The sequence below is a fragment of the Elaeis guineensis genome, chromosome 9 (assembly GCF_000442705.2).
Source record: "Elaeis guineensis isolate ETL-2024a chromosome 9, EG11, whole genome shotgun sequence".
Classification (NCBI taxonomy): Eukaryota; Viridiplantae; Streptophyta; class Magnoliopsida; order Arecales; family Arecaceae; genus Elaeis; species Elaeis guineensis.
Genome location: NC_026001.2, coordinates 26,684,644 through 26,756,732, shown reverse-complemented (window position 1 = coordinate 26,756,732; position 72,089 = coordinate 26,684,644). Strand labels below are relative to the sequence as shown.

At 36.3% G+C, this 72,089-nt stretch overlaps 2 protein-coding genes across 4 annotated transcripts in view; both read left to right on the top strand.

Annotated features, from left to right (window-relative positions):
- The window catches only part of LOC105033741 (isocitrate dehydrogenase [NAD] regulatory subunit 1, mitochondrial), a 9,557-nt gene extending 5,243 nt beyond the window's left edge, over positions 1 to 4,314 (top strand). For both annotated transcript variants that reach the window (XM_019846762.3, XM_019846761.3), the window contains exons 3-4: positions 3,175 to 3,253; positions 3,827 to 4,314. In XM_019846762.3, the coding sequence (XP_019702321.2) occupies positions 3,175 to 3,253; positions 3,827 to 4,101 (354 nt within the window). In that variant the 3' untranslated portion in view covers positions 4,102 to 4,314. The remainder of the gene's footprint in view (positions 1 to 3,174; positions 3,254 to 3,826) is intronic.
- An 11,470-nt stretch (positions 4,315 to 15,784) lies between these two features.
- On the top strand, positions 15,785 to 40,929 carry LOC105033740 (probable serine/threonine-protein kinase WNK3). Of its 2 annotated transcripts, XM_010908644.4 has the most exons (8): positions 15,785 to 16,152; positions 16,456 to 16,493; positions 16,616 to 16,843; positions 16,953 to 17,176; positions 17,260 to 17,417; positions 38,756 to 38,939; positions 39,065 to 39,187; positions 39,283 to 40,929. In XM_010908644.4, exons 1-8 carry the CDS (start codon positions 16,063 to 16,065, stop codon positions 40,182 to 40,184), a joined length of 1,947 nt encoding a protein of 648 aa, XP_010906946.1. In that variant the 5' UTR covers positions 15,785 to 16,062; the 3' UTR covers positions 40,185 to 40,929. The 2 variants fall into 2 exon arrangements, with proteins under 2 accessions (XP_010906946.1, XP_010906947.1); XM_010908645.4 differs by lacking the exon at positions 16,456 to 16,493 and having other exon boundaries at positions 15,786 to 16,152.
- The last annotated feature ends 31,160 nt before the right edge of the window (positions 40,930 to 72,089 follow it).

Here is a 72,089-nt window from a genome sequence, read left to right as displayed (position 1 = left end):
AGACTGCGTCAACATTGGATTTGACTAGCTATGCTTGTCATGCCCATATTGGCTTGTAATTCTATAGTATTAAAAAAGAAATTGCCTGCATAGACTTGTCAAAATTGAATTGATGCTTATATTACTCATATTTGGTGTGTGTTTCTTGTTTGTTCTGTACATGATTCATTTGTAATTTTGTATTAACAACTTATGCATTGCATCCATCATTCATGGATCATTAATCCATTGACAAAGAGTTGTTAGACATTTTAGATGCTCATTGATTGATTTTATCATATGTTTCATGAATAATGAAGTAGAAGTTGAGAGAACTTTAAAACCATGATATTCCGTATTGGTTCGAACCAGCCGGTACATACCGTATCGTACCATACCGATGGGGAATCGATCCTGTTCAGGTCGGATTTTTTGGAAAATGGCATGAACCGGTATGGTTCGGGGTCCGGTTTGGTCCGGTTTTCTCCTTTTTTTTTTTTTTTTTTTGTGCTGTTGGGTGGGATTTTTTTTATTTTTTTTTATGTCCGGTATGGTCCGATATGTTATGGTACGGTACTATACCGTACTAGTCGACAACCGACATGGGTTTCGGTACTAAGTCCGCGAACCTTGTTTAAAACAATTAACTCCTATGTGTAGTGTACATGCTCATGTCTATAAAAATGTGTCTGTATGCTTGCTTGTTTGTTTATGCTGTGCATGAGTGTGCTGACAACTTTTGGCATTCAGAGGGGCAGAGGGATGGGGAAGGGGAGGAAGAGAAGTTAATATTTGAGGGTAATATTAGTTATTATATCACATAAATTTTCTAATATTTTACTATTTTTTGCTCTAAAAAGGAACCTGTCATCAAGATATGGTAAAGATAAATATATGAAACTGGTAGCCTTATTGGTGAAATGAAACAAGTGAATTTATTTACTTTAGGATTCATGAGCAAATTGAAGGTGGATGTGCAGTGATGTTATTGGGTTTATGATAGTTTAAGTGAGACAGTCTGGGTGGAATTGTTTGACCAGTAGAGAGTTTCTTTATATTTTCTCTTTTAAGCCATGAAGTGCTGGCATGAGTGGGTCCATTTGTGCCCTTGATCATTTACCAGAGGAAGTTAATAGTGTTGTTATGGCATGTTGCCTGACCGACCACTTGGAATGGACGTTAGCATACCTCGTCAACCATGGTATAGACCACCATGATGTGGTAGTTGTTATGAGCACTCTTCTTTATAGGTTAGGGCAAGGCTTGTTGTATCGGTGCATACCGCCCTGCAGTAGGCATATCGCATTGTACCAGTACAGAACTGATATTCGGTATGGGGGGCATATTGAGTATGGGTATGCTGAACCGACCTGGTAGCAGGTGGACCAATGCTATACAACCACTATGATACCAGTACGGGATCCAATACTGAGATTGTGAACCTTGTGTTGAGGATTCCCATTGAATATTTCGTTAATTGTTGTATAGATAAATTTGTAAAGTTTTAATTATCTTTAAAGAACCCCATATCGCTTTCCATTGGAATGGTATGGTATTGGTATAGTATCAGCGTCGACAGTACATATCAAAGTTGACAATACTAAAAGAATAAAAAACCATTAGTATCAATCAGTATAGCTGGTATCTTAGCATCTGGTATGGTCAGGTGTGGTATTGTCGGTATGCATACCAGCATTGCCGGTGTGTATTGATGCAAATCGTGCTAAGCTTTGAGACAATTAAGACAATTACAAGTTTTGAGGGAATCAAAAAGCAAAATTGAATTGGATTTATTTGGAATATGTGACTTAAGTGTGTAATTCAGTAATCTATGATTAAAATATGTTTTGAGAAGATCTAATTAAGGAAAGACCAAGTCATCCTAAAATTTGAAAGGAGAATATCAATATCATATTAGAGACAAAGATGGAAGGAATTATCACCATTCAAGAAGAGCCTAAGAGAGTCCTTCTTAGGTTTATGACTTGAACCATCATCATGAGAAGTAAGTCACACATTATTTATAATAGATCTTAACCTAATACAAGATCAAGACTCCTGGATTATTGAGAAGTAGAAGACAACTTGGAAACTAACATGACAATTTAAATAAACATATGTATTTTTTACTTACAAAAATAGACTCATCTTCATCGTTGGGGGTGTTTACCTTCAAAACATGAGGACATCTTCTTGAGAATTTGAGGGAGTTAGCATTAAACAAAATTCAAACTTCTGGTTACATGCATATTAGAAGACCTTAAACCCCAAACTTTTATGTATAATATTTTCCCAAATATCACATATTATCAAAATAGCACCTCTAAAAATAAACTATGTATCTCTGGATAACCTCACCAGACTCCTAGGTTTTTAAGCTTGTGATATGAAAACTTTGAAATGACATGGTAGATTAATATAATCATGTGTGCTCACATATGAAATTGAAAGTACATCAAAAATTGCGCAAAATTTAAAAAAAAATAAAGATTTCTTATGGCTTAAATGATGAACAGTGGAACTCACTTTACCAGATTGTGAATCATCTTATTATCAATCTTTTAAATTGTATTTTCAGATATCACCATTTATGATCTTCCATGTGCTGTTGCTCCATCAAGGAGATGTAGCATTCAGCTGCATGGCATCTTAATTATCCTCGTGTTGCCTGATGTTGGGCTGCATCACTTAGTTTGTTGTTAAATAGTCTTTTGAAGGCATAAAGTTGTAAATCAAAATCCTCAGCTGTTGTTCTCTGTGTGACAACTTCAGAAGAAAGTATTACTTGCTCCACTCAAGCTGTAGGAGTACACAGCAAACAAAATTATGGTTACTTGCAGAGCTTCCATACTTTGAGCATGGGGCACGACAGCTTAAGCTAACTCAACTAATGATATATAAAACTGTTTCAAGCATAGGGATGTATTAGATGTTGCAACATTTACAACATATTTCTGATTTTTTCATCATTTATGCAAATTGAGACCATTTTCTTTCATTTTCTATATCTATAATGCCTGTGAATCTACATTACACCACACAGAACACATGCTACACAATATTTTTGATAAATTTTTAAGAATTCAAAATTTGTGGCAAAAGGTCAATTATGTTGATCCATGATATTGATACATAATTATCTTTCAAACTGGTTTCCCATTGCTAGGATTTATGCAGACCCATGTCCCCTTGCAGGTCACTCCAAATCTTTATGGCAATTTGGTGGCGAATACAGCTGCAGGAATTGCTGGAGGCACTGGTGTCATGCCAGGAGGTACATTTTAGAAACTGCTACATGTAGTTTTAGCTATGTGCTTTCTTGCATGTAGTGTACATTATTCGGTAAAATGTTTTATGCTTTCCTTTTACGTGGCCTTTACTCCAAGCTGTGTAAGTGTGGATTCTGTTTCCTCGAGAATGACAAATACCACAAATACAACTAGCATGCTGATATAGCCACTCCCTCACCATGAAGTGACTCAGCATGCAGTGAATGATGTTCTTGTTGCGATGATTCAGAATATTGTGAGGCATCTTGAGGTTCTATTTCTGTTGCAGGTCCTTCGCTAGACCAAATTCCTGTAGGCTATTATTGGTATTATTGGTGGGTTGCAACTCCTGTTTGTTACTCGTAGATGCAGCTCTCTTGGCTTAGTTATTAATAAATAACTAATCCATTTGATAGCCTGAAATTTATTGTGACACCGTTGGATTGTTGCACAGGATAGCAGTGAACTTCTGTTATTGTGAACTTAAAGCAAAAGTGTATGGTTAACCTTGCTAAGAACTTTCTGAGAGTTATAAATTCTTTTTCAGAGCTCGCCTAAATCATTTGATTGGGTTTCAGGTAATGTTGGTCAGGATCATGCAATTTTTGAGCAGGGTGCTTCTGCAGGCAATGTGGGTAATGAGAAGCTAGTGGAGCAGAAGAAAGCAAATCCAGTGGCCCTGCTTCTATCATCTGCCATGATGCTGAGACATCTTCAGTTCCCATCATTCGCTGATCGACTAGAAACTGCTGTCAAGCGTGTGATTGCAGAAGGCCGATACAGGACGAAAGATTTAGGTGGCAATGGTACCACCCAAGAAGTAGTTGATGCAGTCATTGCAAATTTGGACTAACTGCACCGTGGCCGACACCCCATAGGTTTTGGAGCAACAGGCTTATACTTGCCTTGGAGTATTAATTTGTATTCCTTTTATTATTTTAATATGGCATCGTTAAAGATTCCTTCATGGAATCTGAATAGCATGAGTTTTTATTTTCCTTTTTCAATAATTGAACTGAAGAATTGGCCAATCAAGAGTAACCTGACGGATAACATTTTCAGTTAAGGTGATGTCACTTGCAAGCTATGGTGTACAAGCCAACCTGCAAAGAAACAGTCGGCGCACAATTTACCGATCGTACAAGTGGCTCTCGCCCCTCTAATTCTCCAAATTCTCCTTTACCAAATCAAAGAACTCTCTCATGCTCCATCCTAAGAAAGAGGGTGTAACTGGGTGAGACCGCAACATTGATTGGAATCGCTGGTTTTGGTTCAGTTTAGATCAGATTTTTCAGGTACGGTTTAGTTTTGATTTAAAAATTTTAGAATATGAAAAAGCAGATATGGTTACGGTTTAAATTTTATAGAAATCAATTTAAACTGAACCAATTCATGTACATACACCAACATAGAGATAAATAATAAATCGACTCACTGATGAGTACCCAGAGATTTACTTCACTTTTGCCCATATTATGCCCTAGCTGCCCCAAGGCTTCTGTATCCCCAAATTCTCCGTTGTGTTTGTATCTCTGCTCTTCTCCTCCTCTCCTCTCCCACGCTGACTTCGCCTTGTGCCTCCTCTTGGATCATTTTCCTCCCACTTTCCTCTACTTCTTCCTAGTTCCATCCGTCCAGCACAAGAGATTTCCATTTACATCCCTAATAAGCTATCCATTTAGCTTATTTAGCCCATTTAATCTATCTCATGGATTATCCATTCAAGCTATGGATAACAGCTCAAATAGTCCATTCCATAAGCCGTCCATTTAGTATACTGACTATGGATAACTGTAGCCCATTCCATAAGCTGTCTATTTAATAGAAGCTTGATAGTTCACAATTTGATAAACAGAATCAAACGGAACTGATTTTTTTGGGATCAATTTGAATTGGTTTTTCCACATGATCGGTTCAATTTCAGTTTAAATTTTAAAAAATTGGTTCAAGCCAGTTCAATTTGAAGGTTGATCTCAAATCAATCTGAACTGCTTCCTGCATGCCCGTAATCCTAACCACAATTGATGGCCAATCATGACCCCATATAGTGTTTATTTTTTTTTAGCTTTTCATAGCCGTATGCAATTCTTTTAGGTTGGCTTCCCCACTGTTTTGCTCGGTCGCTATCAACATCTCCAACGTTGTGTAGTCTCTCTCTCGGCGTTGACCAAGCAAGGCGATACCTTAGATGTAGATTGTTGCTCGAGGAAGCGAGAGGGACGTGCTTCTGCTGATCTCATTGAGAGATGTTGCGGCATTGGATTTGAAGACTCAAGGATCCAGCATGCTGTGATGGTCTTGGACCTTTCTTAATGTTGCCCAATTCTAACATGCCAATCATGAGATGACATGTGGGACTAAGCCAACAAGTATTTCTGGACTGAACCTGATCACTATGAGATTAATTTATATCTTATTTAGTACTCAGGAGCACAATATTGATGGGACAAGGACTCTGTTTATAAAATTTTATTCTTTTGTTGACTTAAGCATCAAAAAGCCCTCTATCTGATGTTATGTCGGTGACATCTACTTCTTTTGCATGTGCAGATTCATGCTCTTCAGATCGATTTTGTTAGCAACACTTCCTATTCATCCAATGGAGGTGCTCACGGTTGGTCTGTAAGAGAGTTGCTATTTTGGGTGTTCTCCGGCAATGCTATTAGCCAAGCGCAATCAGAGAAGCTTTGGTATGGGTGCTATGCTTGCCATCAGCTGCATTGACCTTGGCTTTTCCTCCATATCAACCCAAACTGCCTTCTTCCTTTCCCTCCAAGAACGAAGCGATAGATGATGCCCATAGGATCCCACCACTACCTCTCCTCTCTCACACCAACTAAGAGCTTCCACCTCTATCTCATCCAAACCCGTAGGTGTCTAGCAAGATTAACTTATTTATTAAACAGGTCAAAAATCCATATGTAAACCTCCCCATTTTATTAAATAAGTAATCTAGCCTGACCTCCAATGAATTGAATCAAACTAAATAGGTTAAGTATTGCCACCATTCTTCAAATCCCCAAATATGCTTTCCTTCCTCTTTTGTTCTTTGTTGTCTCTTAACTTGATGTGGGATGAGAGCCATACATTTAGTTCATTTGTGTTTCCTTTCCTTTCTTTTTTGTTCTCCGTTGCTCAGTTCTCTTGGAGCTTCCATAGAGATTCCGTTCAAGTTACTAGATTTGATATCCTAGAGGGGCAATTGATTTAGGATAGGTCTGAAGTATATGCCGCGAATTTCTTATCTTGTTTAGTGCCATGTAAAGGGGTTGTTCTTGGAGGGCCCAGCTGCTTATTGGCTCAGATCCATCCTTGAATTGCCAAATCTAATTATTCGTTGGAGATCAGGAGGTGGTATCTTCCTACAGTCAGGTGCTACCCTTGTGGTATTCTCTTGCAAGCAAGCATCTTGTGAACATTTCTTCCTAATTTGGGTATCTTCAAATTAGTTGGCAACTGCTACTGCCAAATTTTTCTTGTTTAGCATTATTCAGCTTTTCTACCGTTATCTGGGTTTTTCTGAGCTTAGATCTTGTTTTCTTAGTAAAGTGGCATCATCTTCATCAATTGATTCCTCCTATTTGTGCGAAACTAGATCGCAAAAATTATGGGCTGTGGGCATTTCATTTCCTAAATGAAGAAGATTATGTGGAATAATTGATTTTTTTGATATTAAGAGGGGACTCAATAGAGCCATCCAAATTTGTTAAAAGTGTTCAGTGAAGGTGTGAAACAAGAGTTGCAAGAGAAGGATTATAACTTCTGAGCAGGAAAAGAACCAAACAAGAGATACAAAGAGAAGCGGTGGGCAACAATCTATAAACCAAACAGGACAACATCAAGTTGATGTTGAAGAGTAAGAAGTGCCTGGATTTTGTGATAGTAAAGAAGGTTGTTAAAGAGGTTTGTCATTGATTGATGTTAGCAAGAGAGCCTTTGATCTTTGCTCCAGCCAAACTCGACTAGTTCTATCTAATTACAAAGCAAAGACCAGTCATAAAAGATTGAATTGATTCAACAGCTATTGAAAAAAATGATTTGCATTTGTTGAGAACAATCTGGCATTTCTTTTCTTCCAACAGCACCAAGCGGTGCTCACCAGCAACATCAGAATAATGTGACTTGCCTTCTTGGATGATGGATCCATTAGTGCAAAGATGATCAAAGGAAGAAAGAGGATGAAAAATATTGAGCCTCGAACAAAAGCATTTCCAAATTGATTAGAAAAGATCACAAAAGGAGAAGGGATAAGCAACTGTTTCTGATGCTTCTCCACAAAATTCATAAGGTCCAAGATATAAACCAAGCTTTTGGCCCTAAATCGCTATAGTGTTGAGTTTTTTCCTCCATGCTAGCTAAAAAAAACACTTGAATTTGTGGGGTACGCTTAGGCTTTAGATTGTCGGTGCAAAGCTGCAAGCTACTTCTTTGAAGTTTAAGAATAGATAGAGAGTTGAAGTAGAAAGGCCAACAGTTCTTAAAGAAGCTGAAGAATAGATGATTAACAATTGCAAAATTATCACATGGATGTCGGACTCCATCAATGTAACTATAGCAACTGATCACACCTAGAATGCTATCGCAAGGAAATGTGGGACTTTCTCAAAAGGAATATATCAATAAAACAACAATGTTTGCCTTTATCAGTTGGAATAGCTACTATGTGAAATGAGTTAAGGAGTGTAGCGCGTTCATGAATTCTATGCTAACATATGATCTATATTTAGTGTCATGGCAATGATGGAACCAAACCATCCTGTCGATCCAATCTTTGCAGTTAATGAAAATTAGAACTAGTTTCAGTTGATACAATTTCTAATGAAGTTACAACTTGAATTCGAGCACATAGCTTGTTTACTGCACAGAGAACCTTCCCTCAAAAATATTATTAGAAATAGATGAAAAGGAAAAGACAACTCACCAATAAACATGAAGTTGATGTAAAATGCTTGATCTTTTGTTAGTTTGTTTGCTAAGAGAAGACAATCATATTGATGTATGTTAAAGATATATAGAACTATGGAAAAAGGAAATATTATCTCAAAGATCAATTTTTGGAAAAGAAACCTACTCTAATTAGTAAGAAAATAATATAGGAAAAAGGGAAAATAAATAGACTTTCTTTAAGCTCATGATCTGTAGAAAATTGAAGAATCCAAATTGCATACTGAAAAACATAAATTATAAATGAACCGATATAGATACCAGCTACTGAAATATGAAATTTGGCCCTCCAAGATTTGCCAAATTCTCGATCTCCTATAAATGATTAACAACAATATGTTGACAAAATCCCTTGAGCCACTTTACTGAACTTATTAAAAAACCTTAGGTTGCAAGTATGGAAAATTGAAGAGACATGAAGAAGGGTTGCTACCAAATAAATTCCAGCATGATAACTCTAATCTTTATGGATTGCCCACGTTCACATCTAGTGAATGATGTTGGCATGCACATTTTGGTAACCAATGATATTCTAAAGAATGACGTCCTGAGTTTCTCTATACTCGATATGTCATGTCTCTGATTTGACGTCGCGAGTCAGGAGTCATAGCAACCACCACATACTGATAAAAAATTCTCTCCACAAGCATGCAAAATATCTGTTCATAATATCATAAAGCAACAGTAGAATAAATAATCTATAAAATAACTAAAATCTAAACTTTAGTGTCTTACAAAATCTAATGATATTCAAGGGATCCTACATCAAATTTCATTAAAATTTTCGATCTAAAATAAAGATGTTGAAGTTGCGCTTCTAATCACTCTTCACATAATGAATCCCTAAGTCAAACTAGTTCTTTGGATCTATAAAAATAGTAAAAATATAAAGTATTAAACTAGACAGTCTAGTAAATAATGAATATTTTAACTAAATAAATTTAATAATAATAATATATCAAAAATAAGTATGTAAGATAATCAATTTAAAATTCAATTCATCTCGATAGCCATGAACTTAATCAAGGTGCCATTACATAACCCCTAATGATAGGATATTGAAATACTAGTGTTTACCACCTCACTGACCAGGTATCGAAGTAGTATTTATTATTTCATTGGTAGGATGTCAAAGTACTAGCATTTAACTCTCATTGGTCGAGTTTCAATATATAGTCAAACTATGAGTTAAAATCTGTCTCAAATAAAAATTCTTTTCTTAAAGATATATTTTATATTTTAAATTAAATAATTCATAAAACCACGTGATATCGAAATCATTTAGTATAATCTATATCAAATTCAATACATCTAATTATAAATCACATAATATTTCAAAAAAAGGCATATTCAGTAATTCAAAATATAATGTATTATATTTGTAAATCATAAATAATTTAATATAAAAAATATTTTATAAGTTATTAATAAATCTAGAAAAGATGAAGTATTACTTACCTCATATTTACTCCAACAAATCCAAATAATTTTAATTTTTTTTTTAAATCTTCAAGTAATATATCATATTGTAATATCCTACTGTTGAACATCTTCTTGTCGAGATGATTATAATCCTATAGAATTGAGTCTAACAATTAAAAAAGGTATGGATAATCAAGAAAGATAGGATTAATAGATAGTCTGGGTTGATCTGATAATCATAACTTCATTCAATTGAAATCAGATTAGGGTACATTATATCCAAAATGATCGAAGGTGACCGAATCTAGTGATATCCAATAAGGGCCAAAGTGGAGATCAGTATATCATCCAACAATCTGGGATCAATCTAATCAAGTAATTTCACTTAATCAGGATCATTTAAGATATGAAGACTTGATAAAGATTAATAAAGACTAGATCATACGATGCCTAATAAAGGCAGAGATGGTGTGGACACATATCGTCTGACCAGCAAGATAATTCAAATTCAATGGGGGCCTAGTGGAGTAGAGCAATAGGAATTGGAGGAAAAAGACTGTCATTTATGCTTTTAATACACTTAAGAGATGATTTAATTTGGAAGTTAAAGATATGAATTATGATGATAAAGAATATTATAATTATGCATATTAAAGAGTGGAGGCAAGATATGAGGATTTATGACTAGAACACTAGTAGTTGAGATGAGAGTATGACTTATTAAGGAATAGACAAAAAAAAAAAAGCAAATGAATGAGGGTATTGAGCTGTGCCAAGTGGCAGGGAGATATGGATAAGACGCTTACTAAATCTTTAATTGGAGAGAATTTTATATATAAAAAAAGAGAGAAATGATGCCAAGAAAAGGATTATTTATTTATTTTTATATGAAGTAAGTATGTGTCCTATCCAATATCTTAATTGCTAGTTTTGATTTGCAATGAAACTTATATGCTGGATGACTTAATAATTGATAAACTTTGAATTGTATTGTTGAAAACTTTATGGTTAAAATTTTATTTATGTTTGAAAGAAAAGTTATAATGATGATTTAAAAGTTTGATACATGAATAGATATCTTTAATGGACATTGCGTAGGATAACATATTTAAGGTAATTTTGAGTTAATGCTTTACAGCATAATCTAGAGCAACTTAAAATTTTGTTTGGGAAGATAATAAGAAAAGAAAGTGGTTGGCAGTTGCAATTATACATTAATAGTAGAATGAATCTGATAAATGTAATTTTCATGCTGTGATCGTTCTTAGAAGTTGCAAGATAAAGGAGATACAGAATTTTCTAATTTTTTTTGAACCATAGAATATAAATTTTAAGGATGAAATTTAACTAGAGGAGAGGATGTGAGACCCTGGCTCAAGCCCAGTCGGCCCACCTAGCCAAGCCCACCTGTCAAGATGGTGGTTGTATCAAATAAGGACCGAAATAGGAGAAATAAATCTTCTGTTTCATGCAACAGAAATTCTCCAACCTACATCATTCTTTCTTCCTCTCCTCCCATTGCTCTCTCTCCTCCCATTGTTCTCTCTCCCACACACATGTGCTCTTTCTCTGTTCCCTATGCTGTCTCTCTTACACCAAATTTTCTTTCTTTCTTTTTTTTTTCTTCTTCCCTTTCTTCTTCTTTTCTTCTTGTTTTTCATCTTCTTTCTCTCTCTTTCCATGTGTGTTATCACCATCTCTTCTTCACCCTTCACTCAAGTACAACTTAAATCTAACTTCTTGTTTTCTTCCTTTTGCTGTTAATTTTCGTTTTAAAGATGGATGAAACCCCTACTCACAATTTATAGCCAAATATAGATGATGGCATGGCCATCCTTTCCTTCGTCAAGAGAGGAATAGCTCTCTTTTCTTTTCTCTTTGGGCAGTATGTCTAGCTATCTATTTATTTTTTTTCTCTTCTTCTCAAAGATAGACCAAGCCCTCTACTGTCTTCCTTTTACTCTCTACATCTTTGTGTCTTTCTTTAAATCTATCCATCTTTTGGGTTGAGCCAAACTCATCTTATGCTGACAATTAATAAGAGAAATCAATCCATCTATTGGGTTGAGCCAAATCCATCTTATACTCATAATTAATATGAATCAAAGATTAATCTTTAATTTATTTACTTTCCTAATTTTTTAATTTGGGATTGATTTAATTTAGATGGATAATAACTCGAGTTTGGAGAGGACCAACGTTGGGGTCTCTCCCCTGACGTACTAATTGAGATAAAATTTAGTCTATTTATTTTTTAAGTTAGTTATTGACTATTATAAGAGGGATAGATTTGATAAGTTGGATTTTTAAAATTTAAAAAATTAGGTTATAATTAATTAAACTAAGAAAGATGATGATTTCTGGATTTTATAGTACCAAATATTGATTTGGAGTTTACCAAATGTGCTAGGAATATGGCGAGTCAAGTTGGCACATTGGATGGATTTTGCTACTGTTAGAGATAAAGATTTCTAACTACAACCATCTATCTGATCATGAATATTTTGTGTCATATGTTGGGAATTATGGATATTTCATCTTTATATATAACTTTTGATTACATATAAAGTTTGATTCTTTAAGATGTTGAGTTATGCTTATTTATAGTAAATATATCACAAATATTTAATTTATATGATAATAATGATAATAAAAAATAAGAAAGCGAAAATAATTGAAAGATTTAAAGTCGGAGCATTTGGACCAATCATGATATTAGTATGGCTTCGTCACAGATAGAAATAAGGTATGCTTATCAGTATGGTCTCGTTACAGGTAGGAATATGGTATATTTATTAGTATGACCTTATTATAAATAGAATTATGGTACACTTTGAGTATGGCCTATCACAAGTAGAAGTGTGACGGTGAACAATCCAAATATCAAAAAGTTGGATCCGATCCATATTAAGCATATTATGATCAAATGATAATGATAATGGTCAGAATAATAATGAATGATAATAATAGCTTAATAATGATGTTAAAAACAATAATAGTAGTTAAAATGAAATTCTGATTGAATGGAATGGTCAAGTTGGTTATAAATACCGAGTACATCAGAGCTACTGTCTAATGCAATATTGTATACTTTTGAATTGTTATATTTTGAAATCTGATGAACATATTGGCATCATTACTGAGATAGGTATATGAATACTTGATGGTTGATTGTTGAGATATAAATCATTACTATTCTCAATAGATACTTATTAAATAATTGATATCATTATTTTCATGATTGTGTATGTGCTTAGAAAATCTTTACAGAGCTATTAGATCATAATATTATTTCTATGTTTTTTCAGAACTACTGAACATCTAGCTAAATCGGGTGGATTTGAAACTTTTTGGTGAGAAGTAGTAATAGCTAAGCTTTTATATCTGATATCAGATGAATTTGAACCATGTATTTTGGATAACTTTAATTTCTATTAAAGAATATAGTGTATTGTTTGTCTTATTTATTTATCTCTCATTGTTAAGTATTTTGGTACTGATTATTAGGCTTGCATATATTCTAGAATTATATTTTAGGAAATTTATGGCCATGCCATGTGGTTGATGCACATGTGAGGTTTGGGGCATGACACCCACGTTGATATCAAGTCCGATTTGGTGAGGAGATTATATTTTTCAATCTAAAAAGAAATTTTATCCTCGAAATTTTTTCAAAAATTTTAGATTACTTCTTTCTCAAATCATCCTCTAATTATAAGATCGAGTCTGCTATCATGATACCTTTCAAATAAGATTATTGTTCTAATCAGCTTATAAATAATTTAAATCACTATATTTATGCTACTTTGATTTAAATCTATTAACACTTGATTTAAATTTAGGATTTTAAGTTATATCATAATCAACATAAATTAATGTCCCCATATTCCTCGTGTCTACCCAACTCTATATGTATTAATCATTTATTTCGCTGCTTGTTTATGATATTGTGAGGAGATATTTTGCATACTTATAGGAAGTGTTCTCTATGAGTATGTGGTGGCTGCTGCAACTTTGACTTATAATCTCAGGTTGGGGGTGTGACACAATATGATACAGAAAAATTTTAACAATAATGATCAATACATGCAACTATTTTCTCATAGGCTAGCTTTTTAAGAAAATGATAAATTTTGGGAACCTCATGCTTTTATCATTAGAGGGTGGGTTTTGGTATAATGGGAACTTGCTCCATCATGAGGTGGATGTCATGCGTTTGGATCATGGAAATTGATACACGCTAAGTAGGCTATTCATTATGGCGCTAGCGACCCAATAGTAGCCCGACACTTGCCTTCGATAGAAGGTGACAAGACAACTAAATATCTGCCACACAGATTTTTATGACAGTGCCAGAAAAGTTTCAAAGTTTTTTATCTGCTAGACGACAGACAACAGACCATCTCACAGCTCTACTTTCTCTTTCATTTGGCAGGATTCATAATTTCAACAAACTCCAGAACGTGCAAAGTTGTTATTTCTTCATAGCCAGAGCACATCCCCATGACCTCTACTCCTTGGTAAATGGGGCGTATTCTCAAAAATGATAGGTATTGACTTTCGTCTACAAAACTACAATCCTCAGGACCCTCTAAGAAAGAGAAAAAGTAGATGAGCACTTACTCCACCGGCCTTCTCTCCGAGATAGATTCTATACGAACTGGAATCTATCTCTTCTATAAAGCTCTGAATAATTCTGACTCTATCTCTAAACTTTGCCTTCTACACGACATCAGCTAAGTTACCACTCTCCACTCTCTCACGGCAATCTATTCCACTTCATACTTAACCTCACTACTAAATATTCTCTCAAAGCTCAGACTCTTCTATTTGTTTTGCGGGAGATTGACTTGGATATCGGAGGGTCCACTGTCGAGGATCCCCTGAGTGCGAGAACTTTTCTATTTTGGAGGGTATTGCAAAATTCAGTCCAGGAGATTGATCGTGGATCTGGAGTCAGCATCCGACCTTTGGTCTCAACCACCGTCTTGCGACCATTTCTCTCGCGACTTCAGCTCATTGATCCGAGACAGATCGATTCTCCAACAGCAACAAAAATAATATATCTGCATGCAGGCCAAGTGTATATTTAATCTTTTTCAGACCTTGCACTGACGAAAGCCCGATACACTTGGAAAGCTATTTTAACTGTTTGTCTCATCTCCAATAGACTAGTTCTATATAAAGCAATATCATCTCTGCATATATGCTAGCTAACACCGTGCATATCTAATCCATTCTGGGCCTTACAACGGTGGGAGCCTCATACAATGGAAAGCTAATTTTACTGCTCGTCTCATCTCCAACCGACTACGTTGTATGTAAAACAATCTGCCGATTATTGCTTCAAAATCTCGGGTATTTACCTTGCACTACTTGGCTGCACGTATCATTTTATACGACCAAGTGATCCAACTCCTAACGTTCAAATAACAATAAAAATTCCAAGCAGCAAGTCGTATAATAATCATTTATTGGGAAGTACTTTATCCACCTCCCTGTCAAAACTTTCCGACGCTTTTGAACACGCGACAGCGACGGCACCAAGCAACAGCCGTTGCACGTGAAGAGTTTCCATCAACTGACCAAAAGAATAAAACAGAGTTTCGATTCGATCTCACCACTAATCGAATCACTTTGCTTTTCTTATCATTTCATCCTCTCGTGAAGGCTAGCAGTAGTCAGACGTCCACCTCAAGCCCAATCCAACTTCGAACTTCCTGATCCCCCACCAAAGAGCCCCTTCCTGATCCAGCAGTACACATTTCCGTATCCTGTATCATCACTCTCAATTACTCCTTTTTTTTTTTTTTTAGTAGTCTTTTATATCTCAGAAGGAAAGAACAAGAAATATTCATGGATCCTCGATAGCTTATATGTTAACCCCGGAACACCAGCAGAGAATCCCGAGCTTGTAACGTTCGTTTAAAGTCGTGACACCGGACAAGAGACGTTTGCTTTCTTTTGCCACTAATTATCCCCCAAACGCAGCACGTGATATCCGAGTCGCAAAGGGCTCGTAAACAAGGTGGAATTACCATTTTACGCTTGCGAAGCCGGTTTAGATGTCTCAGGGGAAACTTCGGGGGTATGTTCTTTTATGGTGGATAAACTTAAAACACGGACGATGGGAAGCACTGTAGCATTACCTAAAAGCAAAACTAACCCATCACAGTATACGGTCAGTGCGGGCAGCTCGGTCAGTTCTCCCTCAATCTCTCGTTTTATCTCTTCTTTTCGGACTCTTGGCTCGTTATAGAAACACCTCTTCTGGAAATCTCTTGCACTCCTTTTATCTCCTCATCGTGATCAAATTTCTAATCCCGGATCTCGTTGGGCTTTGTGACGCTATACGTATCCAAGGTTTTGGTGATAATTTCGAAGAAATTGGGAGAATTTGGTCGGGCCTCGGGAAGAATTGAGGTCGGAGTTGGCGAATTCCGAAGGAATGGCAGCAGATTCGTGCTCGTCCGAGCAGGAGCAGGACGAGCCAGACGCCGGGTTCGTGGAGGTCGATCCCACCGGTCGCTATGGCCGCGTAAGTTTAATTTTAATCCTAGGCTCATCCAATCCTTCAATCTACAAATTTATTCTTTTCTTTTTTTCAATTTTCAGAATATGGCATCAGTTTCGGTCGTATGAATTTTTAGACCATGTCCTGTTCGACTTTGACGCCAATTTGATTCATTGTTTTATGCATTTGTTTGTCAATTCATGTAACCTGTGCTTATGCTTACGACATTGTGGTCTAAACCGATTCTTTGGATGATTTTGCTGGAAAAGTTTTGATCTTTGAACAAATTATGTTAGTCTAATTGTAGTTGTTTTGGTCATCTTGCAGTATCGTGAAATATTAGGAAAGGGTGCTTTCAAGACCGTGTATCCTATTAACGCTATACCTTGTTCAAGATAGTGTTTATTTATTATTACTCTATGGATTTGGTTCTTGTAACGAATTTTTCGACTAGTTGGGATCCTTAATTTGGAGGGTGATCTGTCAGCTATAAAGCATTTGACGAGTTGGAAGGCATGGAAGTTGCTTGGAATCAGGTGAAGGTGGCTGACGTGCTGCGGAACTCGGATGACCTGGAGCGCCTCTATTCTGAAGTCCACTTGCTTAAGACTCTGAAGCACAAGAATATAATCAAGTTTTACAACTCGTGGGTTGACACCAAGCATGATAATATCAACTTCATCACTGAGGTCTTCACATCAGGGACATTACGCCAGTCAGTATTTTCGCACCTCCAATCATTTTCTTCTGCTGAAGATAATTCATTCGTCATGAGGATTTCATTTGATCATGATTTCTTGATGATCTGTTTATTCGTTTAATAGGTATCGCAAGAAACACAAGCATGTAGATGTAAGAGCATTGAAGAATTGGTCTAGACAAATATTGAGCGGCCTCCTCTACCTCCACAGTCATGACCCTCCAGTTATTCACAGAGACTTGAAATGTGACAATATATTTGTGAATGGAAACCATGGTGAGGTGAAGATTGGCGACCTCGGATTGGCAGCCATTCTTCGACATGCTCATTCAGCTCACAGTGTTATTGGTGACCACTGCTTTGTGTAGTCTTGTTGGTACATGATCCTGGAGGCTTTGATGGATTTCTTATCTTTTTTATTTTGATGGTAGGTACGCCGGAGTTCATGGCTCCAGAGCTGTATGAGGAAGAGTATAATGAGTTGGTTGACATTTATGCATTTGGCATGTGCTTACTGGAGCTGGTGACGTTTGAGTACCCATATTCGGAATGTACCAATGCAGCACAAATATACAAGAAAGTGACATCGGTGAGATTTCTAAATCTAACACATCTATACAGAATTGTGGCTTTACTTATTTATTAGGTCGAGAACTTGCCTAATTTTGTACCATAACGTTTGTCATCTTTTATTATTCTTTTGGATCGATATGTTGGAAAACTAACTACTTCAAGGCCTTGTCTCGCGCTCATGAACAAAACTATCATTTATGGTTGTCCATCTTTGTGATGATTATCATTTATACTGATTATCAAGACTCTAAGATATCTTTTTGAGGTTTATTTTTTTTTTCCTTGTCAAAATTGTAGACTTACATTGCGATAAGTTAGTTTTTAATTTGAGCTATTTATTTATTTATTTATTTTAAAATGGTAAGAGAGCCATAAATTTTTCTCAAACATTATTCTTGATGGATTACACATTGAACCATAAGCTGGCCCCATGCTAGTTGTGACATAAGTCAGGGAAATCACATCTCTCATCATCTAGGTCAAAGTATTTATCCCTGAACTTGCTGACTACATTGTAGGCTGCTCATGGAAGATGGGCTTTGTTGGAAGTTTTTGCATTCTCGGAGTATGATATTGGTGGATATATGCGTGTTTTACTGAATGAGAAATGATGAATCATTTCCTCCTTTAATCCTCATACTCTATCAATTTGGGAAGCTATGTTATTAAGGGGCTGTTTAGTTGTATTTGAGGTTTATAAGGCAATCATAAAACCTGATTTTCTATGACATGTTTACAAGAAACTGGGGGACGCTTGTTTTTCAGGAAGCTAGTTTTTCAGATTTTATGACATGCTAGTTTCTACCAAGAGATCTTATGAAAAGCAGCCAAGCATGTGATTTTGTAAAAATCATCAATTGCAGGTTTTTTATGAATCTATTTTAGTCAGAACAACCCTTAAAATATCAAATGTGTAATTCTCAGGGATCAATTCTGAGGAGAGCTTGAGTTAGTTGCATGCCTTATTTAGAAAAGGCGACTTGGCAAGTGGTTAACTTTGTAGTCTGGTCTTGGTGTGCGTGTATTCAAGGAGAAGAAAAGCCAGAGGGTGCCCATATGGGTAGATAAATATTAAAATGGCTTTGCTTACCTGGTGCACTAATCACTTCTTTACTTTCTTTTTATTTTTATTGCTTGGTGCACTAATTACTTTCTTTTCGTGACAATAGAACTTTTGTCGAATCATTGTATAATTTTATGTCCTCAACAAGTTAAATAAGTTAAAGGAGATTTAGTTGATAAATTAAGAGTTTTTTGGGCTGAAATTTCTCTATTAAATGATTTATCTTATTTAGTACCTTCACTTAACTAGAATCTCTCTCTCTCTCCCCCCCCTCTCTCTCTATATATCACTTTATGCCCTCAACAAGTTCTCTAATGCCTGTCCTTTCACTTCATTGTCTTCTATCTCTTTCCTTGCTTTCCCTCTTATAGTTATTTCTTCCAATGTCTGAAAAACTAGACCTGATTAGTCAACTAAACAGTTGGACTATCAACAGGCCAGGTCTGTGGTTTGGATATGCTAACAAACCCGTTTTATGTGAAAACCAGCAAGAATTGCTTAAACCATTGGTTCAACTAGGAGCCAATTGAAACAATCCTACTCTTTCATGAACCAGTCAGAATTTCCTTTGTCTCTTAAGAGGGGTTGGCTTTCACAGTAGGCCAGCAAAAGGGGTTAAAGCTTTCTTTTCTTCATGCGAGAGTGTGCAAAGTGACCATGTTTCCTTCCCTCCCTTGCCAGCTCACCCAAGACCGTGAGTCCTTTGCTTCCCCAAAACCATCTCCCTCCTCTCAATGTTCATATACTCCATAATTGTCCTAAGGCAATGGATGAGAGGTGGAAATGAGAATTTGTAGGGCTTGCAGTCTGTGGTGTTGACCATGGGTGGAAGAGATGGCACTAGGTTTTCTAGATGGGGCAAAGTAGTGGTTCAAGGAACAGGAGAGGGAAACAAATGGAATATCACCAAGGAATTTTTTTGATTATTTTCATATGTTTATTTTGTCATTTCTACTATATTATTTAGGAATTGATGGAGAAATTGTGGGTTCACTACACTTCTAAACGATGATTCATCTTCCCCTTATTCTTGTTCTCGAGGGTTGATGATAGGAGAAATTTTTGAGATTTTTCTCACTGCCATTTGTCTTTAGGGTCCTTGTGCTATAAAAATTTGATATCTTCTCATATATTCTTTTTCTTACAATTAATTGTTAATTAGGATTTGGATGTAAAGTTGGAGGTGATCATACCTCATTATTACCTCTAGAGTAGAAGTTTTATAGGTATTGTTATTTATCTTTTAATTCTTTATTTATAGTTAATCAGTGATTAATATATTTTATCTCACAGTAATTCCACAATTCATTTTTCGGTTGACCCGATGATTGAACTGGTGACTCTGTAACTTTTTTGTGGCCAAAGATCCATGCTTTTAAATATTGGTTTGCTCTCTTTGTTTTTTCATATTATGTATTATAGTTTTGAATTTCTGTGTCAAGGGTATCGCCCTGAATCTGTCTTGTACATGAAGACTTTGCTTTTTAATACCATGGATTAAGTGGTTCTCCATATTGATATGTCTCTTATGATTAATACAGTGCCAATAGGTAATGTGCATGCTATAGAGTACCTATTTTCATATACTGTGCATCACTATCTTCTTGTTTTAATTTCACATTGCAAATAGTATAGTTTGATGTTAGCAGGACTGGCCTATATAAGAGCCTTTCCATTTCAAACTGGACCTAAATGTTCTGAAAAAGCTCGTTACTATTTGAATCAATTTGCTGTTCTTCTTGATAGACATTTGTTTTTGAGTATTCTTTTCGAAAATCATCCAAAGGCCTGATTTTATGGGTGGACAAGCTAAGGACACAAGATGGTTTATACCACTTCAAATCAAAGGCTGAATATCAAGGCAACCCATATTTTCTTCGTTTCAAGGTTTACCTTAAAAGTAATCATATTTCTTGCTTTATATTTGAACTGAGACATGCAAAGCTAAGAACCTATTTCTTTCATGCACAGAGGAATTGTAAGTTTCATATTACTTATTGTATTTTTATTTTTCTTGCAGCTGTGTCCATGATAGTACTCATCATGAATCTTAAGCTTTCTAACCTGTCTATGGCTCGATAAATTCTTCATCATGTGCACATTTACAAGCTAAATTTTTACTCAAAGCAATTGATTTACATGCATACTTGTAACCTTTATTTTTTTTACTCTTCTTATTTGACTTTCTGTGCAAATCTCAACTGCTTCTTATAGTATTCCATTTATGGTCCTTGTGGCACATGAGCACTCTTAATTGGTTGTCATTTACTTCCATTTCTGGACATAAATCTTTCTGTAGAGTCAATAATCAAGGATGTGCACTGCATTTGGAAGAAAAAGCATGTTGCTTGTACATTACAAGTTCTTGATATTGGTTATTTTTGAAGTATTTTTGGTCAAAAATGGTGTTCCATAATAAAATATTTTATTTTATGATTGTTTTTTGGCACATATACTCTATAACATGACTGAAGCATCCTTCTTTTGCATGGGACTCTTTCTATTGAATTTCTTCTAGAAAGAAGATTATATGACTATTGTCACTCAACTAAACCTTTTTGATGTTTAATTATCCTCCTTTTCTCATTTTTCTTCTAGTTTATCGTATTCCTTCAAACATATGAATGTAAGAGTATATGAGGATAAGTACCTAGTAACTCATCACTTGCAACCATTTAAAGCCAAAATAGCCAAGTGGACCATAATGGCGATAATACTAAATCAAACTACAAAACTATTTCACCCATCTTTCTGGCTGCTTGAAGCATATTTAACTTGTGCTTCCCATGGGTCAGCCATATTTTGGATATAAACCAATAGGATATGGACTGTTAGGCTTTGTTTGCTGTAACTTGTTCGCATGGGCTACATGCTTCTGAAAAGTCATGATAGTTGGGGGCCAACATGGTTCATTTCACATGTTTCTGTGATTCCAAAGGTTCAAAAATTTGGTTTTGGTTTCGGACAGCTCCATGGAGTTTAAGTTCACATTATTTTAACTATGGTATTTCATACTGATCCGAACTGGCCGGTACACCCTGTACCATACAGTATGGTGGAGAACTAATTCGGTTCAGGCCGATTTTTCAAAAAATGGTCTGAACCGGATCGAACCGGTCGGTTCAATACGGTATCAGCCCGTATCGGACGGTACGATATGGTATAGTATCAGTTTGGTCTGGTTTGGTTTAGTTTTCTTTTTTTCTTTTTTTAACTGTTAGGTAGGATTTTTTTTGAATTTTTTATTATCAGTAAGATTCGATACGGTACGATACCATACTATACCGATCAGAAACTGGTATGGGCCTCAGTACCAGTTCCTGAAACTTTGGTTTCAACAATGCTAAAAGTTTAGCATCAATTTTTAGAGTTTCAGTCCAAAAATCAAGAAAAATTTCCAAAAAAAAGGAAAAAAGACAAAGGAATCAACAGAAGTTGTCAATTTATTGTATAAGGTTCTCTACTTGTCTAATTTGACAATTTTGACTTGAAAGCAATATCTCATAGAGGTGAAAATCAAGATATTGGTATTTTACATTATGAACATTTTTGTTCATCTTTTAGTAGAACTCACAAACAAATTGAATTTGGGCATTTCTCTCTCATATTTTAAGATTAATGAGGATATTTATTTTATATAAAAAGATCTTATGCCTATAAAATCTCTTGTAGTTGTTCAAGTTCATCTTTATACAATATTGTAATAAGAGCCATTTAGGAGTTTTGGCCAATCAAGCATCATGTTTATTATCTATTTCCCACTTTAGTTTAAGAGAAAAAATGGCCCCATAAGACAATAAATACTAAAATAAAATAGACAAGGCATTTATCATTAGTTTTATTAAGTTGGCCAAAGTGGCAAACCACCAAAATCGGTTAACATTAGCTAAAATTGACTGGAATCTTGGAGTAACTGCCAGTTTTGGTTTGATCTCAATCAAAAATTAATCCTTGCACTATATCAAGGCCCAAGAAAACGGTTAGTTTGGTTTATAACTCAGTATATTGTGTATTGGGGTTCTTAGGTAGGGCTGGGAGTAGGCCTAGGTTGGGCCAATTTTGTGTTGGCCTTGGGCAAGGCCCAAGATTGTTTGGATCAGGTTTGGTCCCAAACGTATGGCTTAGGAAAAATTATGTGCCAAGCTTGAGCCTAGCTTGAAGCTTGAGCCCAACTTCTAGCCTGAAGCCCAAGACTAGAACTTGGCGCAATCTTGGCCTGAATTCATTACTAAGGTTTAATGTCAGAGTCTTTCGGATTGCATAGAGCATTATGGGCCAATTGGACTAAGCATCGTATTAGTCTGGCCAATCGAAGTTGAGCCCAGCCTTTCAGCCCAAACAAGTTTATTTGGGTTGAGCCCAAGTTGGACTTGGCCCAGGTTTTGGAAAAAATATTTCAGGCCTAAGCCTTTCTTGAAGTTTGAAAAAATTTCGTAGTCAGGCTTGAGTAGGTGTGGCCTAGTTTGCCCGGCATTTTTCTAGCCCTAGTCTCAAGTTGGGTTAATACCACAAAATCTTTTGAATTGACATCAAATCAAATAGTTTGGTATAAATCAAGGTTGGGTTCAGCCCGTGCAAAGGCCAAACCAATGGCCAGACTATGTATTGCTTGTGAGTCTTTTGTAGTGTGGAAAAAAACCTTGCTTTTCAGTACTTGGTTGAAACATGCAAGGGAGATCCTAGGAGCATCCCATGCCAACCTTGGATTTTTGAGTTTTAAGGCTAGAGCAACCATGATATTGTTTGAACTCTGGTCCAATGGGCATAAAGAAATTGTTCAAGTTGTTAAGCATATAAACTTGAGGAATTTAATTAAGAATTAGTAGAAATTAGCCTCTTGTCATGTGTCTTAGTCAATACAAAATAGAATTGCATGCTACTTTAAGGATTCCCACTGATTATTTTAGATGAACAAGAGGATAAAATTGAAAGATTTACTATATTTCTATGTAATTCTTTTTCTATGAAGTGGCTTTTTGAAAAACCTTGATGCTATTCCTAATCGCTTAGTATTTTTATAAAAATGATGTTTTATAATTTAATTTTGATTCAAAGTTATATGGTTTTAAGTAGATTTGCTGTTCGGCCAGTACTGGTGCATAGCGACCATACCACACCACTAGTACCGAATTGATATGCGGTATGGTGGGTGTGCCGATACTTGGTACGTGAATTGGGCCCTATACCATGCATACCAATACTACAATAGGATGGTACCTATATGGGGTCCAATATTAAGACAGTGAATGTTGATTGTATGTGACGAATATGTTTTCGTTGATTCTACATCAGAGAACACAATTTTGATGATGCTTATGTCAATATTCCTACCATATTTTTTGCAAAATTGTACCACTAAGGCAAGAAAGCATGATATAAAGGCTACAAGCAGATTCATGAACCAAAAAATTAATTCTATACCCATGGTACAAGGGTTCTAGGTTGTATCTATATAAACTCATCAATATCCTTTGTTAGCATGATCTTCGATATGGCATGTGCTATATCCATACTTGGTTGATATGAGTTTCATTCTTGATATCTTAAATAATTGGAATCTAACTTGTTGAAGTATTAAAATTTATATCATGACCTTTTTGGAGCCTAACATATTTCCTATGAATCTAATGCATCAAATTGTTCAAAAGATATTCTTCATCTTCCTTCTGAGATTTTGGTACCATTAGTGAATCCTATGAGTCCAAAAGTTGCTTCAATGTATTAAAAAGCTGGTAGCAGGCATGTAGCATCCAGAGGTTTCATAATAGATAGTGGATGGTAGATGCTATAGCACATGCTATGTATCCAAAACAGGGTGCAAAAGTGCATTAGTATTTTTTCTTGCTAGATATCAAATATCACATCTGTTGCTTCAAGGCTTCAGATAGAAATGGACAAGATCGATACTAGACTGAATTGGAGTGCTATTGAAAATCAAACTGATGTGGACCACGAGTGGATCTGCAAAAGAAGTCCTAGGACCGGTGGGGTATCCTCCGATTTAGGATCCTTCGATGATTAAGTCCATCGGAGCTTTGAGAATAGATAGTAGAAATAGAAAAACTGAAAGGCTAGAAGAGAGATTTTGAATGAGCAGAGTGGGGACTCTTTTCTCTTCAATGAGGGAGCTGAAATTGATTCAACAGAGTCTTAGCTCTATGAGTTATGACTTACCTCCCGAGAGTATTTTGCTCTTTTTTATATAGAGGGGGTTTTGCTTAGGCCGTTAGGCCGTTAGAAGAGTTTGTTAGGTCGTTAATTATAACAGAATGGTCAGCTGTATGGAGATCGTGGGTTGTTTATCCATATGGCGATTAGCTGTAGCGTGGTTGGAAGACAGTTGCCATTGAGTTGGATAACAGCTGTAAGGTAACCGTTTGTATTTTAGGATTACGTCGGTTGTGGTCTGATGTCCCTTATGGTGAAATCGGCAAATAATCAACTAAATATCATGTTTTATTAGAAACTAATTCTGATCAATTCAGATTGGTACAGAGTTGAGCTAAAGGTTGAGGCAAATCGATACTTAGCCGACTTAATTTGGAAGTATACTTATAATTCAGATAACTCCATGTTGCCATGTGGCTTGATGATGAGGTCGGTTTGTATGTACCAACACATGCTCCCCACTTTCTAGACCCGAAGCCAAAATTTTTACGTCAGGTGTGGGTCGATCTTATCTGACTTCTACTGTCAACATAAATGTGTCGGACAATGAAAAATTAAGAGTATTATTTTTTTAATCATTCGAAGCGACATGCCGCTTTTCGAAAATAATTTGTCGGATTCAGTAATTATGAGTGCTTAGAGAATAGGAGCTCCTTATTATCTGGATGGTTATGCCTAGACGTGCCTCATCATCGTTGCACTGCCATTGGTACCTTAGTTGCCACACTGGTCAGACCTGTGTGGCTTAATCAGGAAGAGGTGCATCGAACTAATTTTCTCAGAATCATTGGATCATTGACAAGTGGCATTGATCTAATAGTATAGCTGATTAATTTGAACTGTTGGTAAGTTCTATAAATAGGCCTGTACTCCGTTTAAAAGCTATATTGTTTGCACTCTGCTGAGATTCTCCCGGAGCTTTCTAACACCATTGGAGCTGGAAAGGGACTTTTTTCGATGTCATCGGAGTCGGGGAAGAGATTGTCGGAGTTAGGAAAGAGTTCTTCAAAAGCTTCCTCAGAGCCTTTTTTTTGTCTATTAGGTAGATTTCTTTGTTCTTAACTTTTTTCCGTGCAACTCAGGGTTTTAGATCTCTTTAATCCCTATTTTTCTCTCTTGGATAGCTCTTTCCTTTCCTTTTCCTTTGCATCTGCTTTCCTCTTTTCATTTGCTTCTTTTTCTCTTTTCTTTCAAAAAATATCCTTTGATAATAGCGAGATGAGTCGGGATGATCGTATACCTCGATCGATCCAACTGCTGCTCGAATTCGAAGTGGAAACTCCACCTCGGGCAACGATCGAGATCAATACTTTAGGTTGGAGGATCCGGAGTCTCCATAAGGGGATTCTTGGATTGTTTTGGTCCTAGTACTGAGCAATCTATCTGACTGATCTCGATCTTCAGAACTTAGGAAAAAATACTCAATTTCTAAAGAATTTCAGCTCATAGTTTCAGATCAGGATGATCGGGTTACTAAACCTTTAGAAGGTTATGTCGCATTTTATGATGAGACACTTCAGTCTGGACTTCGATTTTCCTTACATAATTTTTTAGTAATGTCTTAGACTTCTATAGGCTTCATCCAACCCAAGTCACTCCTAATGTCATTAGGATGATCATTGTCTTTATCATTTGTTGTCAATTATCCATCATAGAGCTTAGGATCTCTCTCTTTAGGACGTTGTTCATCCTAAAGAAGCACCATTATGAAAAAGGCTGGTGGTATTTCTCACCTTGGCCTAAGTATAAATTTGTCCTGTTCTTCTTTTTCTATTCATAATTGGAAAAACTTTTCTTCTTTATTTCTTCAAATGTTTTATGGGATTTCAGCTGCAACTGGCGTAAACTTGAGACCAGATGGAACTTTAATAATGAGGTACTATCTGAGAATGAGAAAGCTTTTGTAGAACTACTGGGTATGAAGGTTCTCAAGCGAGCCTACTGGTGTTTGATCAATCTTTATTTGATGTCAGCATCAGTCAAATCCCTTTTCAGAGTAAGTCTGATGTCAATTTTATTATTCATCATATTTACTTCATTATCATTTTTTTTAACAATCATTCTTCTTTTGTTACAACAATAATGAGGTTTGATCCAAAGAGGTTGGTTGACATAAAGAAGAGGAAGTAAGATCCTGCAGACCAGCTGCCCCTAAGGGGAGCAAGGAGGTTGCTGCTTCTTCAAGGTCGCTGCCCCGCGATCTTCACTTGGGGCCATAACGATAGAGGTAGATGTTGGCCTGATTTCTATCGTATTGTCGATGGCCAAAAATCAACATCGGCAATCTACTGAGGTGGCTCGTCCACCTCCAAAGGAGGCATCTGTGCATCCAAGGCAAGCTTCTTCTCCAGCACCTCCTTCGACATCCCAGTCGATCGACGAGCAGCGACCGAGGTCTTAAACCCTCAATGTTAGTCCACTGTCTACCTATCGGAGAGGATTGACCTCTCCAAGGCATCACTTCTGAAGACATCAAGGCTCGACAGGGATTTGCTATGTACTATGATGCCCCAGAAGGATTGAACGCTTGAAGGAGGGATCTCTTCATCGAGCAAATAATAAACTACGATTCAACAACATTTTAGACGTAAGTTTTATCCTTTTTTAACCCTTTTCTTTTCTCTTTTCTTCTCCTCTTTTTTTTTTTTACATCGGCTTTTATCGATCTAACTATGTTCATATCTTTCTTCCACAGTCGGCCATGTTCTTTAGGTTGCTTAATAAGCACCTGACATGGTTCTTCGAAAATAAAAAAATCTCTGGAAGAGGTTGGGTAAGCATTCACAATAGATGATCATCTGACTTCGGTCAAGTAATTATAGGTAAGCATAATTTGTCCTCGGTTGGGTAAATAATCAAGGTATTAATAAATATTGATCTGATCTCAGTCAAATTAATAATAAAGCCGATGTGGCTAAAGTTAACATGTAAACTTGTTGTCAATTTTAACTATATCAAATCAATTAACTTGAAATGAATCGATCTTTTATAATTCATCGTAAAGGTTTCAAAAATATCTTTTATTAAGTTTGGAGATGTAGGTTGGGTCCTTTTATGTATGGAACTTAACCCTTGAGGCTTTTTTATGCCCTCGGTCATTAATTGCTTTGAATCGATGTCGCGAAGTTCAGTCTGTGGATCTGGATACTTTTCATCGGATTCTTTTGAGTCTATCTTGAAAATCAAATATTTCAATAAATATTTATGAGGTTCAATACGAAGATTAGGTATCCCACATCTTTTATCTGTGAGGTCCAATCTGGAGATCGGATGCCTACATCTTTTATCTGTGAGCTCCAGATCGGAGATCGGATGTCTCATATCTTTTATATGCGAAGTCCAATCCGAAGATCGAATGTTTCACATGAAGTTGTCTTGATTTGATTGGGATTGTTGTAACCTTAACTTGGCTTTTTTTGATCTCGTTTGGATACTTGTATTTTTCTTGACCTTGTTTGGTCAGACTTAATGACCTCGTTTGGATGAGATTCTTTATACTATCTTTGTTTGGCTGGATATCGCAGCCTCTTTTGAATAGATTTATTTCTTTCGCTCGATTTGATACCGATCTAGTTTAGATATGATCTCCATCTATCATCATCCTCGTTTGATCGGTGGTTTGATCAGTTTTCACCGATCTAATTTGGATGAAAAGGAATTTTTTGACAGAAATTATTTATATTGAGACGATTAGAAATTTGTCTTCATTAGGACAAAAGTTGAAGACTTTATTGAAAGACTTCGTTAATAGTATATTTTGAGATTCTTAGCATTTCATGTTCGCAGAATAATTGTGCCATCTAAACTCTCAATTCGATATGCTTTTGGACAAATCACCTTTATAATCTGATAGGGTCCTCAATTTGGAGCAAGTTTTTCTTGTTCTGCAGATTTTGAGACTTCAGCTCGACGAAGAACTAGATCTCCTTTATGAAAAATTTAGACTTTATTCGAACGTTATAATATCTGGCTACTTTTTATTTATAAGTTACCATGCGAATTTGGACTGTTTCTCTGATTTCATCAAGTAGATCTAGGTCGATCTTTAGTCGATTTGAATTGTTTTCTTCATGAAAGTTTTCTATTCTGATCGTCGGTAGGCCGATCTCTACTAGTATTATAGCTTCTGCACTAAAATGAGCTTAAAAGGTATTTCTTTGGTAGGCCTCCGAGGTATAGTTCTATATGTCCAAAGGATACTGTAAAGTTCTTCTATCCAAAGACCTTTTGTCTCCATAAGCTTGGTCTTTAGGCCTTGAAGAATGTTCTATTTGTGACTTCAGCTTCTCCATTTGACTGTAGATGTCCCATCGAGGTAAGCCTGTGGTCTATATGAAGCTTGGAATAGAACTTTTTAAAATTTTGATTATCAAATTATCATCCATAATCGGTGATTATGATCTGAGGTAAATCAAAACGGTAGATAAATGACTTCCAATGAAGTCTTGCATCTTCTTCTTGGTAAGTTGTGCCAAAGGTTCAGCTTTCATCCATTTGGTGAAATAATCAATGGCCACAATAAAAAATTTTCTTTGTTCTGTAGCCATTGGAAAAGGTCCCAAATATCCATTCTCCAAATAGCGAAAGGCCAAGATGCTGTAATAAAAATAAGTTCGACTGTAGGCTGTTGTTGAATATTAGCATACCTTTGACACTGATCACATTTGTTGATAAGGTCGGCCACATCCTTCTGGATAGTAGGCCAATAATAGCTGGTTGAATGACTTTGTAAGCCAATGACCTGTCCCCCAAGTGGTTGCCATAGATTCCTTCATGGACTTTTCGAAGAGCATAATCAGCTTCCAATGGTTGCAAGCACTGAAGTAATGGGAACGAATGTGATCTTTTATATAATCGTTGTCTTGAATGACATACTATGGAGCTTGTCTTTTAATTCTTCTTGCTTCAATTGAATCGGTTGGTAGAGTTTCTTTAGTAATATAATCCATTAATGGATCAATTCAACTTGGTTCATGTCAATTTGGGCAATTGGCAAGACTTCAATACTGGGCCTTTCAAGAACATCAACAAGAACCCTTTGGTTGAGCTCAGGAAAATCTGATGTGGCCAAATGTGATAGGGTATCAGCTTGGACTTTTTCTGATCTCGATACTTATATGACTTTTAAATCTTTGAAGCTTTTTGATAACTCCTTTATATTTGTAAATATTGGGACATTATAGAATCTTTAGCTTCAAATTGATCTCGTACCTATCTGACGACAAGCTGAGAATCGGTAAAGATTTTGAGTCTCCTGACATTAAGCTCTTTAGCCATTTGAGTCCTGCAATGAGCGCTTCATATTCTGTCCCGTTGTTTGAAGTGTTAAAATTGAATCTTAGAGCATGTCGGTGATAACACTTTTTGGACTGGCCAGAATCAAACCAGCTTCATTTTCTTTCGAATTTGATGCTCCATCAACATGTAGTACCCAGCAAGAATCTTTTTCAATATTTTTTGGGCTTTTTGAGATGGTTCTTCGTCGGAAATAGAACATTTCACAATAACTCACTCAATATTTGAGCCTTCATCGAAGATCGAGGTGGATAATGAATAACAAATTCACTTAATTCAATAGCCCACTTGACTATCCAATCTGAAGTATCAAGTCGTTGCAAGATCAACTTCAAAGGCTGATCAGTTAGAACAACAATAGAATGAGCTTGAAAATAAGGCCGAAGTCGTCTAGCCGATATAATGAGAGCATAAAACATTTTTTCAGTTTTAGAATATTGAGTTTTAGCATCTCGAAGTAATTTGCTAGTATACCAGATTGGTTTCTGTATTCTTTCATTATCTCAGACTAAAATCGAGCTAACAGCATTAGTTGAAACAGATAAATATATGAATAATTTCTCACCTTCACAGCTTTGATGGTAATGGAGCTGTGTCCAGATATTTCTTGAGATCATTGAATGCAATTTGACACTCATCCATCCAATTAAAGTCTTTAATCTGCCTTAAGATTTTGAAGAAAGAAAGATATTTTTCAGTCGATCTAGATATGAATCGATCAAGCGATGTATCCGTTCGGTAAGTCATCGTACCTTCTTTATTGTACTTGGATGTTTCATCTCAAGTAGCACTCGTATTTTCTCAGGATTAGCTTCTATTCCTCTGTGTTACAAGAAAATCCAAGAATTTTTTCGATGTAATTCGAAAAGCACATTTATTGGGATTGAACTTCATTTGATATTTACGTAATTCTTTAAATGCTTCTTCTAGATTGATCATATACTGATCCGAGTCAGTATTTTTCACTAATATATCATCAACATAGATTTTCATATTTCGATCGATTTGTTGCTTGAAGATCTTGTTGATTAAGCATTGGTATATGGCATTTGCATGTTTAAGACCAAAAGATTCATTTTATAACAATACAAACCTCTTTCGGTGATAAAGACTGTGTTTTCTTCATCCTTAGATGTCATTCTGATCTGATTATAGTTAGAAAAAGCATCCATGAAGCTCAGTAATTTATGTCATGAAGTAGCGTCAACAAGTTGGTCGATTCTTCAAAGAAGAAAACTGTCTTTTGGACAGACTTTATTGAGATTGGTATAATCAATGCAGATCCTCTATTTTTCATTCATCTTTTTGACCATGACAATATTTGCAATTTACTTCAAATATTGTGCCTTTTTGATGAACTTAGCTTTCAGAAGCTTATCAACTTTCTCATCTTTGTTTCTGCCTTTTGAGGTGAAGCTTCTTTTTTTTTTTTATCGGCTTATGCTTTAGATCAACATTTAGCTTATATACAATGACATCGGTAAAATTTTCGACACGTCAGAGGTTGACCGGACAAAGACATTGATGTTTGTCCGAAGAAAAGATATCAACTTTTCTCTAAGGTCGGATTTTAATTGAGATCCGATCTAAATAGTTTTCTCTGGATCCTCACATAAAGGAACAATAATAAGTTGTTCGGCTGGATCTCCTCAATTTTATCCTTTTGATCAGGTATTTCAATTGATGGAGCTTCTGCTGAATTTTTCATCTTTGTGGCTATCAAAAAGTACTGCCTAGCAAGCATTTGATCTCCTTGCATCTCTCCGACTCCATCCTTTGTTAGGAACTAGACTAACAAATGATAAATGAAAACCACAGCCTTGAGGGTGTTAAGTCCAAGTCGGCCAAGGATAGCATTATACACTGATGGTATTTTGACAATCAGAAAAATGAGCTGTATAGTTGACTGGTGGGGTTCTCTTCTGCGGTAACTGACAGGGTGATCTCCCCTCCACAGCTACAGAATCTCTAGAGAATCCGACTAGTGGAGCACGACCTGTTTTTAACTAACCTAGCATGTTTATTTTTTGAAATGCATCGTAGAACAATACATCACGGAGCTTCCATTATCAATTAATATTCTCTTTACATCATATTTTGCTATTGTCATAGAAATGACAACATCATCATTGTGAAGGAGTTTGGACTCTTCTGACATCATCATCAGATAATGAAATTATATTGTTAGTATGTTGTCACTTTGGAGAAGGGCTTTCGGCTACCTTAGCTACTTCCTGAGTTCCAACGAGATCTGAGATCATATTAATGACCCCAATAGTAGGCTTATTGAGCTCATTTTCATTGTCGGGCCTCTGGTATTGTTCAGCAGTTTGACTCGCCCGATCTTGAACATATATATTGAGATAACCTCGGCGGATTAGTACTTCGATCTCATATTTGAGTTGCCGGCACTCTTCAGTATCATGGCTATGATTTCGGTGGAAGTGGTAGTACTTTTATCTTTTTTGTTGGTGGGGCCTTCATCGTATTAGGTCGGCGAAGATATCTTTGGTCCTCGATCTCCATTAATATTTGAGCTCGAGGAGTAAACAATGAGGCGTAGGTGTTGAATTGCCGAGGCGGGCTTCTAGATCTTGAATTTTTCTTAGGTCAGTCAGAATCATTTTCTTGTTGATTTCCACGGTCTTCTTCTCGGGATCGTTTTTTTTCGTTCTTTTCCTTCTTCGCTTGGCAGAGTATGCTCTTTTGTTCTTCTTCTTCAGCTTGAGCATATTTTCGAATCCGGACTAATATTTGCTCATAAGTGTCCGGATAATTCTTATTGAGGGAGAAGATCAGTTGATTGCTGTGGAGTCTTTGCTTCAAAGTAGCCATTGCAACGGACTTATTGAAATTTTTTACTTTCAATGTAGCGGCATTAAAGCATGCCGCATATTCTCGGAATGATTTGCCCTCCTGTTGTTTAATTGTAAAAAGATTATTAGTATTCTTCAATAGATCTGATTATTATCAAAATAAGTAACGAACAGCTTCACCAATTGTTCAAAGGAGGAAATGAATCTTGATTGGAGCCCGAAGAATCAATTTTTTGCAGATTTTTTGAGGATAATTGGGAGGGCGATACAAAATAGGGCATCAGACGTCTCTTGGAACCTTATGATAGCCCTGAAGCCTTCAAGATGGTCCAGAGGATCAGTGGAACCATCAAAGGATTCCATTGTTGGCATCTTGAATCGGGAGGGAACCAGTTCACTTAGAATTTCTTGGGAGAAAGGAGATTGTAAATTAACATCTCTTCCACTTTGGGGATCGCCTCCTAGCTGCATTTCCATCAGTCTTTTCTCATGATCCTGAATCTTTTGTCCAAGACTTTTTCAGTATGGTTTCTTACTGTGTGGAGTAGATTCTGCTTCCCAAGATTGATCAACGCGATCAAGAAGATGATCATGATGAAGATCTTGATGAATTGGTTGCTGGATGCGGCGAGATTGAGCTTCTTGAGGGGCTACTTCTTGCTACTGTTTAGTGGTATACTGAAGTTGTTGTATCGTAGCAGTAAGGGCTTGGACCTGAATCAGAAAATTAAATTATTGTGGATTAACTATAATCAGAGGTTGAGTATTCTCCTGAGCATCTCCTAGAGAAGATGCGGATAAAAGATGATTTTGTGCCTTTTTGTTCACCATTTTCATCAAAAGTTTTTGGGGATGGTCCTTCCTCTAGCATCAATCTATTTCTGCAAGGCTTTGGATGGAAATGGGCGAGATCGGTACTAGACTGAACGGAGTATTGTTGAAAATCAAACTGGTGTGGATCGTAACTAGACCTACAAAAGAAGTCCCGGGACTGGTGGGGTATCCTTGGGTTTAGGATCTTCCGATGATTAGGTCAGTCGGAGTCTTAAGAATAGATAGTAGAAATGAAAAAACTGAAAGACTAGAAGAGAGATTTTGATTGAGTAGAGTGGGGATTCTTGTTCCCTTCGGTGAGGGAGCTGAAATTAATTCAGCAGAATCTCAGCTCTATGAGTCATGACTTACCTCTCGGAGAGCATTCTGTCCCTCTTTATATAGAGGAGGCTTTGCTTAGGCCGTTAGAAGAGTTTGTTAGACCGTTAGGAATTTGTTAGGTCACTAATTTGTTATAACAGAATAGCTAGCTATATGGAGATCGTGAGTTGTTTACCTACATGGCGATTAGCTATAGCGTGGCTGAAAGACAGCTGTCGTTGAGTTGGATAACAACTGTAGGGTAACCGTCTTTGTTTTGGGGTCACGTCGGTTCTGGTCCAATGCCTCTTATGGTGAGATCGGTAAACAACTAAGCTGATCATTATGTTTTATCAGGAACTAATTTTGGTCAATTCCGATTGATATAGAGTTGACTTGAAGGTTGAGGCAGATCGATACTTAGCCAACTTGACCTGGAAGTATACTTATAATTTAGATAACTCCGATGTTGCCATGTGGCTTGATGATGAGGTCGGTTTGTATGTACCAACAACATCTTTATACCAACTTCATCTAAAAATAAAAAGAATCACGAGAAAATATAAAATATCATACACCTAACATTATAATATCATCATAATATTATGTCAACATCCATATAACGTAAAGTTTCACAATCTAATGAGAAATCATCACCCGTCAAACTTAACACCACTCATAAGATAAAAATATTGATTGAACCGTAAATAGTTCATACTGTTACAAAAGCCTTACAAAAGTCAAAGTGAAGTTTTGCAGTGTTATAATAGTTTACCCATTCCATGGTATTTTCATCATTTTGATGTTGTAAGTATAGTTAGGTCTTGTTTGGGACAATTTTGAATCATTTTGATCTCTTGGTCTTATTTGTAGTGGTAGTTGTATTTTGAGGATTGTTTTGGAAAAGTGAATAAGGTATTAGATAGGGTTAGGGGGAGAGGTTTAACTTCAGAGTTCAGAGGCAAGAAGCTTCTCAAAGAAGCCTCTAGCTTTGAAAGGGGACTGGAGAGGTCTTCTATGGGGCTTCTTTCTGTTGCTTTTTTCCATGGCTGCTGCTCTCCAAGAAAGGATTTCAAGTGTTGGAATGGTTTTTAGGAGTCAACTCATGGCACCTTCTGATCCATTTATCGTTGCATCATGTGCGAGAGGTCTTTATTCTGCTGTTGTTTCCTTTCTTTTCTGAATTATGAAGCTCTAGATTCCAGGTACTTTCTTGGCTGATCTTAGTTGCCACCGTTAGTTGGAAAGTTGTTTTCTTTGCTGACTTGTGAAAGAGCTTCATTTATCTGCTGTTTAGAGAGATAACCCTTAGAAATGTAGAATCAGTTACTTTTCAGTGATTAATTTGTCTCAAATGTCCATAATTGCATCAACCACAAAATAAAGATATTAATAATCACATATCATCAACAATAGAAGAAAGTGTCAATCGTAAATTATATAGTTCACTTCTTTTTCCATGATCTGTTCAACTAGGGCTTGAAATAACTAGACCAGCCATGCTATAACCAACCTTGGACCAGCTGATTGTTAGACATGTTAAGCTCACTGTGTAATAGATGCCCACTTTGAACCTGTAGCACAGCAGCCTCTATTGCAGGTTTTGCCAATATATCAGTGGCTTCATACTCAAGCACCATATACTGTTGCTGTGAAACTTATCATAGTGTTTTTGGGCGAAAACTACTGTAGGGCTGCTGATTTTTAAAACAATGAGTTGCCAGTGAGCATTAATTTGCTGGACATTGTGAATAAACCATTTAGAAAATCCACAGCCTAATGCAAGAATGCTAGAAGTTGATTCAATATTTTGAAACTTATATAGGTAAACTTTTGTGCTCGACTTTTAATGGCAATGCTTTTAGAACTTTCATCCTTTTCCCTGCATTTTATATGTGCATGCATCCTTATTAGATTTGCAAATGAACAGACATCATCTTTGTCACCATATTCTTTTCTTAGATTGCCTCACTAAGCTCCCAGATGAAGAGCTTTGTTTCATACTCTAGGTATGTTACAACCCTCAGCGAGGGCTAGTTTAGTATTTTGTTTTCTCCAAGCTTGTAGCCCTTTTGCTTCCTCATTCTATACTCAATAAAGCATTCACTAGAAATTTTATGTTTATCTTTTTTAAGGAGGCTTGCTAGAAGCGACTAAACACAACTAATGACCTGATGGTGTTGTCACTAGCTCAAATTATGAAGGAAAGCATGTATGGAAATGATGGTGATGGGGAAGCCCCTCTACCAACATCAATTTGCACTTTGTGTGATAGATGTTGTAATTTGTGGGTACTGTCCAATGTCTTGTCCCTTCCAGATCCACTCCTTGTGTCTCTCTTGTCTATCGCTTGTTGCAGATCCATATCTTAGAGGACTATTGACCTCTTATATTTATTAAGTCCTTACTGTAGTGTAAGTACCTAGGTTAAAAGATTGACACGTCTTGTGAACTAGAGTTCTGTTACCTTAAACATCTTCATGCTTGTTTCCTTATGTCTGTTGCATCTTCATCCGAGTTTGACTTGTATCCCTCTATCACACCCACTTCAAATACAGACGCATTTATACCAAGTGTTGAGCAATGTAAAAATGACCAAAAACAAAAATCAAATGTTTAGATGTTTTTGCTATATCTGTCTATTTATTTTAAAATGGGTAATTCAAATTTTACTATTAATGTATAAAATATTAATTTAGTTTTTTAGAATATCCAAACCTGCTGAGTATTCATTCATGTGTTTTGAGATGTGAGAAGCATGATTACTGATGACGATGCTAAATTATGTGCTTCACCCTGTGTTTTTTCAGCCAACTTCATCATATTCTCCATTTCAAATGTAGTTCATGTATAAGATATAGCCTAAGAAAACTTCAAAACATTTAATTTTCATTTGTATGAAATTCAAATTATTAAATCTCATTGACAATCTAAATTTTCAGTCTAGGTGGTTTTTTTCCATATATTCTATATTGAAGGGTTTGAGTTCGTAACTCGTGAGTAGGCATATGTCTTGTTTTTGTGCGGATGTGTGCATGTGCGTGTCTGCATGTGTACACATAAAGGTGTGGATAGTTAAGTTGGGAGGCTAACCATATGTTTTGATATAGGACATAGGTAGATGACATAACAGTGTGTATGTGTGCGCATGGACATTAGTATGTCTGTAGGCTTATGTGTATCTTGGTGGTCCATGCTTATCTTTAGACCATTTGTGACAGAGCTAACGACTTTTTGGCCATTCATTTGCATTTAACATGATGCCTGCTTTGGCTTTTAGTTTGGTGCATGCATCTTGCCAAATACTCTAGAGGGATACCACCTTGTAAGCACAAATCTCAACACTCAATGGCTAGAAAGTTGTTTATTCCACTACCAATGATTTAAAGGTGTACAGTTTAAAACTCTCTCTCCCTCTCTCCCTCCCCCCTCCCCCCTCTCTCCCCTCCTGGTGTGATTATGTGTGTGCATGCAAACATCGTATTTCATTTGGGACATCTGTCTGCATACTCTTGCATCTATAATATGAGCAACTCATAACCTGTATAACAAGGACATTGTTCTTCTCCTTTTTCTCTTATTAGCTGATTTTTTTCATGCAATCTCTCAAGGATTGTTAATTTGCAAAACCATTTGCTGGATATTAACTACAACTAAGCCTTCATTTGACATGCACAAAAAATTTGCATTTCATACGATCTAGACTTTTACTAGAGTTTCATATTGGTGCAGGAAAGAGTTCTTAAGTAACATGCATATGTATAAATTGTTGGTCAACATATAGACACTCAAAAAAAAAAAAAAAAAGAAAGAAAAGTAAATTGCGTCATATCTCTTATGGGCTAGTGGTTTTAGCTTTCCTCTTATGTTGGTAGTCACATATTTTGTTGAGTTGAAAATATTTTTCATGAAGTCATCCAAACTGCCTTTTAAGCCCATTTTGGTGAGGCTGTTTGTAGATGAGTGGCATCTTCACAAGGTCCTTATTCTGAGAACTAATTTTTTATCTTTTGATGATATAGAAGGTCCATATCCAATAGTCGTTATCTATCTCTAATCTAATAAAACCTGATCATTTTCAGCCCATTAGCAATCTTAATAGCATATTTTCCCTCTCAACGATTAAACTTTCTTGAATGTCATATCTATGTGCAAAGCTTTGTTTAATCCTTTGAAATACTTTTCTATTTACATTATGAAGTTTCCATGTTAGCATTTGGTGTGTACGGGTCAAGGAAGATGCATCTTTGATGATTGATTGGAGTCAGCATGGTAGATGCTCATTCAATAATATCTATTGATAGCAATACTCATTGGACTGTTCTCAGAGGTGTCGGTTACTTGTATACAGTATCCTATTTTTTGTGATTAAAAAAACACTCTAGATACTTTTTAGATACTTTCAAGATACATCCCCAATATCTCCAAATATGAAGGGGAGGGTGTTTGCTTTCTTTTTAGTGTTGAATGGTCTATCAATTTTATAGTCTATAATGTTAATATGAAATTGTGGAGTATGGATTTCAGCCTTTGGATTTAAATGGTGAGGTCTGCTTGTAAAAGTTGTTGCTATTGTATAAGTGTGGGCTATGTAATTTCGATGACCTACTATGATTTATGGATGCTTTTTTATGTACATGCATATGTACATATTTGTATATGTATGCATATCTGCATGTTTAATACACACACTATGAACATTAACGTTTCTAGTTGTATCATATCCTACTTTTTAAGGTTTGCTGTGCTAGGTTATCTATATTTTGTCATGTTTGTATGCCATATCATTTCCATGTTTCATAGCTACTCATCATAGATTGGTGTATTTCCCGGTTTCCTGCTTGTCTGGTCCCCACTCTTTTATTTTTTGTTGTGTAGGGAGTCAAGCCTGCATCATTGGCAAAGGTGAAGGACCCTACAATTAAACAATTTATAGAAAAATGCATTGCCAATGCTTCTGAACGATTGCCTGCAAGAGAATTATTAATGGATCCTTTTCTGCTATCGGATGGTGAGAATGAAAGCATCAGCTCTTATCTGCAGCAAGTTTCCGATCATGCAGGTAAAGCAAATAAAAACAAACCACCTTGACATATGGCCTAGCTTTTGGTATCGGTTTTTTTCATATAGATGTTCTGAGATTTGTTTCATGTCTTTTCTTTTCATAATCTTAGACTGCAAATGCAGATAATGTTACCAGTTATGCATGTGTAAAAGAACCATCAATTACTGGCCGAGATTTCACAGTGGAAGGTCAACGCAAAGACATTAAGACGATATTTCTAAAGCTACGAATTGTAGATTCAACAGGTTCATCATTTATTTGGTCATCCTTAGTTGTACATGTGGTCTTTGTATTTTCCAAATATATCATTGATGGTAGTGCCCCTAATTTCTTTCTGCAGGTCAAGTTCGCAACATCCACTTCCCATTCGATATCGAAGAAGACACATCGATCAGTGTTGCCACTGAAATGGTTGCTGAGCTAGACCTTACAGATCAAGATGTTACGACCATTGCTGCAATGATAGATGCAGAAATATCGGCCCATGTTCCAGAATGGATGGCAGGTGAAGCTCTTGATAGCCGTGTCAATGAGTTAGCTTCAGATAGCCATGACTCTGAAGCTGAAGATGTACATTCTCCTCTGCCCAATGAATCAGATAATCCTCTAGTTCTAGAGCGGCTACCTTCTGGTCGGAAGTACTGGTGTTCTCCTAGGAGAACTGGTGAGGAGTCTCCACCATGGCCTGTACAATCAAATGCATCTGCTGAATTTAATTTGCGTGCAAGTGATGATGTACCTGTGGAGGTTTGTGGAGGGAAAGATGCTAGCTTAAATAATAATGACCAGAGGGAATATCACTCTCATGGCAGCACTTCATCTAACCGGCAGAAGGATTTCCCCCATTCTAATGGCAGTAGTAAAGACAATTTGGAAATCAATTCTCCATCAGCTTCTCCTGGTCTACAAAACCGATCCCCAGCTGATATGGTTAATCAAGATAATGAACTAGCTTCTTTATGTCATTTGTGTTACAATCAACATGGAGCCACTGATGAGCAGTGTGGGGGTGATGATGAACAGTTGCCTGATACATTATTGGAGAGTGAATCTGAGGATGTGAGATCTGTTGTTCAGAGGTTAGAGAATTTGTTGGTCCAGCAGCAGAAAGAAATTGATGAACTAAAAAAGAAGCACGAGATGGCTATAGAAGATGTTTTTAAAGGACTGCATCCTCATCTTCGTAGTAGGATATTAGATAAATTCAACCTGAAAATTAATAACAATAAGGTCCATTGTTAGGTGGAATTCTGTGTGGGATATTCCCGGGCTGTTGTTCCTTCTAACCAGCAGTCATTGCTATGTTGTATGGCTGGCTCTACTGTGGAGGATATCAGATAAATTCAACCTGAAAATTAATAACAATAAGGCCCATTGTTGGGTGGAATTCTGTGTGGGATATTCCTGGGCTGTTGTTCCTTCCTACCAGCAGTCATTGCTATGTTGTATGGCGGGCTCTACTGTGGATGGTGTTTTAGGATGACCTTACATTGCACCAGGCACCATTTTCAGAAGAGGATGGCCATTAATTCTACAGGTGGATGAGTAGGCTTTCGGAGGCAAGTCAAATGTGCTGATCCTGCATTCTGGTTTTTTATTAGATGTGGGTTTTCTGTAATCTTATGAGAACTTGGATAAATTGGAATCTTAAGGCTCTGCCATTAAAGGATGCGGTAAAGTATCCCTTTGACTTGATGTCATACAAGCATGCTATGTTTTCTGCGTATCCAGATCAACTCTGACGCTGTTGCTGTTCAAGATGCTATTCTGCTGCAAAAAGTTCATGCTGACTTTGGCTTGAGAGAAAAATCGTCTCAAAAGCAAATTTGAGCAACTTGTGTTCATTGTTGAATGTAACCATAAATTATTGGAATTCGTATTGTATATATTTATAGAATTTGCTTTTACAGATAGTAATATCTTGACTTTGATTGTGATTTCCATGTAATTTTTAGTGTTTCATGAATGCATTATAGTGTTTTGTGTATGGAAGTGGACTTTAATTTATTTTGCTTTATTTTTTGGATGAACTTATTTGGTCATGATCAGTGTGCTAGGTACTTTGATTTATTTTTTGTCTGTTTCATATGAAGGTATTGGGTACACCTTGATTCTTCCCATTAATAAATATGCATGCCTTAAATTTGTACTTGTATAACTTGTCATTTACCCTTTTCCAACATTGAGGCATCTGGTCTGTAAGGAGAACTGCACCACAAACATGTCAACTCCTCAAAATTGGGTTTGATGAAACCCCAGAGTCATTGAGGTGACCTAATTAAGAGTAATTCTAACATGGTTAAAGCAGCATTCTTTATTATAGCTTACACTCTAGTTGATGGTTGGCTGTAGCACTGCAAACCATCTACTTTGGGGAGTATGGAACAGACAAAGGGTGAACTGGGACGGTTTGCCTTGTTGGCTAGGCTTACAAGCGAACCAATATATAATCTCTCTCCTTTCATGCTTGTTAATTAAACAGCTGCGCATGTATCAGAAAAAAATAAGTACATAAGTACCTGCACTCCCCCGTACCCTGCGATTGTCCCCTTCTGCAACCCCCTTGCATCGAGATCTAGTCCGATCCCTTTGCTGCCTCCTTCAATGTCTCTCCTTTTCTCTCCCTCTGCTCTTGACCCCCTCCTACTACTAAGTGCATCCCTTCAAAATCCTAGCCTCTCTCCCACCTCCACTATTCGCTGGTATGTTGCAATTCAGTACTCTATGTGCAATATCCCAGTCCCATAGCATAGATCTTAAAGCATCGGAATAAATAATAATACAATAATTCTTAAGGGCCAGATAAAATTTTATTAAAGATTTTTGAAATATTTTAAATAATTAAAATGAAGATGTTTATATTAGATTGGACCAAATGGAAGAATGTTGTAATTTATATGATTAATCTCATCCGGATGTAGCTCATGTTAACATATATCGAGATTTGTTTTATATGTTTTAAATTGATATGGACTCTGACTAAAGATAAACCTTTGACAAAGTGAGAGGGATGTATTTGATAGTTTAATAAAGTTGAGCTTCATACAACTATCATGGATAACATCCATCTTTTAGTCACTGTGACTGATTCAGATACTGTCTCTGATAGATGAGGTATGTTATAAAATGATTTCTATGGACTTTGTCCCTTATTCATCCGAGAGTTTATGAGATCCTCTCCATCGGTTATACTCAGATAAAGAATTAAAAATCAAGATGTTGCTCCACGACATCGAGGAGCACATCTAAGATTGGTTTCTTGTGGTTGCATGTTGCTGATGGTTACGAACTGATTCATTTTGGGCTTGAACAATGCTGGAAAGTTGGAATTACATGAGAGAGCTAGGAAACTGAAAATACAAGAGAACATTCGAAAGAGTTCTCTTTGGAACGGAAGATCCAAAATCACTCAAAATCGAACTCTAATTCTTCCCCATGGAGATCTATTTAAGGACCTCGATCCCTTAGATTTTCTTCTCCCTAAAATCACCATCGTTTTGCTGCCCCTTTTCTTTAATTTCTTGGTATACTGATGGATTAATTTTGCTTTGACAATCAGAAATTAAAGCAATTTCCATTGAAGATCACGTGAATACCTCTAATCATCTTCCCCTCAATCTCCTATAGTTTTTAAGCATGAGTTTTAGTCAAATTCTGCTGTAAATTTTTGAAGAAAAATTTGACTTTAGATTCTCCTATTTCTTCCATATTTTATTCTTGATTTTTTAGGGCCATTTGCCATTGCCGATCACCAGACCAAGGTTTGGTGGTCTCGCCACCGTTGTTTGCCTTCTGATGATGGGCAGCATTGGCTTGGGGACTCCATGTTGGAAACTAAGGGGATCAAAGGATCCCCTATTCCATGAAAGAAGAAGAAAAAAAGAGAAAAAAAAAGAAAAAGAAAAGAAAAGAAAAATCAAAACCGATTAAGGGCATCTAAATCTAAAATCAAATACTGAACTTATATTTCAAAATTCATAAATAGTTCACTATCAGTCTATGATCATCTAATAAACTAAGTTTTAGATATGAATTCTTCAAGCTTGCTACACAGATCTTCAAGCCTAGATTCTTCATCATTTCTAGTAGTTTTAGTCTTCTGAAAAAAAATTAAAAGGACATGAGCTACATTAGTTGAGCAAGTGAAAACTATACTTTCTTATTGATCAAGCATAAGTATTTCTATAATAATGCAATATTTAGAAAATAATAAAAATTATAAAAATAAAGTATTTTATAAAATAAATCATAAAAATAATTATGAATGTATAAATCATGAATATTTCATAAATATGATAATTCATAAGTCATTCTTTTTATGTATTCATGTCATATTTCAAAATCTTGTGTACAGATATTTATGCTATAGTCACTTTATATCTATGACAGGACTAGTATTCTTAATCAATAGAATTATTATTTCATATATCAACTTTATATCCATTGTCAAAACCTGTGTTCATATAGATGCTAGCTCCAGATGTTGATTTTTTTAATTTTAAAAATTCATATATAGCTATCTGATAACCTTTAAAATTTTTTTATCTTTTTCTTAAAATATACATATACATAGATGTGAAAATAATAAAATTTATACTTCATAAATATGTTATTTTTATAAAACATGTTTATAGAATTGCTTGTCACAATAAGATATATTTTTTTAATATCTTATATGCTAATCCTTATTTTATGAAAAATATGATTTTATATAAAATTAAATCAATTGTATGAAGAATATGATAATTTAAAAATAAATAAAAAGTATAAGATCTAATTATCTCGATCGTCCTAGATCTTTAGACTACGTTAGGCAAATCTATCAATCCTATTTAAAATATTAAAAATATGATTAATTTCTTAGATGAATTCAATAGAATTAAACCATAAGGAAAGAAAACTTTCGACTAAATGGTCAATCCAATAGGTTGCTTGGACACTGGGATAATTTAGGATCTCCTAACCGAGGGTTAATTAGATCTAAGCAACTCGATCAAGCAAGTGTGAAGCACAGATTGGATCAAGACCAAGATCGATCAATAGGATTAATCAATAATAGATTTCAAAGATATCAACATGATCAAGGTGGGGTTGACATACTGCACTATTGACCCTATGGTTGATTTTGATGATTCTGAAGTTTTGAGTGATTATGGTACTAATTATATGTTCATGACTGAATGTAAGATTTTTCAAATGCCTAAAATGAAAAAATTATCCATAGAAAAAATCTCCTAAAAAAAAACTAATTCAAGAAAAAGAATGATTTTAAATGCTTAAATAAACCTCAAACAAGAAGTTTTTAAAAGCTTTCATAATGGAAAAGATCATAAAAATCAAGATGGAAGAAACCTTCAAAAGTTGAAGTCAAAAAGTCACTCATGTAGAAATTTATTCAGAATTTTTCAATTGACTATTATTCGAGTCGACTCAAATTTCATTCAAGCCAACTCAAGCTGAAAAACAAAAGAAAAGAGGGTTATGGCATGCCAAAATTTTAGCTGGTACATGCTCGAGTTGACTCGAATGCCATCTCAGTCAACTCAAAGGGAAAATGGCAGAAAATCTTAGTAAACTCACAGCTCAAGTCAACTCGAATTATCCAAACGAAAGTTGGAGAAAATGATAGAGAGGAGTATTTTCAGAAAAGCAAACTCGAAGGTCATTCAAGTCAACTCGAGTTTCAATGGCTAGTTCTGCAGAATTTTTAAAAGTATACAGAATTATTTCTAACGGTTAGTTTTTCACTCCAACGGCTAGTCTAACTTCTCAATGGTCAAAACTCATTTTCCAACTAATATTAAACCTATTAAAAGTGAGAGAATCAATTTGGAAAGGAAGATTAGTGGGATTGAAGGGTGAAACATTCATTTTTATGAGCTTTATTGAATACCATTAAAAGAGAAGAAAAGAGAGGATTAAGTGTACTATTTTGAGAGCTTTCAAAGAGTGATCTTTTTCAATCTCATCTATATCCTCTCAAGCATCAATTGAAGAGAAGTGAAGCTTCAAAAAAGCTATTTCACAGCCACTTCTTCGAGCTTCAAAAAGTTTTTTTTTAATTTTATTTGTACTAAAAATTATATCTTATACTTTATTTTCTTTACAAGTTTTTTTGAAGGAAAGAAAGGAGATTAGGCCCGTCCAAGCTCGGAATGGACTTGTTAGGTTGTGGTTGGTGAGTTCGTAAAACCAACTGGATTGATTTTGAATTCAAAAAATAATTGATGTGTTGGTTGTGGTTGGTGATTCTGAAAAATCAACTAGGTTTGTTTGTGATCTCAGATAAACCACGTACTTTAATCAGATTGATTACAATAAAATTTTCAAGAGGAGCTTGGAGAGTGAATGCAGGTGCAGGATTGAACCAAATCACTATAAAATTTGTGTATTTATATTATGCTCTCTTGCTTTGCATATTTTATCTCATTTTTATTCTTGCATAGTTTTACTTATTTCATTACTACACATTGTTTACTCTTCGTATATACTCAAATAAGTTTAATTTGAAATACATACTTGCTTAGATTGTTAATTTAGTTATAATTTTTCAAATAACCCAATTCACATCCCCCCCTTGGGTTGCTACATTTCTGGACAATAAGTGGTATCAGAGTGAGTACTTTAATATTATTTGTTGACCTAGCAGTCTAGAGCCAAAGATCATGACAATCTAAATTGAATCTTTATTTAATGAAGGTCATTCTATAAATCGACCCCTACTATTTAATGGATCAAATTATATTTATTGAAAAATTAGGATAAAAATCTTCATACAAGCACATGATTATAATTTATGAAAGATTATAGTCAATAGTGCACACACACCCAATGTATTGATTTATGATGAAGAAATGATTCAGCTAAATGCTAGGATCATGAATATGCTCTATTGTTCATTAGATATAAATGTATTCAATCTCATCTCTTTTTGCATTTCAGCAAAATAAGTTTGGAAGAAATTGAAAACAACTTATGGGGGAGCAAATCAAAAAAAAGAATCCAGCTTCTAAAAAGATAAGGAAGCTTTTTTCGATATATACCTCATAGCTCATGATGATGAAAAGAAGAAGAAGAAGAAACAAAGAAAAAAGAAAGCATTGACAAAGGAGGAGCAAGGCAAAGATGAGAAAAATGAGAAAGAAGAAGAAAGTATTGTAAATCGATGCCTTATGGCTCATAATGATGAGATAAATATTAAAAACTCTTTTGACTTTACATTTGATGAATTATTTGAAGCATTCAATAATTTAATGGATAAATACAAAAAGATAAGACTGAAAAATAAAGAGATTAAAAGGTCAAATCAATTTGTAGCTGAAGAGAAGAATGAAATTTTGATTGAGAAAGATGAACTTTTGAATGAAAAGAACTCTTTGGCTATAAAAAAAAAATCTTGTGAAATTTGAAAAATCTCTTATGGAAGAAAATATAATGCTAAGAAAAGAGATTTAAATACTAAAGCCTATAGTTGAAAAGTTTACATGTAGTTCTCAAAAACTTCAATTATTGTTGAGTAATCAAAAGATTATTTTTGATAAAGCATGAATTGGTTTTAACCCTTTAAGAAAGCAGAAACTCATCAAAAATGTGTTTACTAGAGCATCACATGAACTATTCTATAGTTTGTTTTAAATGCAACAAAGTAGACCATAAAACTTTTGAATATAACACTAAAAGAATTGATCATATTTTGATTAAATAAATTTTAGTTCCAAAAGAAACTTTATGCACTAACTCTAATGGATCCAAGATGGCTTGGATAGCAAAAATTAAGAAGTGATTTTGTAGGTATGCCTAGTATTTGATGGCTTGAAGGGATCAAATGTTTAAAGAATGGATGCTTAGGATTTAAAATAAATGGGTGATGATACTTGATAAAAGTTAAACTTATTTTGACACCATACCATCAATGATTGCTAAAATTATTTTGCTAAATCGATTGATTTTGATGATCCATTGATATTTATGCATGTATACTTCTTGTGATTCCTCACTTCAAATATTTTTCATGTGTTGCTAAAAATAATATAATTGATTGATTTTGATAACTTGTCAATGTTTGCAATGATCTTACTATATAGCTTGAATGATTTGATTTCAAAATCAATATGCTCTCTTCTATGTATCATTTTAATTGTTATAAGCATAAGTTTTTACTCTAAATTCAGCATGCTCTCTTCAACCCTCATATAATGCTATCATTTAAGAAACCTAAATTATAATAAACTTGGCTACATAAGAAAATAATTGTATGCAAATCATATGAAATCATGTGCGTACGTTACAAAGCAAACTTTGACATTCTCAAAATCATATGAAATCATGTGTGTATGTTACAAAGCAAACTTTGACATTCTCATAACTTATCCAATAATTAAAATATCTGAAAAATTGCATGACCTAAGAATATCAAGATAAGATAATTATTCATAAAAGGTCTTGTGCTTAATATGCTTGTTTTATATGATTGCTCTTAGTTTGATCCTTAAGGATTTGATAATCCCCTAGTGAACCTCACCATTATTGCTTTCATCTAAATTTTTCTTGATTTGATCCTATTTGATTTGATTGATTATAAACCCCCCAATTGATTAATTTTTGATCCTCCTAATTGATTTAAATATCATTTTTGATCTTTGATTTAATTGCCCATTGATCTCTATTTAATTTGAACAAACTTTTCTTTGATTTGAAACTTTTTGAACTATTTTCTGTCTTGAGGAGTCGATTCTTGAAACCAATGAGTCGACTCATGATTTCTTGAAAAAAGTTAGTTCTATAAAGAGCTGACTCTTGATTTAGTTGGAGTCGACCCGTGTGTCTAGGATGGATTTCTTAATTAAATATGTCCCAAGACTTTGTCATTCTATTGTTTATTTTTTTGAGCCATAATCCCTTTCAAACCTTTCTCCCACCAAAATTGAACCTCCCTTCTCCATTTTCACCCTATTATTGTGGTCCTTGTTCTCCAATGGCCCCCGAAAGCAATTCGCCCAAAGGTAGAGAAAGTCTCATATAGAAATTTAAGAATCTAAGACTTTTCTAAGTCATTCTTCCATGCAAGAAAGAAGGACCAAGCATCAAAATAATCTTTGAGTTTCTGGAGCAAGAAAGAATTTTAGTTAGATAGAAAATCAAGAGATTGGGCTTGAAATTCTTTTGCTCCTTGGATTTGCCTACTTACCTTATATTAGTGAGAAAATTTTATGGTAATATGAAAGTGAGAGTTGGAAGTCAAGTTTCTAAAGAGAAAAATACACAGATTAAGATGGATGTTGGTAGCATTGTACGAATGCTACATATGTCGATTGATGGGAGACTACCAAAGCATTGATGCACATGATCCTACGATGATCGATCACTTCAGAGGATGAGCTTTCAGAGAGCAGACGACTGATGGTTCCATGAGGTGCAATATTGCTGAGAGATGATGATGATAAGGCTCCTGTAGCAATATTGATTGTAGATATCAGATCATAGGAGCCAGTAGAGTAGACAGAGACTGCTCCTCATTCTCAGGCCAGTTTTTTAGAGATCTAGATCGATTGTTTGATAGACTGGATGATGATTCACTTGTTGAGAGAGTCTCTACTAGGATTATTGCTTTAGTCTGTGCAAAGTTTTAGAAGTATACTTTAGAGGCACAGTAGACTAGACGAGATCTGACAAAGGCATTATTTTTGATCAGAGAAGAGACGCGAGGATGATTTAGGCTGTCACTATAGGGAGGGTTGATGTTTGGGATCAGTTATCTGGAGATATTAGACCATCCTCTTCTTCTACCTAGCCAAAACCATCATTTTAAGATTATCTTGACCTATACTTGATTAGGATGCTAGAACTCCTTTTATAGAGCATTAATGATCCTAGCATTCCATTGTTGATATCAGTATAGGAATTAGCTCTCATATATTTTGTAAGTTTTCATATTTTCATCATATTCTGTATTCTTGCTTTACTGATCCATAAAAACTTGATCTTTTCGATGTAAATTCAATATATTTGATGCTTACACTTATATATTTAATTAAATATCTATTTTATTTATAAATTTAAGGAGGAGAAAAATATAAAACTTATTCACTTAAAATTAACTAAGCATGCATAATTTAAAAGAGAAAGAGAGAGAATTAAAAAAAATTCTGGCATTTGCTATTAAAAATAAGGGAAGAAATCAAAATCAAAGAGCAAATAAATCATGAAATCTGAATTTGAAAGTTAAATTTAAAAAGAAAAAAATATTATTATTGACATTAAAGAAAAAATCTTTATTAATCATAAGTAAAATGATGTTAATAAGAGAAACCACTTTGAACCTACTAAGAGAAATTATTTTGTCATATGGATTTGTTTGAGTACTCATGTTGTTTTTGTTTGACTTATTTTAGAGAAAGTATTATTTGAGTATTATAATAAAAAATATTATTAATCTTAGAAAGGAAATTATTGATGAATATTCGCATCATGCTTGTCTTGATTTAATTTTATAAATTTGTTGGAACATTTCAGTGCTTTTATTTCTTTGAGCTGATTCATACTTTGCATGAGTTTAAAACTAAAATTCAAAAAATATTTTACTTCATTGGTTTATTTTCAAAAAATAAATTTGAAAATTGCTCTTCTTAAATTTTCAAGAGAAATCATTTTACTTATTTGAATATTCATATTATTTGACTTATTTTGAAAAAGTTATTATGGATCGTAAAAGATAAATTATTGATAAACATTCATATTTTGCATGCTTTGATTATCATCTATTATTTTAAAAATCATCAATTGTATTATTTTTACTCTGATTGATTATTTTTAAGAAATGAATTTGAGAAATACTCTTCTTGAATATTTAAAATTAGTATCAAACTGAACTTTTCAAGTAAATTATTATTTATTTTAAAATTAGATATAATTGGTATCAGATATCTTACTATTTATCTTGTATTTTATTGATCTATCTTTCAGAAAAAAGAGAAGAATGTTGTGTCTCAAATCTAATTTTGCATAGCTATATTCTTGATATAATTTGAGACAAATTCATGAATTTCATACCTTTTTGAAACTTAATTGAGTGATATTTTTAAAAAAATAAAGATCTGAATTTAAACAGAAAATCTCTCAATGATATGTTTTGCATGATCTATTAGTACCAATTCAAAATAACTTATCAAAATAATTGGATATGAATTTAATTGATTCATCTTTTTCGATCAAAAACTTTAACAATTGGTATCAAATAGATCATTATTGTCTTATATTCTATTGCTTTATCTTTAATCATAGAAGAAAAATGCATTGTCTCAAATCTGTTTTGCATAGATATTTTCTAAAATGATATTGCTTGAGACAAATCTAAAAAAAAAATTTATACCTTTTTTGAACTTAAATGTATGATACTTCTTAAAAAGAGGAAAAGATAATTTGTTAAAGAAAATATCTTTATGAATAATCTATTTTGCATGAATACATCTTTGATATTATATCTTGAGACAAATTATAAGATTGATATCTTTATGCTTCAAATTGATTGATGCCTCTTAAGATAAGCAAGAAATAATTTTGATAGATTCACTTTGATACATTCATAATATCATTTCTGAATTTAATTGATTGTTACTTATTATGAAAAGAAAGTGATGAATTTTGAAATATATCTTATGCTTGGCTTTGATGCTTAAAATTTTTTATTCTAAAAAGCTCTATCCTTCTTGAATCTTTGAAGCTAAAAGCCTATTTGTAATTGAATTTGAGAATATATTTAATGCATCAACTTTATTCGAAAAGATAGATATATATTTTTAAATCTATATTGATCAAAAGAAGAAAGATAATTCTTTTTGGATAGTTGCTATTTGCATTGAATCTCAAAATATTTTGTATCAAGAAGAATTAAATTGATTGTCTTCTATTTTAAATTGATTATTTTTTAAAAAAATAAACTCAAACTTCTTTCAATTGGTATCAAACAGAATTTCTCAAAAATATTATTACAATTGCTATCATAATTCTCATATTTGGTTTCAAATACTTTATTCTTGTCTTAAATTTCATTACTTTATCTTTTGGCAGATAAAAGAATGCCCTATCTCAAATCTATTTTGCTTTACTATATCCCTATCTTTGAGATAAATTCTAAAGATTAATACCTTTTCTAAACTTATGTGATTGATACCTATTAAAAAAAATTTGAAAAATAAAATATATCTTATGATTTGCTTTGAATGATCTATTCAAAATCTTTAGTTTTAGAAAGTTTTATTTCTATTGAATCTTTGAAGCTTAAAATACTTTTGATTAAATTTTAGAAGTATGTTTTGCATCTATAATTTTGAGAAAAGGAAAAATGCATGATTAAAATTATATTTTCTAAAACTAGCCAAGTTCAATTTGAATTTAAAAAGGGAACAAAATTTTGTTTGTAAGTCAGATATCTTAATCTGAATTTGAAAGTTAAATTCAAGTCAACTTTGAAAGGAGGAGAAGTTAAATCAAATTCTAATTATTGAATGTGTGTTTATTTGGGTTTTAACTTGATTTTGATGGATGATTTTGAATCCTTCCCTTACACTTTTTGATGCTGTCAAAAAGGGTGAGAGTATGTTGTGTTGAGTATATTCCTGAAATGCTTGGATTAATCACATAATTCATTAAGCCTGAGATGCTGATTCAATTGATTCATTGTGCTTAAGATGCTTATGTGCTTACTTGAAACAATCACATGAAATGAGTATTTGATGAGTATTGTGTGCATTCATTTGAATTTATGATAAATCTATTGAAGCATTCATGAAGTATATGCTTACATGCACTTAGTTTATCACTTTATAATTATATTGATAAATTAAGTGAAACATATTATATTTTTATTGTGCATATACTCAAAATTTTATCATCATCAAAAAGGAGGATATTATTGATCTTATGATTGATTTTGATGTTCTAAAACTTTGAGTGATTATGGTACTAATTGTATATTTATAAGTGAATGTAGGATTTTTCAAATGCCTAAAATGAAGAAATTATCTATAGAAACAATCTTCTCAAAAGAAGCTAAGTAAAAAAAAAAGAATGATTTTAAATTCTCAAATAAACCTCAAGCAAAAATTTTTTGACAGCTTTCATAATAGAAAAAACCATAAAAATCAAGATAGAAGAAGTCCTCAAAGTTGAAGTCAAAAAGCCACTCATATAGAAATTTATTCAAAATTTTTTGATTGGTTGTCATCCAAGTCGACTCAAGCTAAAAGTTAGAAAAAAAGAGGATTATGGCATGCCAAAGTTTCAATTGGTATGCACTCGAGTTGGCACGCACTCGAGTGTCATCCAAGTCAACTCAAAAGAAAAAAGGTAGAAAATCCTAGTAGAATTGCAGAAATTTAAGTGGACTCACAGAAATTCGAATAGCAGCTCGAGTTAACTCAAATTATCCAAACAAAAATTATAGAAAAAGATTGAGAGGAGTATTTTTAGAAAAGCAGACTCGAAGATCATTCGAGTCGACTCGAGCTCAATCCGAGTCGACTCGAGCTCAATCCGAGTCGACTCGAGTTCTAATGGCTAGTTCTGTAGAATTTTAGAAGTATATAGAATTATTTTTAACGGCTAGTTTTTCACTCCAACAGCTAGTTCAAGGCTTTCAATAGTCAAAACTCATTCTCTAGCCAATATCAAGCCTACTAAAAGCTAGAAAATCAATTTGGAAAGGAAGATTAGTGGGATTGAAGGGTGAAATATTTATTTTTGTGAGCTTCATTGAATATCATTGAAAGAGAAGAAAAGAGAAGATTAAGTATATTGTTTTGAGAGCTTTCAAAAAATGATCTTCTCCAACCTTATCTATATCCTCTCAAGTATCAATTGAAGAGAACTGAAGCTTCAAAAGAGCCATTTCACAGTCACTTCTTCAAACTTCAAAAAGTTTTTTTTTTATTTTATTTTACTTGTACTGAAAATTATATCTTATATTTTATTTTCTTTCTAAGTTTCTTTGAGAGAAATAAACTTAGGGATTAAGCCCGTCCAAGCCTAAAATTAGACTTGTTATGTTTTGATTGGTAAGCCTATAAAACCAATTGGATTGATTGTGAGTCCAAAAAATTATCGGTTATAGGTTGTGGTTGGTGATCTCGAAAAATCAACTAGATTTGTTTATGATCTTAGATAAAACAAATGCATTATAATCAGATTGATTAAAGTCAAACTTTTAAGACGAGCTTGGAGAGTGGACATAGGTGCTGGATTGCACTAAACCACTATAAAATTTGTGTGTTTGTGTGGTGCTCTCTTGCTTTGCATATCTTATATCATTTTTATTCTTGCATAGTTTTACTTATTCTACTATTACATATTGTTTATTCTTCATAAATACTCAAATAAGTTTAATTTGTAGTACACACTTGCTTAGTTTATTAATTTAATTAAAATTTTTCAAACAATCCAATTCACCCCCTTCTTAGATTGCTATCTTTCTCGACAACATGCACAGATATTGAAACTATTTCGGATCTCTTTGGAAGGATCATCTCAAGTTCATACTGGAGTTCATGGATCAATTAGAGAGAGAAAGGAATAGAGAAAGAAATTTTGGAGAGAAGGAGGGAGAAACAAGAGAGAGGAGAGAGATAAGTCCTCTCTCTCTTCTTCTTCTTCTCTTTTCTTTCTTTCTTTCTTCTTTTTCTTTTCTTCTTTCCTTCTTTGGCCGAATAAGGGAGCAAAGGGGGTAGTGGCTAATGGTCAGAAGATTGGCAGCAGGCAAAGATGTAGGTAGCCTATGGTGGTAGAGTAGGAAATGGCTGACGGCAAGTGGCCGGCCAACAAAAAACATCAAAAATAAGGCCAAACTGAGGTCCCTTGCTCGGTTGTCCTCAAGTCCCAACCTGCTCGCTAGTGGCTGGGCTCCGGCATAAGATAGAGGCTAACATAGGGAAGAGGTTGGGGGCTCTGGCGATAGGCATCGGCACTGGACTTGGCTGAAAAAGGAATAAAAGATGGGCCAAAAATCAAGAGATTTCTTTTTCATGGTTTTCCAATGAAACTAACAACCGATGGCAATGTACGAGGCCATAGAATGAAGTGGGGGAGAGGAGGTGGGATTGGAGTCTTATCTTTACTTCGATATGCTCTCGGCTTTGATTTTTGGCATTTATAAGAATGGAAAGCCATGATCTTAAATGATAGAATGGGAGAGGATGACATGCAATGATCATCGGTGGAGGGTTTTATGAGAGATAGGGAGGTTATTTATAGAGAGTCCTGGGGTCCTAGTTGCCTTAAGACCTTATCTCCTCTCGAAATCAATCAGAGGAGTCTTCTTCCAGCATTTTTTTTGTTGCCGTTTGGGTGGGGTTTTGTGTTGTCTTGGTGATGGGCTGGTCTAGTGGACTAGGCCATTACAAAGATCTTTAAATTTGCTAAACTAGACATTCAACTTTTGAAATTGCTAGGTTGGGTTAGTCCATGGACCTAATGTATTCTGCCAGACTAATATTTTTTTTTTTTATGGTGAATGAGAATAAGCATGGTAGAGTCTTGTGAAGTCCCTTTTGAAGCAAAAATCTTATGCCTTCATCCCTTTTTGAGTTGCTGGGCATGCATGTGAAGTAGAGGAGCCGCACTTGCTGCTCTCGCAAAGAATTTTTCAGCAACATTGATCCATTTTTTGCTGTAATCAAAATATAAAATGCATAATTTATTCTAGAAACCTATTCTTTCTTTCTTGGGGATCCAACTTCAGTCCCATTTTGTCAAATTTTCCCTTCAATTGGTATATTTGTTGGGATTGTGTCCTAAAGCCAATTGTTTAACTGTAGATAATTGTGTATTTGTATATATATTGTACTTTGATTTATATTAATAAAAATATGGCAGTTCATCATTTCTTGCATCTTCCATTTTTATTATAATGATGAAGACCTTAGAGTGATAAACACTCGATAAAGATAATGAGGATTTATCGAATAGTTCTTAAATTATGTTCGTGACCAAATGATATATTATTAATAGGATGATAATGTTTATCAAGCTTAGGTCATTGTGTGCCATATGAGTTGATTGTCTTCATAATCAAAGAGTGTGGAGACACTAATATGGTATGCAAGTGAAATGTAGGAGTATAGTGATGAATGAATTCTGTGTTATGCCACATTCTCAGGTGTGTGGAGTACCTCCCATCAGGAGATCAATGAAGAAAACTTGCTGGAATGGGATAAAACACATTGAAGAAGAACAGCCTTCCTGGTTTCAGTAGCCTTGTAAATCCTATCAGCAAGATTTTCTTCTTCGATTTGAACCCCTTCTCCATCAGATTTGAAATTCATCTTTTGGGACCTGGAAGCACTCTTGATGAAGCCTCCAAGAAATAAAAAAATAAGACCTGAAACTCTTCTTGGATGGCCAAGAGGGAGCGCTCAAAACAGGAGCGTGCACAAAGGGGGGGCACTGGTTTCTAGCATCTTCTTTCTTTCCTTTTTGGGGTGGCAGCCAAGAAATCTTAGGTTTCTTGGTTCTAAGATGTGGTGAAAACTAGAGAGAGAGAGGGAGAGAAAGAAAGAGAGAGAAAATTCAGGGAGAAAATGATTTGATTGATTGAATCCTTCATACAAAATCTAAATACAAAGGTATTTATACAAGGTCAATGTGATCCAACTACAAAACTTCCTTGACTAACTTGATATGAGATTTATGCTAACCCAAACCCATTTACACCCATGATTTGAACAAATCTCATCTACCTAGGACTCAAATCTAGTCCAAAACAAGTTAGCCCCTTGAGGCTCAAGTGCCCTGAACCTCAATACCCGAAAAGTTGACAGCCTTTCGTCCTATGACCCAAACTAGTTCTAAACACTCCATGAACATCTCATGGATTTTGGACCATGGCCTTAGCCTTGATCCCCTGAGCATTGAGAGCACCACATGAGGCCCAACAATCTCCATCTTGATGTCCCAAGGCCTCAGCCAACTCCATCCTATCCATCAAGTACATTAGTGTCACACATCTTCAAAAGCTGTCCCATGGAAGAACATTCGTCAGTGCATCCACTGGATTCTCTTTAGTGTGAACCTTCACCAGCTCCACCTCACCTTCTTCCACAAGCTCTCTGATCTGGTGATATGTAATGTCGATGTGTTTTATCCTCGCATGGTAAATAGAGTTCTGTGCAAGTAACAGTGCATTCTGACTGTCACAATGTACCCTGACGGTCTCTTGTGCAAGGCCCATCTCAAATGCCAAACCCTTCAGTCATAGGACCTCTTTGCTACCTTCGTAACATCAATATACTCTGCTTCAGTGATCAACAAGGCTGTGATGGACTGCAAGCATGATCTCCATGCAACTGGACCTCCAAACATACTGAATACAAAATCTATCGTCGATTGTCGAGTGTCCACATTTCCATCAAAATCAGCATCTACAAATCCTCCTATCAGCCTCCGAGCCTCCTTGGACATGTTGGAGAGTCCCTTAGCACCTCCTCACTATCCGTAGTAGATGCTGACTCCAACAGTCCCTGTCAAGTACCTGAAGATCTCCTTCAGTGCTTGCCAGTGCTCCCATCAGGCTGTACCATGAATCTGTTGACCTGGCTCACTGCGTGGGCGATATCTGACCTACAACACACCATGGTGTAATAAGGCTTCCCACACCAAAGGCATATGGCACTCTCTCCATTTTCTGAGCCTCCACCTCAGTTTATGGGGACATCGTCTTCAAGAGTTTAAAGTGCCTGACGAGTGGCAGCTCCACCGGTTTCGCTTCCTTCATCCCAAACCTCTCCAAGACCTTCTTGATGTAGCCTCTCTGAGATAAATGCAGCACCTTTTTGACTCGATCTCTAAAATTTTTTATGCCTAAGATCTTCTTCGCAAGCCCCAAATCTTTTATCTCGAACTCCCGAGACAAGGCTACCTTCAGTTCCTGCACAACCTTCCTACTCTTGCATGCTATAAATATGTCATCCACATACAAGAGTAGAAACACCCTAGACCCATCCTCCAAAGATCGAACATAAATACAAGAGTTATACTCACACTTGGAAAGCCCGATGCTCCTCATATAGGGATCAAATCATTTGTACCATTATCTCGATGACTGCTTCAGCCCATACAGCGATTTCTGCAGCAAACAGACCTTTCCTTCGGCTCCTGGCTCTTGGAACCCCAATGGCTGCTCCATATAGATGCTCTCCTCCAGATGCCCATGGAGGAACTCATCTTGACATTCATTTGCTCCAGCTCCAAGTCTTGAGCTGCTACGATGCTTAGCAACATCCTGATGGAAGTATGTCTGACGATAGGAGAAAAAATCTCACTGAAGTAGATGCCTTCCATCTAGGAGTATCCTTTGGCCACTAGCCTCACCTTGTACCTGATATCTTCCTAATCCGAAGGTCCCTCCTTGTGTTGGTAAACCCATTTGCAACCAATGGGTTTCTTCTCCTATGGCAACTGCCCCAATCGTCACATCTCATTCTTGTGGAGAGACTGCATCTTCTTGGACATTGCTTGGACCCACCTCTCTCTGTCCTGGCTCTCCATGACCTCCTCATAGGTGTAGGGGTCCCCATTCACTGTCACTAGGCCATATGACAATGTCTCCTCGAAGCCATATCATTCCGATTGTCTGATGTTCTTTTTAGGCTTGTGCAGTGCAACCCCGATGTCCATCCTAGGTCCAGCTTGCTCCTACTGGATCTCTTGGCTTCTATCACCCATCCGAGCTCTCTCCACCTATGGAGACACATCTAAAGAGTGCTCCACCTGAATACCAAGTCCTTCCGATGCACCTACAAGAGGCAAAAAGAATAGAATGTAAGTTGTCCAGCACCGCCCTGCTGGACCTCCTGCTGCTCCTCTATGCGATCTCACCTTTGGAGAACTGAATTTTCATTGAAGGTGACATCCCTATTGATGATGACCTTCTTCTCCAAGGGATCTCACAGTCGGTATCCTTTAATTCTTTGAGGATATCCCAAGAACACCATCTTTCATGACCTGGCGTCCAACTTAGTCTGCTTACCAGCATCGATGTGCACATATACCGTGCATCCAATCACCCTTAGATGGCTCAGTCCAATCCTCTTTCCAGATCATTTTTCCTCTAGAATACCACCATCTAATCTTGTGTGAGGTGACCGATTCACCAAATAGCAGGCTGCATTCATATGACCTAAAACTTTAATTCTCAATTAAGTCTATTTGTCCAATCAAATCACCTACTTTTAAATTGAACATATAGATTTTAGGTCAAGCTTTATTCTATATTGCTCGATAATGTGCGTGACTCCATATATTCGAATACTAAGCTGGTAGTATAGGAACTAATTTTTATACTAATCGAAGTGACCATCTAGCAATAATACTCAACGTCCGAATAGATCGAATCAATGCAAAACAATATTCAAGAACCTTGGCATATGGTTACTATATATTTCATTCTTTTGACCCTTAATACTTAGGATGACTTCAGGATAAACTGTCAAACGCTTTATCAGTCTTTTATGTTGTATTTCAACCTAATAAATCCCATGACTAATCATATAGATTACCCTGGCTAAGATTTTACTGAATTGAAACACGCGAAGCATTATCTCCTATAACCTGAAGCAGTCAATTCCATCTTTACTCACACACAGACTTTACAAGTACTTGATGGTGCCCAAAAATCTTCTGTTACTGTATTAAAAATATAGATAGTCCAGCACTAAAGTACAGTGAGTTGCTTGCAAGTCACCATAGTAATCTCAGATCGAAGGGACACTTATACCCATATCCTTCGCGAGCTGCTCTCGACAATAGAGCGCTCCATAGCTGAGTCATGTTCAATGATAATATACTCTTATATTTTATTTGCATGCCATATTAGTATCTCCACACTCCTTGATTACTAGGACAACCAACCCATATGGCATACAACGATCTAAACTTGATAAACGTTATCATCTTATTAATAATATATCATTTGGTCACAAACATAATTTAAGAATTATTTGATAAATCCTCATCACCTTTATCGAGTGTTTATTGTTCTGAGGACTTCATCATTATAATAAGAATGGAAGATACAAGAAATGATGAACTATCAAGTTTTTATTAATATAAATCAAAGTACAATACATATGCAAATACACAATTATCTATAGTTAGACAATTGACTTTAGGATATAATCCCAATAAACTCTCACTTATACTAAAGCCAATCAAATCTATATCTAATACCCATCTTCCACTTGAGTTCGTCGAACTCCTTGATCTCGAGAGCTTTAGTGAAGGGGTCGGCCAAATTTCTTCTTCTATCAATCTTCTACAAATCAATGTCACCTCTATCAATGATCTCTCGAATAAGATGATAGCAATGCAGAATATATTTGGTTCTCTGATGGGACTTGGATTCTTTAGCTTGAGATATGACTCCAGTACTATCACAATATAGTAGAATCGGACCATTAATGGAGGGAACTATCCCAAGCTCACTGATAAATTTTCAAATTATCTCTTTGGCAGCATCGGATGCCGCAATGTATTCCACTTCACATACAGAATCAGCTACTATGCATTGCTTGAAACTTTTCTAGCATATCGCCCCACCATACAAGGTAAAAATATAACCAGATATATTTTTGTTGTCATCATAATTGATTGAAAACTGAAATCTATATACCCTATAAGTTTTAAGTCAGAATCTCTATAAATAAACCATTGGTCCTTAGTATTTCTTAAATACTTGAGGATTATTTTTACAATCTTTCAATGCTCTCCATCTGAATCAAACTGATACCTACTCGTTATCTCTAGTGAGTACGCCACATCCGATCTCATACATGTCATGATGTATATGATAGATCCCACTGTCAAGGCATATGAGATTTTACTCATACGCTCTCTCTCTCTCTTGTGAGATTGTCGGACAATCCTTCTTAGAGAGAGTTAATTCTTGGCTTACTGGTAGATAGCCTCTTTTGAAATTTATCATGCTGAACTATTTTAGCATGATATCAATATACGTGGATTAAGACAACTCAAGCAACCTTTTAGATCTATCTCTATAGATCTTCATTCCTAAAATATATGATACTTCTCCTCAAATCTTTCATGGAGAATTATGATGAGAGCTAGAGCTTCACACTTTACAATATAGGAATATCATTTTTAATTAAGAGAATATCATCCACATACAGTATAAGAAATATGACTATCGAACCATTAGCTCATTTGTGCACACAAGGCTCCTCTCCATTCTTAAAGAAGCCATACATTTTGATTGTTTTGTCAAAATACATGTTCCAACTCCAAGAGACTTGCTTCAATCCATAAATGAATCTTTATAGCTTGCATACTTTAGATTCATCTGTGGATATAAACCCATCAGACTGTATCATATACACGTCTTCTTCTAGCTCTCCATTAAGAAAGGTTATCTTGACATCCATTTATCAGATTTCATAATTAAGATATGCTTCTATCGCAAGCATAATTCGAATATATTTGAGCATTGCCACAGAAAAAAATATCTCATCATAATCTATACCATAATATTGATGATATCCTTTGGCAACCAAATGAGCTTTATAGATCTCTATCTTCCCATCAATGCCCCTTTTTCTTTTAAAAATCTATTTGCACCCGATAGATTTTATCCCTTTAGGTAAATCAATGAGTATCCATATATCATTGATTTTCATTGATTCTATCTCAGATCTCATGGCTTTAAGCCATTCCTCAGAGTCAGTGTTGGAGCATGATCCCGGCTCCTCCCACGGACCTTGGGTGCAGCAAAACTAGCAACGAACAGATCTGGAGACTTCTGGACTCGATTGAAGGCCCTTGACGAAAATAGCCTGGTTGCTGTCTTCTTCGTCAGCCTTTCGTTCCAGATGAAGAACGCCTCTGAAAACACCTCTAAAAAATCCAAGATCTGGTACCCAACCAGATCAGGCCTGGACCAAGGTCTTTCAATTTATAAATCTTGAATCGGGGTATTCTAGATAGAAAAGAAGATAGATGGAGACAGACCTCGCAGATCTGTCCTGCTGCAGCCTTTCCTGTAGATCTGTTGATGGAGATCTCACCCGCGCCTCAAACGACCTCAGATCAACTCTAGATCTGAGAGAAACTTGTATCAACCTCTTTGCAAGAGATTTCAGATCCTGGACCTATTGCTTGGGTGGCTGCAAGAGAGGAAGAGAGGGATCTGGTTGGCGGCTGCTAGAGAGGAGGGGCTAGTGCCTCCTTTGCTTTTCTTTCCTTTTATGGACTGGCAGCAAGAAACCCTAGGGTTTCTTGCTCCTGGTGCATGAAGAATTGCTGGAGAGAGAGGGAGAAGAGAGAGAGAGACTTGGAAAAAATGGTTTCTTGTATTCCCTTGGCTTAATCAAATCTATACAAGTACATGTATATATAAACACAGAGTCAAGTGACCCAAACCCAAAACTTCCTTGACCAACTCTATGGGAGATTAGGTTAACCCAAGCCCATGTACACCCATGACTTGACCTAATCTTACCTATCCTGAGCTCAGACCTGGCCCATAAAGAGTTGATCCCTTGAGGCCCACATAACCTAGACCTCAAGAACCCGAAAGGCCCACAGCCTTTCAACCTAGGGCCCAACTAGCCCTAGAGCCTCCATGAAGCCCTCATGAATGATGGACCTTGGCCTTAGCCTTGGTCTCCTGGGCCTTGGGCACACCACCTGGATCATAACAATCTCCACCTTGGTGTCCCAAGGCCTCAACCAGCTCCACTCTGTCCATCAGCCGCATCAGCTCAATACATCTCTGAAAGCTATCCCGTGGAAGTACCTTCATAAGTGCATCAGCTGGGTTCTCCTTGGTGTGTACCTTTACCAGCTCCACCTCGCCATCCTCCATAAGCTCCCTGATCCGATGATACCGAATGTCGATGTGCTTTGTCCTTGCATGATAGACTGAGTTCTGTGCTAATAGAAGTGCACTCTGGCTATCACAGTGCACTCTAATGGCCTCCTGAGTAAGGCCCATCTCCGTCACCAAATCCTTCAGCCAAATTACCTCCTTAGCTGCTTCTGTCAGTCCGATGTACTCCACCTCTGTAGTGGATAGGGCCATGATAGGCTGCAGAATCGATCTCCAAGAAATAGGACCTGTCGTAGACCTCTGGGTATCCACATCTCCATCGAAGTCTGCATCTACATAACCGTCAATCAGCCCCTGAGCCTCTCTGGATATATCAGAGTATCCCACTGCACCTCCTCGCTGTCTGTAGCAGATGCCAACTCCAACTGATCCCGCCAGGTATCTGAATATCCACTTCAGAGCTCTCCAGTGCTCCCTGCCAGACTGCACCATGAACCTGCTGACCTGACTCACTGCATGAGCGATGTCTGGCCTACAACAGACCATCGCATACATCAAGCTCCTAACTCCTGAAGCATAAGGAACCGTCTCCATCTCCTAAGCCTCCACCTCAGTCTATGGTGCCATGGTTTTCGAGAGTCTGAAGTGACCGACTAGTGGCAGCTCCGTCGGCTTTGCTTTCTTCATCCCGAATCTCTCTAAGACCTTCTGTATGTAGCCCCCCTGAAATAGATGCAACACCCTCCAGGCTCGATCTCTGAAAATCTCCATGCCTAGGATCTTCCTTGCAGGGTCCAAATCCTTCATCTCAAACTCCCGAGATAAGGATGCCTTCAGATCCTGCACAACCTTCCTACTCTTGTATGCTATAAGCATGTCATCCACATACAAGAGTAGGAACACCCTAGAACCATCCTCAAGAGACTGAACATAAACACAGGGATCATACTCGCACCTGGAAAGTCCAATGCTGCACACATAGGAGTCGAACTGCTTGTACCATTGCCTCGACAACTGCTTCAGCCCGTACAGCAACTTCTGTAACAAACAAACCTTTCCCTCTGATCCTGGATCCCTGAAATCAGGTGGCTGCTCCATGTAAATTCTCTCCTCCAAATATCCATGGAGGAATGCTGTCTTGACATCCATCTGCTCTAGCTCTAAATTTTGAGCTGCTACAATGCTCAGCAACACTCTGATGGAAGTATGTCTGACGACGGGAGAGAAGACCTCACTGAAGTCGATGCCTTCCTTCTGGGAGTATCCCTTGGCCACTAACCTCGCCTTGAATCTGATACCTCCCTACTCTGAAGGCCCTTCCTTGCGACTGTAGACCCATTTGCAGCCAATGGGCCTCTTCCTCTGTGGCAACTGCACCAATCGCCACGTCTGGTTCTGGTGGAGAGACTGCATCTCCTCGAACATCACCTGACCCACCGCTCTCTGTCCTGGCTCTCAATAGCCTCCTGATAAATGTATGGGTCTCCATTCACTGTCACCAGGGCATATGACAGCGTCTCCTCGAAGCCATATCAGTCCGATTGTCTGATGGTTCTCTTGGGCTTGTGTAGGGCAACACCGATATCAGTCCTCGGTCCAGCTCGCTCCTGCGGGACCTCTCCACCTCGATCATCCATCCAAGTCCTCTCCACCTATGGAGACAGCTTAGGTAGGTGCTCCACCTGAATGTCTGTCCTCCAGTAGTACCTGCAAGAGGCAAAATCAAGAGGTAAGCTGTCCAGCAGCGCCCTGCTGGACCTCCTCCTGCTCTTGCTGCTCCTCCATGCCTGCTCACTTCCGTAGGATTGACTCCTCATCAAAAGTCACATCCCGACTAATGATGACCTTCTTTTCCAAGGGATCCCACAGCCTGTATCCCTTGACTCTCGTGGATAGTCTAGAAACACCATCTTGCGTGATCTGGCGTCTAGCTTGCTCCGCTCACCAGCTCCAATGTGCACATAGGCCGTGCACCCAAATACCCGTAGATGGCCCAGTCCAACTGTCCTCCCAGACCACACCTCCTCTGGAAGCCTGCCATCCAACCTGGTGTGAGGTGACCGATTGACCAAGTAACCTGCTGCGTCAACTATGTCAACCTAGAACTCCTTTGGAAGCCCTGCCTGCAGCCTCATGCATCGTGCCTTTTCCAGAAGTGTTCTGTTCATCCTCTCGACCACCCTATTCTGCTGTGGAGTCTCCTTAACTGAGAAGTGTCTCCTGATCCCACACTCCTCACAGTAATCCTGAAACTCTCTGCTAGTGTACTCTCCATCATTGTCTGACCTCAGACACTTCACGCTCCTCCCCTGCTCCTTCTCCACCTCAGCTCTCCAGATCTTGAACTTAGTGAAGACCTATGACTTCTCTCTCATGAAGTAAATCCAGAGTTTCCTTAAGAAATTATCAATCAGGGTCATGAAGTATCTGACCCCATTCCTAGCTAAAACTGGGGCTAGTTCCCACACATCCGTGTGTACTAACTCCAGAGGGGCTGCACTGCGGGCTGTACTGATGTTGAACTGAACTCTCCTCTGCTTTCCCATCTGGCAAGGCTCACAGATCTCCCCTGTAGCACCATCCTCCAGATCAGAGATGGGTCCTCTCCTTCTCAACTCCCTCAGCCCCTTGTCACCCATGTGGCCTAGGCGGTAGTGCCACATCCTGTAAACCTCCTACTGGTCCTTTGCTGCAGCTACTGCATCAGACTCTCCGATCACCACAGATCCCTCCATGCGATAGAGGTTATTGTCCAACCTTCTGCCTCTCATCACCACCATAGCTCCATTGGAGATGTTCAGTACTCCGCTTCTAGCCCTACTACTGAAGCTGTATCCACTGCGCTCCAAGTAGCCTAGTGACACCATATTCTTTTTCAGCTCCGGGATGTGCTTTACATTTGTCAATGTCTTCACAATTCCATCAAACATCCTTACCCTGACTGTCCCTATCCCAACCACCTTGCAAGGATGATTGTCACCTAGAGTCACTGATCCCTTATCTGTCTTGGTGTATGTCGCAAACCAAGACCTGTGTGGTGTGTAGTGATGTGAGCACGCAGAGTCTAGTGTCCACTCCTCTATGTGATGCCTGTGACCATCTGATACCACAAGTAGATCATCCTCCACCTACTGCCCAGCAATTGCACTCACTGATCTGAGCCACTTCTTTCTCCCTTCTTGCTCTTCCATAGTGGACATTCTTGCTTGAAGTGCCCGAACTCGTTGCACTTGAAGCATTTCACCTCTTTCTTTTCCTTCTTGGACTTGGACTGCCCCCTGGACTTACTTTTGCCTCTGCCTCTACCTGTCCTCTCCCTTACTGCCAAACCCTCCTGGGGAGCCCGATCTCTGGTCAACTTTTCCCTCTGCTCATTTGACCTCAGCACCGAGACCATGTCCTCATATTCTAGAGTCTCCTTATCGTAGAGCAGTGTAGTCACCAAAGAGTTATATGATCCTGGTAGTGAACACAAAAGCAACAAGGACTTGTCCTCCTCATCCAGCTTCACCCCGATATTCATCAACTCCGTACACAACTGGTCGAACCTCTGAATGTGGCCAATCACATCAGATCCCTCCTGCATCCGAAGACTGTACAACCTCTTCTTCAGCATTAGCTTGTTGCACATATTCTTCCCCATATACATGGTGTGCAACTTCGACCAAAGGCCCTTCGGGGTCTTTTCTTCCAGCACCAAATACAACGCCGCATCCGCCAAATATCCTCTGATCACCGAGCATGCTTTCTTCTCCAACGATGCCCACTATCTATCTGTCATTCCCTCAGGATTCTCATCCAAAGCCTGATCCAGATCTGCTTGCACCAAAAGATCCTCCACCCAGATTTTTTATATGGAAAAATTTCTTTTGCCATCAAACTTCTCGAAATCAACCTTCATATTGCTGCCCATAACTGGATCCAAGCCAAACAAGCAATATAAAATCAAGAAGTGTAGAATATACCTTGATGGTACCTTGCTGAAAATTTTCAGCACTTGGGATCTTCAACTTCTCATGCTTGGAACTGCTTCTTCACCACCGTGGCTCTGATACCAACTATTGGAGCATGATTCTGGCTCCTCCCACGGACCTTGGGTGTAGCGGAACCAGCAACGAACAGATCTGAAGACTTCTGGACTCGATTGAAGGCCCTTGACAAAAACAGCCTGGTTGCTGTCTTCTTCGTCAGTCTTTCATTCCAGATGAAGAACACCTCTGAAAATACCTCTAAAAAATTCAAGATCTGGTACCCAATCAGATCAGGCCTGGACCGAGGTCTTTCAATTCATAGATCTCGAATCGGGGAAGGAAAGGTAGATGGAAACGACCTCAGATCAACTCCAGATCTGAGAGGGACTTGTATCAACCTCTTTGCAAGAGATTTCAGATCCTGGATCTGATGCTTGGATGGCTGCAAGAGAGGGAGAGAGGGATCTGGTTGGCGGCTGCTAGAGAGGAAGGGCTAGCGCCTCTTTTGCTTTTCTTTCCTTTTATGGACTGGCGGCAAGAAACCCTAGGGTTTCTTGCTCCTGGTGCGTGGAGAATTGCTAAAGAGAGAGGGAGAAGAGAGAGAGAGACTTGGGAGAAATGGTTTCTTGTATTCTTTTGGCTTAATCAAACCAATACAAGTACATGTACATATAAACACAGGGTCAAGTGACCCAAACCCAAAACTCTCTTGACCAACTCTATGGAAGATTAGGTTAACCCAAGCCCATGTACACCCATGACTCGACCTAATCTCACCTATCCTGGGCCCAGACCTGGCCCATAAAGAGTTGGTCCCTTGAGACCCACATAACCTAGACCTCAAGAACCCGAAAGGCCCACAGCCTTTCAACCTAGGGCCGAACTAGCCCTAGAGCCTCCATGAAGCCCTCATGAATGATGGACCTTGGCCTTAGCCTTGGTCCCCTGGGCCTTGGGCACACCACCTAGATCACAACAGTCAATCCTCTACATAACATCCATATAGATGATTGGATCCTTGTCGTTCTCATCTAGTTCAACAGGATTACCATTTTGGATCAAGAAATCATAGTATCTATTTGATTGATGTGGTACTCTACTAAATTTTCTCAAAGGTACATCTATGAGGGGATTGAGATTTGATTCTTTAATCAAATCTAGTTCTGTAAGTTCATTTGATTGTATCAATTTTTCTACCTCTCGAATTTCATCAAGCTAAATTTTAGTGACATTAGTTTCTTCTTCAAATTTTTTTTTTCCAAAAAGACTGACCCATTACTGACGAACACCATTTGTTCTTCAATGAGGTAGAAATAATACCCTCTTGATTGCTTTGGCTACCCAATAAATAAGTACTTGTCAGATCTAGGTCCAAACTTATCTATCTTTAAATATTTAACATAAGCCGAACATCTCCAAATCCTAAAGTGAGAGAGTACCGGCCTACACCCTACCCATATCTCATATGGTGTTTTATAGATAGATTTGCTTAGAATCTTGTTCAGTATATAACAAGTAGTATCGAGTGCATATCTCCAAAAAGAGATTGGCAGATTTGTAAAATCCATCATGGATTGAACCATGTCCAACAACATTCGATTTCTTCTTTCAGACACCCCATTATGTTATGGTATCCTAGGAGGAGTCCATTGAGAGAAAATCTTATTCTCTTTTAGATATGTCAAAAACTCATTGGTGTGGATTTTCCTCCTCGATCTGATTGAAGAATTTTAACACTCTTCTCAGTTTGCTTTTTCACTTCACTATGAAAGCTTTTGAATATTTCAAAAGATTCAGACTTATATTTTATAAGATAGACATATCCATACCTAGATAGATCATCAGTGAAGGTAATGAAATAATAATATTCACCTCTAGCACTTGTGTTCATAGGTCCACATGTATTACTATATACTAGACTTAGAACATCATCGGACCCTTCATCTTTTTTTGTAAAGGGTGACTTTGTCATTTTTTCAAGAAGATAGAATTCATAGGTCGACAATAATTCACAATCATTGATATTGAGAATTCCATCTTTGGTTAACCTGTCTATCCTATTCTTGTTTATATAACCAAGCCGACAAGGGCAAAGGTAGGCATCGGTGGCATAATCTATTTTTGAGCATTTATTTGATATGTACATTGTACTAACATACTGTAATAAAAGGTATATGCCGTATTTGATTATCTACACATAATTGTAATATCATTCATAATAATATCATAAAAATCAACCTTTATTAAAAAAATTAAAATCTTCTTTGGCCAGAAGGCCAACAGAAATTATATTTAATAGAAAGGAGGGACAATAATGAAAATCCTTTAAAATGATAATTTTAGAATTAAAAATGGCTGAACTATTCCTAAGACTAGAATTGGAACAAGGCTTCCATCTCTAATGTTCAGAAATTGCTCACCATTTTCAAACTTCCTACTGATCTGAAGGTCCTGCAACAAATTATAAATATTAGTTGGACTTTCAGTATCCAATATCCAGATAGTAGTATCATAAATAGAAAAATTACAAGGAGTTATCATATAGGTATCTTGACCAGCAACCAATTACTTATTTCTTTTTTTAGGCCTATTGGGGTTAAGAGAAGCAAGATATTCAGAATAATTTCTCTTCCAATGGCCTAGCTTCTTGTAAAAGAAGCATTCTACCTCACTCTAATCTGCCTTGGACTTCTTGGTTTGCTTGGGTTTAGAAGCCATAGCGTGAGTCTTCTGTATGTTTTTCTTTTTTTTTTTCTCTTAGAGGATCGGACACCTTATAGAGGACCTACCTACCACATTGACCAACTCCTTGTGGAGTTGATTGTCCTTCTTAAAAATCTATAGTAATCCTAGCAAACCATGATAATTTACTACGGGCTTGGTCATTCTATAATGACTTAAGAAGGGTAGGTAGGATTTGATAAGTGAGTTCAGAATAGCATCAATGCCTAACTGTTCGTGCCACAGAAAGTCAAATTTGCTTAGACGTTCGATTTGCTCGATCATGTAAATACATGATCAGTAATCGATGCCTTTTCTCACATTCGGGCTTGGAACACTACATAGAAAGTTTTGTGTCTCTCAGCATCCTTAGAGGTGCCGAAGGACTCATTTAACATTTGAAATATTTTCTCTAGTTACATGTCCTCAAATTTATAACTAAATTCATCATTCATTATCGTACTCATAATCCAACGTACTATCGTATGGTCATTGAGCCACTTCTGATAAGCATCTCTGATCGTACCATGCACGTCGTAACAGATTTTTTAGGTACAGGATCCGTCAGAATATATAAAATCCTTTCATACTCTAGAATATTTTTCAACTTTTGATACCAGCTATCAAAGTTGGGTCCCATAAACTTATCGCTATTTAACAGTGAGCGAAGTGATTAACTATTAGCCATTATTGTAAAAGAAAATACAAAAACTGTTAAGTATATGAATTATACAATCCTAAAAATTTGGACTTTAGTCTAAAGGTTCCTTCCACTATTTTATACAAACTGATAGCCTCTACCTCTGATTCGAAGAATTTATTTGATTCTATAGCAAGTACTAAAATCCACATAGACTGCATATGGGTTCAAGTATAGCTCGGCCAACCCATGTACATCTATAGATAGGTTATTAATCTATTATTTCTCCAAATGATTTCTAATAGAATGTTTTGCCATAGGCTCCTCTTTAGCAGGCATGTGGTGCCTCCACTGAAAGGTCTAGTTAGGTCTAACTAATAAATGATTAAAGTCTAAATGTGGCTTGGCCAACCTGCCCATCCATAAAAAAAATACAACAATGTCGTCATATCATGGATGACAATTTCAATATCCAGATAAACATCAGGCATGTGGCACCTCCTTTTATCTAGACTATTAGACCTATTACCATTCACCTTAATGGGAAGCTATGAACTTGTTATCCCTATAACATGTCATTTTAATGACCTAATAATTTAGAGGGTTTAAGACATATTGATGATCATTTATATGCAAAAGAATCAAGAAATCAACCAGCAAATAGAAAATCCTTCCACTAACTTCACTAAGTCATCAAAGAGGACAAGAGTCTAAGTGGGTCCAAGGACCCCTTAATTAGTCTGACTGAATAAACAAGATAATATGGATAAACTTGAATCACTTAAGCAACCTAATTGAAAACTAATTGACTACATTGGCTAGGTAAGTGGAGATCGACAGAAGGGTCCTCGTTTCTTTCCTTAGACACCATCATTGGCTAGAAAAGAGAACAATTCCAATTAAAAACCCCTTTCAACCACTGGCCTTAGACACCAATTGATTTATCAATTTCAATTTGGTCAGCCTAAGGACTTGACTCGACCATTAAGCTACAATCAGGTCCATTTGGTATAATCAAGAATATGGATTTGATCAACTACGACTATTGTGTTTGATCTAGAAAAATCTTAATCTAATCTTAATCAACTTTTGGTTAGATATGATAAATTGCTCAGTAAGGTTTTGTCCATTATGCATTTGATTCTAGACCCTAGATCTAACCTAGTCAAAAAGATCGGATTCGAGCTAACCCATTGCCCTAAATTCATGTTTAAACATAAATAATGGATCTTAAAACTAATTTTTTAGATCAAAATTCAATGATTAAACATAAATAAATCAGATCTGCATAACATTCATACATCTCATTTATAATAATAAAATTTAGATCTAAATGAAAAACATCATATGTAACAAAAAATTCAGATTTATTAACAGACATCTCATGCAATATAAAATAAATTATTTTTACAGTTCTTCTTCTTGATTCACACAGACACCCCTTCCACCATAGTCTTCTATGGCAAGAGGGCCTTTACTATAAATTTTAAAGAGTACTAGGCTACTAATAATTACACATATCACATATGCATATCCAGATTAATTACATCTAATGTAAAAATAGATCCTTTCAAATATTTAAATCTAAATTTCAGATTTAAAAAAAAAATTACATGAGAACCGTCAACCTTTACAGTATAAAGGATCCTTTGATCAATTAATTTCAGTTCTGAATTATCTAAAATCAGATCCAATCTAATTTACATGTGCGGTGGATTAAGTTTTGGGCATGCACATGGACATATATAGAAACTAAGGAAAACACAAACCTATATCTAATCATATTAGATCAAAAATAACTTTACATAAACTTCATATCTGTATCTGAATTTATACAAGATATAAATCATCAGATTCAAATCTGAATACCCTAAGAAACCTGCTCAAAATCAGATATTAATATACATCAAAATCTGGTTAAAACCTAATCTGCATAATTCAAAGAAATCTGTTCAAAACACATCTGAAAATTCATGGATAATTCTGTCAAAATAGATATGAATTTCTATAAAAGCCTGTTCAAAAAATAGATCTTAACAGCAGAAAAAATCTGTCAACATAAAAAAAAATTCTATCAACACAGATCTTTAATTTACGTAGGAATTAGGACAGCATCAGATCACGATTTTATACATGAAAATCTGGTCAAACCAGATCAGAATTTTTCAAAAATCAGGATGGAACTTGATTCAATTTCATATAAAAAAATCTGGTCAAAAACCAGATCAGAAATTCTAAAAAAAATATGAATAGAACTAGATTTTTTAACCAAACTTTGTTTGTATTCAGATCTGATACCATGTTCTGATATCAGTTGAAGGAAAAATCCGATAAAAAAGGGACTAAAGTCGGATCCCCAAGAAAGGAAGAACAGGTTTTTAAAATAAATTATGAATTTTATACCTTGATTGCAGTGGAAAATGGATCAATGTTGCTGAAAAATTCTTTGCGAGAGCAGCAGGTGCGGCTCCTCTACTTCACACATATGCCCAGCAACTCAGAAAGGGGAGATGAAGGCACAAGATTTCTGCTTCAGAAGGAACTTCACCATATATTTTTTTTTGATTTCTCAATCTATTTATCAGGGAGGAGGACAGCGGCTTTTATCTGTTCTCAGTGTGAGAACAGTATTCTATTTGCATGTTGAGAACAGATTTCTGTTTTCAGCAAGCGAACAAAAATTTTGTTTGCTGAGAATAGAAATTCTGTTCGATGGGATTTTTTTTTTTGATTTGGATTCAAAACCCAAGGCCAAACAAAATGGCGTGAATCAAAAAAAAAAAATAGTGTGAACCAAATTTTTGTTCACGCGAACAGAGTTTCTGTTCATGCGAATAGAAATTCTGCTCACTGAATTTCTTTCATTTGAATTCATAATTCAAAAATCCAAAAATACCCCCTGATCAGAAGATGGTTTTAATTAGAAGTTAGGGTCCTAACTAATTTAGGACTTGAACCTAATTTCCTCTAAATTCAAATCAAACACT

Excerpts from the sequence above, each read along its gene's own strand:
- LOC105033740 (XM_010908644.4), top strand. The coding sequence starts at position 16,063 with ATGGCAGCAGATTCGTGCTCGTCCGAGCAGGAGCAGGACGAGCCAGAC. Across the intron at positions 16,153-16,455 it reads CCACCGGTCGCTATGGCCGC|TATCGTGAAATATTAGGAAA; the intron begins GTAAGTTTAATT and ends GTCATCTTGCAG. Across the intron at positions 38,940-39,064 it reads GCAAGTTTCCGATCATGCAG|ATAATGTTACCAGTTATGCA; the intron begins GTAAAGCAAATA and ends CTGCAAATGCAG.